This window comes from Callithrix jacchus, chromosome X (assembly GCF_049354715.1).
Source record: "Callithrix jacchus isolate 240 chromosome X, calJac240_pri, whole genome shotgun sequence".
NCBI lineage: Eukaryota > Metazoa > Chordata > Mammalia > Primates > Cebidae > Callithrix > Callithrix jacchus.
Genome location: NC_133524.1, coordinates 20938329 through 21010417, shown reverse-complemented (window position 1 = coordinate 21010417; position 72089 = coordinate 20938329). Strand labels below are relative to the sequence as shown.

The following is a 72089-nucleotide window of genomic DNA, read 5'->3' as shown; positions in this document are numbered from 1 at the left end:
GTTGATCTTATAATATTCTGGAAATACAGACCTTTAATTAAAATTTTTTCGGGATCCACTTTTAAAAAGTCAAGTCCAACATTGACTTCAAATAATTTAGCTATTTCAGTGGAAAACCAGGTCAACCTGTTAGGTCAGCTGGGTTAAATAGTGCATAAACAGTCTTTCAAGGCCAGATAAGGAAGATTGTGAAAAGATTCGATATTTGCTTTTTAAGTGTTTTACATTTTCAGAGAAATTAGTTTGTCTACATGTTAGTAATATTTTTTTTTAATTTCAATAGCTTTTGGAGTTTTGGTTACATAGATGAATTGCATAGTGGTGAAGTCTGAGATTTTAGTGTACCTGTCACCAGAATAGTGTACATTGTACCCAATATATAGTTTTTATCCCTCATCCCCCTCCCACCCTTCCTTTCTGAGTCTCCAATATCCACTATACCATTCTGTATGCCTATGTATAGCCAGAGCTTAGCTCCCACTTATAGATGAGAACATTTAGTATTTGACTTATGACTTAGGAATGTTTAACATGTTGAATTAGAGAGGGTAGGCAAGCCATCGGTAATAAGCAAAGCAAGAAAATTAGCAGCATATCTGAGAAGCAATGATAGTTGAAACAGGGAAACTGGGAATATAGGAAGGAACTCTAAGGATAGGAACACATTAAAGCAAATAAGTAAACATTTTTGTAGAGCATATGTGTGGAGGGGAGGCAGGAAACTGTGCCAAGGTACCTGCTCTCAAAAAAAAAAAATCTTATGACAGATAGGTGGAGAGCTAGGGGCCCAGATGGAGCTTGTTGTAGGTGGGGTTCTGCAGATGAAGACTGAAAATTCCTGTGGAAGTGATTTCTTAGTAGATATTCCCAAGCAGGGAATGGGAAGTGGGACTCGGATGGGAAGGAGGCCAAGCAAGGGTGCAGCATCCAGCAAATCCCCATGGAGGGTAACTTGGGCTCCATGCTGAGGGAGTTCTGGGGACATGTGCCAGTCACATCTCAGAGTTTTCTCCATCATGAATACAAGGACTGCAGTGTTTATACTCCTGGACTGTCAGTCATCGGTCAAGGGCCACCCCTAGAGGCACTTCCAACTCTCTCATTGCACAGGCAGAGCAGGTGCCAGCAGCCTAGGGCAGCCCTCCTGCAAGGATCAGCAGGTGTTGCTCTTGAGAGTGAATGCATGTCATGCAGGAAGCAGGTGTGAGCAAAAATACTAAAGGGATCCAAGGGGATAATGGCAGAGTTCTAACAGCATATGCAATGGGCTACAAAGCATTATTATTAAAACTGGGGCAACATCACCAAAATAGATGGAGCAGGCATGATTGAAGAGTGAGAAATGAGGAGAAGAGCAGATACACTGTGGTTCTGTTCTGGCATTCTCCATAGGTCTCTGGGAGACAGGCCAATCAGAACACTTCCCTGGTTTTTGCAACCTGGAGCTGAGTGAGAAAGACCCTTTCCCCTCAGATTGTGGAGTTGTGATATGGTAAGCCTGGAGGTTCCAAGACAGCCACTGTGGATCATTAAGAGCAGGAAGAGGACACCAGAGAGAATGGCAGATGAATGGCCAAAGTGAACATTGAGTGCATGCAAGTCCCTAGTTCTAACTATTCCTCCCTTTTACTGTGGTTTAGATTCAGAGGCCAATGGATCCTCCTCTTCACTTTATTCTACAAATGGTTCCTGAACACCTCCTATATGCCAAGCACTGCTCTAGTGCTGGAGCTGCGGAAGTTAAGAGAATAGATGAAGCCTTCATGGAGCTTCCAGTCTAGTGGGAGAGGCAGCCAATTCACAAATATGGTCATTTGCAATAGGGCTGATGAGAGAGGCCTTTCTGCCAAGGGACATTTGAGCAGAGATCTGAACGAAGCAAGGGTTCAAGCTAGGCAAGGGCCTGGGCAGGAGCTGAGTTTCTGTTGAGTACAACCTAGAGTCTGGAAAATGGCAGAGACTATCTTAAAAACATCATGCTGCATGAGATTGTATCTGAGCAAATTTAATTGTTGCCCCAGTAGTTAAAGGAAGTATTCCTCCTGCGTCCAGTCAACAAGATGGCTAAAAGATAGGGGCCTTCCTTTGTACTTTTCCGAACCGGTCAGGTCGAAGTGTTCAAAGAGCTGTCACTGATAAGGCACAACAGAAACGTGGTGGCCTAGGAAAATTTTTCTGTGGTAATTTAGATAACACTGGAACTTTACTTTCATATTTCAGTCTTTAAGACAAAAAATTACTTTTTCATCTGCTTATGTGCTCTACCATAATGTAAGAGAATATGTTAAAGAATATCTTCTTTTTCTTTTTTCTTTTCTTTAGCTTTGGTTTACATAGGTCTATTGAACATCCTTTGCAGGCAGTAAAATTCACCCTGTTAAGTTGTACAGTTCTATGAATTTTGACATATACAAATAGTTGTATAACCCCCACTACAATCAAGACACAAAACATTTCCATCGCCCTAAGGATTATGTCCTTGAGAAAAACTCATATACTTTTAAATTTTCTCCCTTCATTTAAGAGTTGGGGATGCTAAGACACACAGGCATTAAAGATAAAGTTAATGGTTGAAAACGGAAACAATCTTTGCCTGGAAATTTGAGCTGTAGTGAATAGGCAAACTATTATGTGACAATGTCCACAAAACATATGCTTTTATATTAGTTCAGCTGTTCATTCTAGATACATAAATGGAAAATAGTTAATATTTGAAAATTATAATCCCTTATCTAAAAGTTTGAACTATACAGATAGATAAATTATATGTTTTAGAAATAATTGAACTGCTTCTTGGTAAGCAACTACTGTGGAGTTGAGGTGGGGTGTTCCTTCAGGAATCATCTTTGTTATACTGTATTAAAGATTCTAGCTTTAACATGAGATGTGGATAACTTTGTTCCTTCCATTATCCCTACTCACTCCTGCAGCTTCCATCAGTGACCTTCACTAACTCTCCAGGGATATCTTCCCTTCTGTTTTCAAACATGACAGCTCTCTTCTATCTGAGGAAAAAGTCATTTGATTCTTCTCCTTTAAATCTAGCTTGATTCCCAGTAGATAACATTTTTTGAGTGCCCAACCAATTGCTAATTGCTTTATGGTCACTATCCCACTTTATCTTCACAAACCCCTAGCATGCAGGTAATATTTTACAGAAGAAAAATATAATGACCACATTCATAACGTATCACTGCTATGTAATCCAAGAACATTATCCCTTTTGATTCTCACAGAAAATCCTATATTATCAATGAAGAAACTAAGGCTTAGTGGGGGCGGGAGGGTGTAAGGCATTTGGGCTCCTGGGGCATCTGCCTCATGTTACCTTCACAGCTTGATTGTTCTTGACCTTGTCCTCAGCTGTTTCTCCTTCATTCCCTGTGCCTGGGTCTTTTTACTCTAGGTTTTTTCTTGGTGGTGGGGGGAAAGGGGTGAGCCCACAAATTACAGAAGCCCTCTTAAATTGATTAAATATTAAAAGGTAAATCAATTGTAAGGGTAGAGGGTTATCTCACAGAACCCATGGTAGAATGTAATGTTAGGCTTCTGGTAGGACTGCCCCCAGAGATTAGAAAGCAATCAGGAAGCAGGGAAACCTGACCTGGCCTCTCCTTTGGCTATATGTTCTCATTTAGTTGAACCTGAAATCCTTTTCACATAAGATATCTCTACCATCCAGTAACCAGTGTTCCTTACAGCCTTGCTGCACAAAGTGTAGACCATGGATCAGCAGCATCAGTCCCACCTGGGAGCTTGTTAGAAATGCAGAGTCTCAAGCAACACCCCAGGCCTGCTAATCAGATTTTCCATTTTGACAAGATCTCCAGCTGATTTGTGTGCACATTAGAGTTTTAGAAGTGTGGGTGCTGGCTTAGAGCGCAAGTAGGGAAACACTAATCTATTAGGCTCCCATGGAATCAGAAGATTCAGCTAATGACTTCACGGTTTTTGAACCCCTGAATAAGAACATCAGCAAACTGGTTATTCAGTAACAAGTAAGTAAGTAACAAGTTTGTTACTGAATAACCAGTTTGCTGATGTTCATAATCAGGGGTAACTTGGTACTTAAAATTTTAGATACATTCATCAAGAGGTATCTGCTACACAGGTGAGCTCCATGAAGCAGGGACTTTGTCTGGTTACACCTGTGCTCCTAGCAGCTAAAACAAGGCCTGACATATGGTAGGCATGTGTGTTAGGCCATTGCTATCAAGAAATACCTGAAACTGGGTAGTGTATGAAGAAAAGAGGTTTAACTGGCTTGCAATTCTGCAGGCCGTACAAGCACCATGACACCAGCATCTGCTCAGCTTCTGGGGAGGCCTCAGAGAGCTTTTACTCATGGCAGAAGATGAAGCAGGAACAAGCGCATCACAAGGCAAAAGCAGGAGCAAGAGAGAGAGAGAGTGGGAAGGGGGTGCCACAAACTTTAAAAGACCAGATTCCTACGTGAACTCAGAGTGAGAGCTCACTCATCACCAAGGGGATAGCGCAAACCACTTATGAGGGACCCACCACCATGATCCAAATACCTCCCACCATGCCCCACCTCCAACACCGGGGATTATTAGGTTGGTGCAAAAGTAATTGCTGGTTTTGCCATTACCTTCAATCTCAAATCATGCTGAACTTAGATTTGGGTGTGGACACTTATCCAAGCTATATCAGCACTCAGTAGATGCTTGCTGAAAAATGAAAAAGGAAAGCATAAGAAAAAGGACAAATGGAGGCAATACAGATAGTCACTCATTACCTTAACATTCCAGAGCACTTGACTTTGCTTCAGTGGAGGACACTGTAAACATTTCCTGGATCAAAGTTATACTGGTCAGGGTGGACTAACTACTGAACCAAATAGACCTGAAACTGTACAATGACTCAAGTGCAGGAGAAGTTTATTTCTTGCTCACTTACTAGTCCTCAGCAGGTACATGGATCCACAGGATATCCTCCTGCAGGCACTCAGGACCCAGGCTGATGGAAGTGCTACCACCTTCAACACATGGGTTCCAAGTTTCCCTGGGAGTCATTTCATTTCAGCCAGCTGGAACAGGAAAGGAGATTGAAGGAGCACATGAGAGATTTTTATGGACCAAGCATGAAAGTGGCAGATGGCACATCCTACAGTAGCCAGCCTTCAAGATGGCCCCAATGAATCCTGCCTCCTGGTATTCATGATCACATATAGTCCCCCTCCCACAGCAAATGAGGCTGACCTATGTAACAGATAAGATATTGCAGAAATGACAGTGTGTGACTTCCCAGGCTGAGTCTTAGTCTCTTGAATCACTTGCTTTAAGGGAAGCCAGCTGCCATATCATGAGGACATTCAAGCAACCCCATGGAGAGACCCATACGGCCTCCTTCCCACCAACAGCCATGTGAGTGGGCCATCTTAGGAGTGGAGCCTTCAGGCCTTGGCAAACCTACAAATGACTGTAGTTCCAGCCCACGCCTCAACTGCAGCTTCATAAGAGACTCTGAACCAAACTGACCTAATTAATATGCTCCTAAATGCCTGACCCATAGAAACTATGAGATAATAGAGTTTGTTGCTTTAAACCACGACGTTTCAAGGTACTCTGTTATGCAGCAATAGATAATTAACAGATTTCCGCTTACTTCATTGTAGTCTAGCCCAGAAAGAAGAGGAGAATGTGGATTTTGCTAAGCAGTCAGCAGACTCTTCTACAGGAAGAGACAGAATAGTAACAAGATAACAAAAGCAAGCAGAACTATAAATGAAATCCTGGGGTCAAACCATAGAGCTACTGGACACACTTAGCCTTTCTCTCCTTTTTGTAAAGTTCACCCACCCTAAAGGACCATCTTCAGCTCTACCTCCTTCTTGAAATCTGTGCATGTCAGGCCACATTCCTCTCTCTCGCCTCTGAACTCCTGCAGCACTTCTTGGCTCATTTTCTTCTGTGTACAGCGATAAATGTCACTGGTTCAGAGACAGAAGACATCATTTAGTACTCAATCATGTATTACCTTGTGATAGCTCTTATATCACTGTCTAGGACGATTATTTAAGTTTTCATGTCTGTGTATCTTGTCTTCCCAATTACATTTAAGATCCTGGAAGGCAGAGACTAGTGGAGGTGGATGATATATGATGTGGCCACATTAGTTCAATAATCTGTAAAGTGATTTATTGAAACCACCAAATCTGATCTTAATGGGAGTTGAATTTTAATAGGAATTCAGACCCTTCCCAAGATTACTAAACATATGATCACAACCATATATTCCAAATTCTGTTTGCTGAGCATTAGATCATATCCTTAGCAATGCCTGGCACAAGTATAGTCAGTGGATATTATTTGAGTGTAATTTTAGAAGTAGCTGCAAATGAGAAATTTGATTAAATTTTATGTGAAAGATAGATAATATTTAGAAAAAAAATCACAGTGAAAGTGCTTTTTAATCTAGATTTATTTTGACATAATTTCATCACCTGTAGATTAGCAGACTCTAATCAACTTTATATTTTAACCACCCCTTCTTGGTTTTATAAAGGCAATCATCACATTGCCAGCAAACATTATTTCATTTACCCTCATTAACAATCCCTCCTCATGATATATGTTAGTCATTGAAAATAATTGAAGGGTTTTACGTTTGCCTTCCATTGGTATCTTTGCTTGATATCAAAAGTAATGACTCAAGAGCTGACAAATAGATGTTGCCTTATAATAAATTTATGAAGAGTTTATCAAGCATGTGCACTGTTCTTTGTCAAGCATCTTGTAGCTAAACATAGCAAGCAGACCGTTTAAAGTAACAATACTCACAGTAGAAGCTTTTAAGAATGATCACAAAATGTAGCTCCTTAAAAAGGCCAAGATAAAAACATAATCCTGTGATCAATTACTTCTGCTGACAGATACTTGGGTAACAACTTCGATATTTTCTGTTCTGAAAAAAAAGCTATATTTTTATATCATCTGTTGGATTTCTTTTAAGACCTCTGAAATACCTGAATAATGCACATTGGTTTACCTCATAGAATATGTAGTCTAACTAGCTGTGTAAACCCTTGAAATCCATTGTTTATACTATATATAATGATTGTTCAAGGAACCTCAGGAATTTAGATTTTAAAATGCTAGGCCTTTCAATGTGGAGGAAAAAATATAACTCTGAGCTCTTCTCCAAAAATTAACGTTCTACTCTGACTTGAATCACTACATGTTAAACATGCATTTTTCCTCTTCACTGAATTAAATTATGGAATTGATTTGTTTTACAGATTCCAGAGAAATTGCAATGGCTTTGAGCACTGGGCATACTTACTAAGAATACAAAGATCATTGGTTAAAAGAAAAGGTTCTTTGTGTTAGATCTTCATGTGTTCAGGCCCCAAAGTCCCCGAAGCAATATCAGCTAAGTATGCCACACTCTGATCTTGTAAATAAAACATGACAATCTGAAGGTCAGAGACTGTTTTACCAGGGTGCCCTGACTTCTAAAAGTAGAACCCATGATTAACACATATCTTTGGTACAATTGTGTCCTTTACTCTGATGGGTCAACATAGTTCAATGTATATAATCAGATATCATATAATTCCCTTCCAGAGAATTTTTTTAAATATACCCATTGATTCTTAGCAGTTATAGCTGTTTTAAAAATACTGCAAGTCCCACAGTGTTTGTTCATTTGTTCCTATCTTATAAATGTATCATGATTGCATTAAAAGGTTAATAGAGACTAGAAAGCTGGTTAGACATAATTACTATGAAAACAGATACCATGCAAAATAAAATTAAAATATACTGTTATTATTTATAAGAAACAAAAAATAAACACTGGACTGCTTTCCATACACGCACACACACACACACACAAACACACACATATATAATGCTATTATCATTGATCAAGACAGATTCAGTATCGATCAAACATCAAAATTATTCTTAGTTAGAAAATATACAAATCAAAGACACTAATAGAAGGTTTAAAGAGGAAGAGGTCCCCCCAGACCAGAAGACCAGAAGGGGTGATTAGTGTATTATCAGGGTGACATTGCAGCTTCTGACATTGCAGCTTCATTGCTTTGCAATGAATTCTGGGACAAGTAAGACCCTTAAAGTGTGAAGAACCAGACCACTTACTTTCAAGGATAACAAGAATGTGGGAAGCTGAGGAGACCTCAACTAAGCCCTCAACCAGTTTGGGAGAGACCTCTCAAGAATGTGCTAGCTTTATAAACAAAAGGAAGGCTTTAGGGAAAAAAATATAAAAGAAGTAATACATGGTGTCCCTTAGAAGTGGCCCAGAGGTAGGACTAGTGGTTGATCCATTACCTTGCTGGGCATCTTTCTAACTGGAGAAGAGCCACCAAAGACATTGCTGTGACCCAGTGGCCTCTGGGTGAGCCATCTTCCTCCATCCCAGCCCTGAATCACCCCTCTCCCTGCCAGAACAGCACATTAGCCAATAGCTCTAGAATTTTATGAAGAGAAATGGTTGGTGCTAGGCCCTTCAATGGTACAGTCATAATTTAGAACAACTTCTGAGATTTCTTTAAAATAAATTTTATTGTGTATATTTAAGATAAACACTTTTTAACATAATTGGGGACCACTTAGCTATGGATTCAAATAACCATTTGAAATCACCTAATTCCATGTTACAATTGAACAGCAAAGAGCTTAATTTTTGTATATTGAAATCATTTATTGGAATATATGAAATTGGAGAAGTAAATATAAAGTATTCTGGGCAGACTCAAAATGAAAATAAAATTCCTTTTAAAAAATAAGGGAAAAACAAGAACCATTCAAGGCATTTAACAAAGAACTGTTTAAGAGTTAGAATATTTCATTGTTACAATATTTTTTAAATTCAGGCTATCATGATTATGTTTGTTAGGGTATGCATACAGCTGTCATTTCTGTATTCTGAAATACACTGAACCAATTGACCCATCATATTTTCTGGTGGTGTGCTATCATGGCTGTACTTTGTATCATCACATTGGAGACTGAATCAGTCAATAGAAAAAAGACTTGATTTTTTTTTTCTTTTTTGAGACAGTCTCCTTCTGTCACCCAGGCTGGAGTATAGTGGCCTGATCTCAGCTCACCACAACCTCTGCCTCCTGGGTTCAAGCGATTCTCGTGCCTCAGTTTCCCAAGTAGCTGGGATTACAGGTTCATACCACCATGCCTGGCTAATTTTTGTATTTTTGGTAGAGACGAGGTTTTGCCATGTTGGCCAGGCTGGCATCAAACCAGGTGATATGCCTGCCTTGGCCTCCCAAAGTGCTGGGATTATAGGAATGAGCCACAGCACCCGGCCAAGAGTTGATGTTTCTAATAGTACTTATTTTTTCTTTAAAGAACAAAAATAAAAGAATACGGAATTTAAAAATCAGAGATAGAAGCCTTTCATTTTCATGCGGCTTCATATGCACTGGGTTAAAAATTAATTAATACCCTCTTTATTCAAATATCACATAGACCAGTGCTTTTCAAACTATTATCTTCACAGATCAATAGTTTTATAAAATACAATGAAAATAAATTTTAAGAAAAACATCAAAAAAGCTTACAAAATGCAAGCCCAATTACAAAATGCAGTAATGTCAAATTGCTATAGAAGTTTCCATGTGCTTATTCTCAATCCCTGTACTTAACACAGACCAATTACAGTTTGTGGACTTGGGCTGGTCCAGGGACCACACTTTGAGTAACTGTGGTTGGTATAAGTCACATTCACTGCAACAAGTTCCATAGGTCAAAACCATTTTTTATTTAAACTTTGTTATATCAAATGGTTCCTGAAATAAGAGAGCCATTTGGAAATTGTCACCCCTTTTTCATTAGCCTGTATAATGTCACTGAATGTATGTTCAAAATATGACAAATTATCGTGCACTAAATAATTTCTATAATGTGAAAGCTGCCTTCTCTCATTTTTTCAGTATTTATTTACCCCTTTTCCCATTCTGTTCCTTAAATAGCTTGAGAAGTAGTGAACTTAGCATTTACTGTGTAATTTTTCTTTCAAACTTTATTTACAGAAGTTGCATACTAATTCTTGGTGCGAAATCAGCTGTGCAGATGTGTTCAGTTTAATCTTCATGGTGTTTTTAAAACATTAGACTTTAAATGCCTTTAGGTACAGCCTAGTCAAATGCCCAGCCCCACATATACATGTGTTATCTGGCTGCCCCTCTTCATTTCTCCCCCAGAGAGTCTCACTGTAGTAAGAGGATGTGCTGAAGACCAAATCCATCTGGCTTAGAATTTTTGATCTGCAGCAGATTATGATGATGCTTCCTGTGCACCTAGACAAGTTGCTTAAACACTCTGAGGCTCATTTTCCACATTTGTTAAATGGCAATAATACTTAGATCACAAGATTCTTGGGCAGATTAAATGAGGCAAAGTAAATGCAATGTCTGGCCCTGGGGTGAGTAGTTAAGCACAAAGTATTATTTCCCCTCCATGTCTACCTACCCTACACCCAATTTCCCCTATCCCGGGTCCTCTGCTGCTCTCTGCACCCTTTACATTTTGCCTCTGGTGAGGTTACTGCTTCTCTCTGCTGAAAGGGAGAATAAATAAACTCATCAAAAATATACCTTTACTAAGTAGAGAGGAAAGGCTATGCTAATACTCACAGCTTTGCCACCTGGAAAAAAAGATGAGTCAAAGGGCACTAAGTAAGAAGGAAAGCTCTAAGGGAAAGAGCTGTTCAAAGCAGCTCACTCAGAACACAAATACAGTACAGCTCTTCCCTACTGGACTGGCTGACGAGCATCATTGCCGCAGTTTCAGGAGAGCATTTGACCTCTGTGTTATTTCTAATTCTTAATTGTAAAAGTATTTGCTTGTGTATGAAATATGAAGATTTCCTTGACTTCAGGAAATTCCTTTAATGGAATTTTATGTTTTCTCAGGCTTCTTGTTTATCGTGAAAACCAATCTTGAAGATAATAGTTCAGTACTAAAATGATTATATTCATAATCATTTAATTTAAATGCGTGTTTGAGAGAATGCACTTAACAAATTAAATCACATGTATTCAGATGCCATTATGGCCACTGTTTGTGCTTTCTGGTCAATTGCCTAAGCTGATACTGTCATACTAAACCCAGTGCAATAATTCTATCCCACACTCTTGGTTTGGTGAGCTCACAAGTCAATGCATATTTTTTAGTCAGTTTAATTAAACATGGGTACTGTTTAATTAGCTTTAACTAGAAAATCAATGCAGATTATTCCACAAGTCTCAAACAATTTAGACATGAATGAAATTTAAAAATTAAAGTATTTTCCCTCCAACCCACCTCTCCACTCACACACCTATAAACACAACACCCACCTACATCCCCATTAGGGTTCTTCCAGCCCTAAGATTCTACACATTTCCACCTTGCCACTCAACTCCATCTGAAACTTTGGGCATACCCAATTCATCAACCTACCCCATTCTGCTTTTCTCCATGAAAGGTCTTACTCCTTCCCTTTTACTTCCAGTCCATGATCCCATCAGATGCTATAATCCTCCTGACTCAAGAATTTCAATTCAACAGTAACAATAATTAATTTTTGAAACTGGTAAATGTGTTACGAGTGCCTTATATTGTACCCAAGCATAAATATAGCTGAAGACCATGACACAGCATGCCTCTGAAGTGATGGAAAGGTAAAAGTCCCCTCACAAGTCTTCCATTTGACTAACTCACAATCTTATTTCCTCTGTAAAGCAAAGTGACCTCAGTTCATGACATTCAGAATGCCCACAGCTGACAGGGTCCCTGCTACGCCACTCACACAGCTCAGATCCCATCTTTTAAGGTGTATGCTTTTACAAAATTCAACCTTTGGGTTTTTGTTTTCAACTCTGTTTATTCCATTTATAATTGTACATATGTTATTTAATTTTAAATATTATATAAACTAATGAAATATGAATGCTAAGGAGGGGAAAGAAGCAGCATCAGGCAGAGAGGGAAATGGAGTAGCAATGTGTTGATCCCAAGGGCACTACTTAATAAATATCTTGCCCACTAAATTCCATTTCATTGTATGCTTCCCAGGAAACTCAACCTGCAACAGCATTGCTATGCATTATATCACTTAGTGGAAGGAAATAAAAATATTCCTGCTCATTCAGCTTAAATATGATTCTACCTGAGTGTGGTCAGACTTTAGACTCAGGGAAATTTAATCCAAGGTACCTGCTGTCCAAGAAGAGCACACGGTTCTTTATGGACATAACCATCATTTCTCACGAGTTATGCTGGCTGATAAGCAGGAAAGCTGGGAAAACTGGGAATTTTTTAAGACATATCTTAAGAGTCAAATCTTATGGGAAAGGAAATTCAATGCTGTAAACATATTTAGGTTTAGAATTTTTTAGGACAGGTATCTTACAGTCAAATCTTATAGAAAAGGAAATTCAATGTAGTAAACATATTTAATGTTAGAATTAAAGGTTCTGACCCAATTAGAAATCATGAGACTTCGAAGGGAAGAAGAAAATAAAACACCAGGAATTCAACATTGCAACACGAATCTCTAGATCTTTTTCTAAGATGACTAAATTTAGGCATAGGAAGGATCGCTTCTTATTACTGATGAAGAAAGAAATATGCTTGGCAATAGCTGTGGGTGGACTTGCTGCTTGGTCCCCAAAGCATTCAGGATTAAAAAAAGAAAAAATGGTCATTATTTGAAATTTTCTATAGTGATGACAGCTATTACAGTGTGCACTCCTTTGGTCTAACAATTTAATCTAGCTGATCTGCTGCTGGAAGAGTTTCACTGATGACTAAAATGTTTAGCTAATAAAATCACTCAACGTCAGTAGATAGAAAAATAGAGATGTATGTTAACATGAACAGTGACAAAAAATGTTATCAACTGTTTCATGTGCAAGTGTAGGCAAGCAGAGAAAATAGAAAGAAAATTAAAACGTCAGTGCAGCACACATTAAGAATTATTGGGTCCCTTTACTTTTCTTCATTATGTATAGGGATTTTAGATGTATTCATTTCTGATATGCTACCAAGGTAAAAAATGACATCTTTCCTATCTATATTTTTAAAATTATGGCTGCAAAAATTATACTATGTATCTAAATCCTATATGAATTGAATTATAAAGAGGAGAAGGAAAGTTATGAATTGACATGCTACTACACCGAGAAATCCTCATTACCAAGAAGAAAGAGGTTAACCTGTTTCCCTCCACCTACTTTCCACCACCCACATTTATTTTATCCAAATTGCCTGACCATAATCTCCCTCCAGGTCTAGGACCTAGTGCTAGCTTTGATGATTTCTAATCAGAACCATTTAAATGGAGCATCCCTAAATCTTTTCTAATGTGTGCTCTTAATACTGATAGAAAGGTGAAAACATATTGATTCTGAAAAGGAATACAAATTCCTAATTGGATAAAGCAGTCATAATAGAAGCAACAATCTATATGTTCCATACTCCTAGGGCTTTGAGGAGAAAGAGGTATACCTATTAACTGTGGCCACAAAAATGCTGTGTAACAAGCAACCATGAAATCTCAGTGGCAAACAACAATAAGTATTTATCTGTCACATGAGCGTACAAGTTGACAGAGGTTGAGAGGATCTAGACTGGGCTTTGGTTGAGTGACTGCTGATCTCTGCTAGGCTTATTTATGGAAATGTGGGGTTGACTGGAGATCAATGGATTGGGTCTGGAATTGGCTTAAGTGACTTGACTCTGCTCTACATCTCTCTCATCCTCTTTCTGGAATCAATAGGCTAGCCTGGGCATGTGCATCTCAAGGCATTGGCAGAGGTATAAGGGGGCAAGCCCCATCATGCACATGTTTCTACTTTTGTTCATGTCACACTTGTTAACAACCCGTTAGTCAAAGTTCATTACATGGCCAAAGTCAAGCATCAGAAAAATACGGTTCATCGCTTTAGTGGGAGGAGCTACAAAGTCATATGGCAAGGGGTATGGATACAGAAAGGAGTTTTTAAAAGTTTGGGTCATTAAGTCAATCCACAACAAGAGAGGAGCAGAAGCAGTTGCTTTGTGATCAGCACTACCGCTTATTGATGTGCAGTTATATCTTACATAACAACATCTGGCAAAAGGGAGGGTGGAAGCTAGAATACAGCTACAGCTACACTCCGCTCCCCAAAGCCACGCACCATGGCGTGGAGCTAAAGCATTACATGGGTTAGTTCAAGATTCACCAGGAAAAGGTTCAAAAGCTACTACTGTGTCATGATCTATCCAGTAGATGGAATTTTAAACTTTATCATGTTCTTCAATTCCATGCTCTCTATCTCATTTATCCCCCTTGACTACAAATTCACCCTTCCAGATATCATTTCAAACACACGCAGCATGTATGGATCTCAGGCCACAAACCCTGGTTGCCAAGCCATTTAACTTATTTTCCATGGCTAAACTTAATTTCCTTTTCCCATCTCTATTTATTTAGTGGTGGAGAATTAATTCCAGTCACTTCTGCACCATCCCTTCTCCAGAGTTGCATCAAATATATGGGAGACTTATATGCCATCATATAGTCAGTGGAAGATCTGGTATATAGTCATCATCTAGCCAACAAAATGTGAGAATGATGTGCACCCATAAAATCTTTCCATGTGTGATTCTCCATGCTCCTTCTCCAAGATGGAACCTTGGAAACTATGAGCTAAAGATAGCAAGACCACAAAAGGGTAAGAACCTCAAATCTCTGAACCACATGGAGTAGAACAACCTGACAATTGGAAACATTATTTAAGAATTTGCATGAGAAGAAAAAAACTTTTACTGCACTAAGTCACTGATATTGAACTTGATCTTTTCAGTAACTAGAATAATGTTAATGAATACATACAATCTGGACAACCATTTGACTGGGAAATATAGTGTCATGACTAGGCTGCCTCTAGAACTCACAAGACTTTTGTAATCACTAACTCAAAGCACAACTCATTGGCATAGTTATGGATTTTTCTCCAACCACATTAAGCTTCTTAGTGCAAATGTGGGGTAGACAGAGTCCTTTTGTGACCCCTGGGTCTCTGCTCATCCTCAATAATTTTCAACGCCAATATCACTACTTTTCTCTCCAACATGCTCCTGTCATAATTCTTGGAAATTTCAGTATCTGTGAAGATGATCCTTCTAGTATATTGTTGTGCCAGGTCATTTAGGCAGAGGCATGTGTCTTACTTAGGTCAGTTTCTCTAGAAATAAAAACCGAAATGAAGATTCTTCTACAAGCAATTTATTGAAGAAGTGCTCTCAGGAGCACTATGGAGTAAGGAAGGGAGGGAGCAGGATAGGACAAAAGCAGTGAATATGTAGTGTAGCTGAAGTCTAGCCTCGCTTGATCCCATAAGGAGCTCCCACTGGCTGAGTATAATTCTCCAGAGAAGAGTACAACTATGGGCTGATAAGCAGCCAACTTTCACAGTATACTGCCCAGCCCAATAAGGGCACCAACAGCCTGCTACAGCATGCTACCAAAAGTTGTCCTCCAGTTAGAAAAAATAAATCTGCTTTTTTGTGTGTGGTCCTCTCCTTCAGAAGGAATCTGACCAGACTACTTCTTTCCAAGATGATTTGGCCAGCTGCCTGGCATAACTATCCAGTCAGCCACAATGCCAGTCCAAGGTCATATCAGACAGACATCTGCATCAGAGCAAGCCACTGGGGAAAGGCTAGTGCCAAAAGCTAAATCTCTATTTAGAATAAAAAGCACTAACATGCAGGTGTTGGACTAAATAGTTACCACTACCACTTCATTTCAGCTTAAATAATTTGATGTAGCCCTTAGCTCTATTATCACATAAAGAATTCTGTGAACTCAGGCTCTAAAATAAAGCTGAGGGAAAGACAATTTGCAGTGCTAATCTGAGGTCCACCGATTTTGTGCAAAGATTTCCAGGTAGCTAACTTTTCAATCATTTTTCAGAGTGGTTTTGAGTTAGGGTCACAGAATTATTTTTGCAATTTAAAAAGCCACTTCATGAAGAAATTTTAACTCAAGACATGCTCAGAGAGTTCTTGAAATTGAATTGGCAGATTAAATTGGGGCCCTTGTCTTTTCGAAGTGATCCAAGAAGATCTACTTACCCTGTATAATAACAAACTCCTCTAAAGCTCACAGTTCTTACTGCTGATTATTTATCAGCTCCTTTTTTAAAAAAATTCACCCATCTGGTCTATACAACTCCAGGAAAGGGCTCTGTTTTCATTCAATTCCACTATCAGTTCCTAAAAATATATGTGTGTATATAACATATACATACATACATATGTAAATAAATGCAAAAGGTTATCATTGTACCTCAGGAATTGTATTCAGTAAAACAAATAATTTATTTAGCACAAATGTGCCAGAAACTGTTCTAAGCACTAAGATCATGAAGGAGAATGAGACTTGTTTCCCACCCTCAAGTTGCCCACAGACCACTGGGAGAGAAAGATCTGAATTCAAATACATTATAATAGAGCTGTGGATATGCACAACAATAATTTTACATGGGATGGTTGGGGAAAATTTTGTTGAGAAGATGACATTTTATCTGGAGTTTAAAGACAAAGGCGTGTTCATTGCCTGGTAACTCTGGGGTATTTATATTTAGCCTATTAAATTCGTATCCCAATTTATAAAATAATCAATGGATTTATTTTTCCATACTCAGAGGGATCACTATTTTCCCAGGCAAGTGAGTTCTGAAGCTTCCAATATAAAATACCTAATCAAAATCAAAGGTAATAAATGTTTTTGGCATCTAAAGCCAAGTCTTGCTCAGAAAAAAAGAGCGCTTGATATGGTATAAATATTGATAAAAAAATAAAATTATATAGACCTTATTTTTTCTCACCAAATTATTTTTTTTTACTCATTCAGCTCAACAAACATTTACTGAAATGTATGTAAGCCATGCATGACAGTGATATTTGATATGAGGAAGCATAGTTGTACATGCAAAATCTGAATTTTGGACCTTTAGAATGAAACCTCAGACAATGAAAATAGCCATTTTTTAAAAGAAAGGGAAATGATATCAATAGAATTGTTTAATGCATTGCTCATAGTTCTTTCACTAAAGCCTTTTCTTGCAGCCAAAATTAAAACAAAATAATTCTGGACACATATTAACTGTAGGCACCCTGAGGATGGCAGCAACCCAATGAGTACAAGGAGCACTCCCACCTCAAGGGAGTCTGCTGCCTGAGTGGTTCCAGACTATGGAAGATGGATTAGGCATTGCTGACAACCATGAAATTGATGTAGCTAGAGAATGATTCAAGCATAAGAGTCACAGTCATAGTCATGAGATTTAGAGATGGAAGGAAATCCACTCATCAGGAACAGACGGTTGTTTGTCAAACATTCACCCAATTTAAATGGCTCTTCCTGTACTGATACCATAGGTCAGGATTAAAGAATTGAAGAAAACTTGGCATATTGACTCACAAGCATAAGGTAGGCAAGACTAGGCCACCAATTTGAGCTAAAGTGATTTCAGGGCTCCCAACTCTTAACACTCCCAGCACAAACACACACACACACACACACAGAGAGAGACACTCACATACACACATCCTTACTCCAAATCTCAAAAAACGCAGCCTGAAATTCCACACTTACAGAATCATTACAGTTTAAGTGTTGAATTCATTTCTGAGCCCAATTAAAGTAAAACTTTCTCTGGAAAACAAAAAGATGTATTTACCATATGATCCAGCGATTCCACCCCTAGAGAAATGAAAATTTACATTCCCACAGAGGAATGCTTAATAGCAGCTTTAACTATAATTTCCAAAAACTGAAAACTACCCAAATGTCCTCTAATGGGTGAATAGACAAACACACCCTGGCTATCAATACCATGGAATACTAGCCAGCAAGAAAAGGAATGAAATATCAATACAAACAACATGGATGAATCTCAAAGGCATGGTGCTGAGTGAAAGAAGACATTCACAAAGGTTACATTCTGTTTGGAATGTAACCGGAAAAAGGCAAAACTATAGAGATGGAGAACAGATGGACAGTTGACAGGATTTGGAAGTGGAGAGGAGAGTTTTGCAAAGGGACAGCTCAAAGGTTTGTTTTTGTTTTTTAGTTTGTTTTTTAGTGATGGAATTGTCTGTATCCTAATTGTGGTGGTGATTACACAAACATATACCTGTGTTAAAACTCATAGAATTGGGTGCCAAGAGAAACAATTTTATGATATGTCAATTTAAATTTTTTTAAAAGACAATGCATGTCAGTTTCGAAAAGAAAAGAGATGTGTATTTAGCTGCAATGTAGAAGGGCAATCAGATCCCCCCCACCAATACCCCAGAAAAAATGTGATTTACATAAAGCAAGAAGGAAGAAAAATTAAGAAGGCATTTTGGGCACCTGGAGGTGGATTTGCAGAGGAGGTAACATGTGATGAAGGAAAGGTATGGGTGAGGGGAGGGTAAAGTGCAAAGAAAATGAAGTCTGGGAAAACAGAGTTTTCTGACATCAAATTTTGCCCAAGGAACAACTCTGAGACCCAGAACCATTAATAGCACCAATTCCAAAAGTTGAGCAGGTGAAATGACCCTTCTAAAGCAAATTACACAGCCCCAACTTTTGTTCAAGAAATAGATGCTAGAAGCCAGGCATGGTGGCTCATGCCTGTAATCCCAGCACTTTGAGGGGCCAAGGCAGAAGGATCGCTTGAGGCCAGGAGTTCAGGAACATCCTGGGCAACATAGCAAGACCTCATTTCTACTAAAAAGAAAAGAAATAGAAGCCAAGAAGAGAGTGCTGACTTAAAAGGTGAGAGGGATAAGCAAACTAAAAGAGAATGTGTTTCCATAAGCACTTCCATGGTGAGTATTGCCTCTCACCTTGAGCACAAAGCAGAGGTGAGTCTGTTCTCCCTCAAAGGTAGTGGTGTCAAGGTCATCTGCTTTACCAAATGATGTTTTGCCCTTGATGAATGAATCCTACTGCCTCTTGTCAACTCTCAGTCTTTAAAAGAAAATTATCCATCTATTTACTTACGCTTGGCAAGAGGCTGGTTTTGGCAAAGACAAATGACAATCATCAATTAAACAAGCCTTCTGAACTTTAAGTCTCTCAGGTGAGGCACTTGCCCTTGGAACCATCCATTTGTTCCATATCTAATTCCAAATCAGTAGTTGTCGACCAGGAGCAGTTAGGTCCCCACTGCTGCTGAACATCCCCCAAGGCAGTGGACAACCCCCATGAAAAAGAATGATCCAGCCCCAAATGTCAATAGCACTGAGGTGGAGAAACGCTGCTCTACATGTTCTAATAATACTTGAAATTTTTCCATTACCTCATTTACGTACCACCTTTCCCTGAAATAACCTTTAATCATTAGAGGTTTTTCTAACACATGTGTGATGTGGCTGGGGTCTAGTTGGGTTTCTTGACTTCACAGATGAAGCTACTGATCAACCACAGGAAGCAGCTAGCTAAATACAGTTGCTCAGACTCAAAAACCAAGTTGCTGCAAGACTGCATACTCATCTCATATGCTAAGTACATTTTCCACATTTGCTACTTTTTATGGGGCAAATAAAACCCACGTTGCTTTCTCAAGATCACACAAAGATCAATCAGTGTTCTCCATTGCAATGTCACCCAGCTCAGGGAAAAGCAAAGAAAATGTGCCTGTCTGCTGAGGTTGAGGAGTCCATCTCTGTGAAGGGACAGTCAGATGATGAGTGTTTTCATGCCTCCTGAAAGTTCAAAAACATGAATTTTAAAATTTTCAATCTAGCTGCCAGAAAAATCTATTCGTTTTCACTTTGTTTTTTCATTGTAGAACAGAGCCCAAACAAATCTAATGACATCCCAAGCATCTTCTGTACCCTCTTGCTTATCCTCATCAGGTCCCTCTCCCAAAGCTGCAGTGGTCCTCAGTTGGGCAATGATGAAATCCCATTGACTAGCAAATTCTCTGCATAATCCAAGGCACAAGGAATAGGAGGTAAAATAAACCCAAGTGACATCTCTTTCAGTGAAGGTTTAATAAAAACACTAAATTGCCATTCATCAGGCTCAAATGAATTCTTCCTGCACATGCTGAAGCTTCTTTCTTGCAACACAGACACTTGGATTTTTCAAACATTTGACTCCCACCTCTCATCTCCTGTCCCATACAGGCTCAAAACATCAGCACAAAGGCACATTATGTTGCTGTCTTCGCTTCTCGTTCAGTTCCTTGTAAAGAAAGCAAGCAATGAATATTGTCAAGCATAAATGGAGGCAGGTGTGCCACACCTTGCCTTCCATCTGTGTGTGACATTTTAAAACACCTAATAGAAAAGTCTTGTACTAACAGTTGCCACTGCTAACTGCCTGAAGCACCAAATGGATGACTAACAGTTCTATCCCATTTCTTCCGTCTATGCATTATTATAAGTACAATACATTCGCTAGAGTGACAAGGACATTTATTTAAAGACCACCTGCCCCAAAGGCCTAATTTACAGAGACTCTTTCCACTAAAAGGAGCAATGTTTCAGCCTGCACTTAAAAGCCATCTTCCTAGAATAAGCTCTAAAGCTGTTTGCATTTAAGTCACAGTGAAGTTATACCAGAAGAGGCTGATGCCCTAAAACACAGTTCTGGCTAGAAACTCTAGTCACCGAGGATTTCAGGATATAGGGTAGGTACTGAAAAGTACAGGTAACATGTCAGCAAACAATAAAGTCTACCTTTCTACTACAGCAGGTCCAAAAGAAGTTTAAGATATAATTGAACAAGTAAGACAAATATACCCTAAAAAAACTAAAATTAAATAATGTAAGGACACTACAGATATACATATTCCATTAATTGTGAGTTCTATATGTTGGTGGTTAACACTCACAGTTTTTTAATGCCAAATTTCCTTTTGAGGGATTCAAAGAATAAGATATCATATGATACCCAGATGCCATCAAACAGAAATTAAGGGAGAGTTTTCTCTTAGACGTCAAGGTATGGCAGCCACATGTGGATCAAGGAATGGCAGCCATATGTGGATAACTTCTAGAGTGGTCCTGATTTCAAATATTTTATCATCTTGCCAGATCCCAGGGCTGATTTTTAGCTCAGGAAATATAGTCGCAATGCATATAAGGAAGGGCTGGATTCTCAGCAATAAGCTATCTCCAAATCTCACTTAGGAAGAGTTTCCTAGGGAAGGACTTTTAGAAATAAGAAATCTCACCTTGAGTGGATGTTTTTCTCAAGAAAAGAAGGTAGCACTTGCTCTTTCTGACCTTAAATTTTGAGATATACTTCTCATCGTTAAACCTTTCAGTGCCTAAATATTGACTACATGACCTATCATCATGCTAAGGACTCTGAAAGCATGAGAAACAGGCAGAGTTCCTGCCTTTTACAGGCAATGTACTTAATCAAACAGCAACAACCCAAAACACAATAAAAACATTGTTTTTATTTTTTAAAAAGAAGAAAAATTTTGAAGTATAGTATATTTTTATCCTGGTCAGGCTCTAACAGTTATGCTGGGATACATAAAATGAATTCTTACTCTAGTTAGCAGCACAGCTCGTGACTCCACCCACTTCAGGTTATACTTATGAAAGGAAGAAAAGAAAATGTAAATTTGGAAAGGGGTATAGATACCTCAAGCCTGCAAATCCACTCAAAACCTTTCAGTGGGCTTCTATATTGCCTCCACAAACAATTTTTTTCACATCTTCCAATTTTCTCTTGCTGAGTGGTGGATTTTCAAAAGAACCATTGGGTCAATGGCAAATTGACAGAAAATGCTTCAAGCCGCTTGTTCTGACAGCATGTATAGACTCCTTTAATTCTCAAATGACTGTCTTCAGTAACCTTCCTGTTGTTATGAGTTAGGAGTATTGATGTGTGATGAATAAATTGCACTCATTGGTTATTGTCAGGAAAAGAGAGGTAAATTACATGTTTAAACTAGCATTTTTCTTGAACCTTATTGCTAAATGAAGCATGAATGATATGACTATGAACGTCCTTCCTGAGTCAGAGCAGAGTAAAATAAAAAAAAAACAATTTTTAGAGTATTGACCTCTTATATACAGGAAGAAAAGTCTCTGACACCTCAATGATATTAGGACTCCTGGAGATCCTTGTGGGCCAGAAGAAAGAGCCGTCTCCTTTCTTCTCCTCTATCACATGAGAACTATATTTCTATATAAGACCAATGTTGAAATGCTTGAGCTTCTGTATTAGTCCATTCTTACACTACTAATAAAGACATACCCGAAACTGGGTAATTTACAAAGGAAAGAGGTTTAATTGACTCACAGTTCTGCATGGCTGGGGAGGCCTCAGGAAACTTGAAATCATGGCAGAAGGCAAAGGGGAAGCAAGGCACCATCTTCACAAGGCAGCAGGAAGGAGAAGTACCAAGTAAAGGGAGAAGAGCCCCTTCTGAAACCATCAGATCTCATGAGAACTCACTCACTAGCACAAGAACAGCATGGGGGAAACCACCTCCATGATTCAATCACCTTTCTTTTGGGATTACAATTCAAGATGAGGTTTGGGTGGGGACACAACTCCTAATTATATCTGCTTCATTTTAGAGAAGTAAGACAAGAATTAACTCATTCATGAAGTGGACAACCAAAGAATATGCAATCTGCACATCATTCACCATGCCTCATACTTTGAGGGGATGAATCCTGCCCAGGTCTTTCACAACCTCCCATGATTCCTTGCTCTTTTATTCATGCCTTTTAATAAGAATAGAAAAGAGGAAGAAAAAAGTTCCAATCCAGTACTGCTAAAGAGAATTCAGTCCAAACTCAGGACTCTGTATAAGCTATCTTCTTAAATTCTATCAATATATTTGAAATGAGAAACGAAAATTTTAGGAAAACAGGCTTATGAATTTCAAATAGCTACTGATTGCTTCCCAAATGACCCTGACTTAAAAGAATTCACTTGATAGCTCACCCTATGTTCCCAACATATTTTTGTTCTGTTGCATAAAATATTTAGGAACCAGAACTCAAACTATTTATTCAAGTAACATTCACAGAGTTTCTAATAGCTAATCAAGACTCAGTTCTTAGCTTTAAGCAAATCGGTGTAAGAGGGTAATTTCATCTCAGGTTAGAGAGTCGTAAGACTCATTCAGTAACGTTTAAGTCATTCAGGAGTGTTACTATTGCATGTAATAGTGGTATTCCTGCTCAGAAACTATTTTTAATATAAGCTGAATAAAACAAGTAATTATAAGAACCAAGGTTTTCAGACTAAAAGAGAATTATAAAATCAAAGAAATAAAGTTAAAATTGTAATGTTAATGCAAATTGAATATATCAACATGAAGTCGTTTGTAAATATATATATGGAGAGAGACACATATACATAGGTGTCTGTGTTTTCTAGCTCTGCATTAATATGCCCTAAAAAGCAAAGGACATGAACAGACACTTTTCAAAAGAAGATGTCACATGCAGCCAACAGGCATATGAAAAAATGCTCATCATCACTGATCATTAGAGAAATGCAAATCAAAACCACAATGAGATACTGTCTCACACCAGTCAGAATGATTATTATTAAAAAGTCAAAAATAACAACTGGCAAGGTTGAAGAAAAGGGAATGTTTATATATTGCTGGTGAAAATGTTTTGTTTTTGTTTTTTTAAAAAAAACTATTAGAGGAATGATTGATGAGGAACAAGGCATTTATATAGTGCCAAAGGAAAACAAAGAAGATCCGTCTCTGGTCTCAAAGAGTAAAACTTGTGTATGACTGAAGGATCAACCTGTCATCACCCTAATTCAGGGCTCAGTCTTTGCATCACTAATGGTAAGACAAGCAGATATCATGTGTACCCATCCTCTGTGATGAATTCTGGCCACAAATATTTAACATGTACTCATCAAGCTTTTAGAGTCAACTCCCAGTTTACAAGAAATACAGCTAAATACAGCAAAGTGACACCACAAGGAAGCAACCACGCAAATCCAGAAGGTGAAATACTTTTGTGGGCAGCAGTAAGTCAGAGTCATGAATAAGAGACTGTTTTGGAATAAAAGAGATGTAAGGGAAATAATGACATACACTGGGTGGTCCTAAGTGGATTTTGATTCATTAAAGAACATTTTAGAAACAATTGGGGAAATATGATTATTGACTGGATATTAAATAATGCTGAGTATAATTTTAAGTGTGATAATGTTATTTTGCCCAAGATATTTTTCTAACCTGCATACTTAGCAGCTTCTTTAGAGTGGCTTGCAGTATAAGCCAAGCCTGGAACTAAGTGTGGTCCATGGTCCAGCAACATCAGTATCATCAGGGGCTTGTTAAATATGCAGAGTCTCAACCCCTACCCCAGATCCACTGAATCAGAATCTTCATTTAAACAAGATCCCCAGGTGACTCTTCTGCACACTGTGGTTTGAGAAGTGCTGTTGAGCATGTTTCTTGCTATATGGGAAACCCCTGGAGAATGTGACAGGGATATCAGTTGCTTCTGTTCCCTATCTCTCAGTGTAGTGATATACTTTATTCCATCCCAGAATGGATTGGGACCCAGCCTCTGAGCCCACAGGACTCAACCTCTAGCTGCTCCCAATTTTCAATTCCAGAGTTGAGCAGAGAAGTCTGGTCATAAGAGGTGGTATTGCACTCAGTGAATTAAAGCAGTAACCCATTAAATATGCACAATTCTTCTGGGAGTGAAGGAGACAGTGCCCTCTCTGACTCATTTCTGTCGCATCCCTTCCCTTCCTGCCCAGTTCTGCTTAGCTCATAGTAAGTTCAGCAAGTCCACTCTTAATCTTTTCCAGCACTTAACACCTTCCGTTCAGGGTGTAGTAGTTTAAACACTGTCCTAAAATTCATGTTCACCCAGAGTCTCAGAATGTGACCTTATTTGGAAATAGAGTCATTACAAACGTAACCAAGTTAAGATGAGGTCATCATGGAGCAGGTGGGCCCTAATCCAATGACTGGGGTCCTTAGAAGAAGAGGGGAATTTAGACACAGAAACACACAGAGAGAACACCATGTAAGGATGGAGGCAGGGATTGAAATGATACCTTTACAAGCTAAGGAACACTTAAGAATTGTCAGCAACTGCCAGACACTAGAAAGAGGCAAGAAAGGATCCTTCCCTAGAGCCTTCAGAGCTCTGCTAACACCTTGATTTGGGATTTCTAGACTCCAGGACTGTGGGAATACCTTTCTGTTGCTTTAAGCCACCAGGTTTGTGGTACTTTGTTACAGCAGCCCTAGTAAACTAACATACTGAACAAACCTCCTATTCTAAATTTAAAAAGAATAATATTATGATAGGTATTCATTCACATTTATCAGGTACTTACTATGTACAAGGCATTGGACTAAGTGTTTTACATGCAATGATCTAATTTAATCTGCAGTTTATCCTATAAGTTAGGTAATTCTAAATGTCCCATTCTACAGATTAGAAAACTGAAGCTTAGGGAAATTAGGTACCTTATATAAATTCATAAAGTGGCGGAGCTGAATTTCATGCATCTCTCTGATTCCACAGCCCAGGTACTTCATCACCATGCTATAAAGTTCAAGATGAAGATAGAATCGTATTTTGACCAGAATTTTTCAATGATGTGTTTCCCATGATCATTCCTCATATGGATTTGTATCAAGAGAGAAGGCAGCAAAAGCCAAGACCTTGAAAAACTTGGGACCAAGAAATTTGTGGAAGGTCACAACTCTTGATCTTTTCACAGTTACCCTATCTATCAAACAAGTGGCATTTTCATTCCCACCTATTAGTGTGTCTTCATTGTTTCTGAATACAGCTCACGTCAGAAGTGAACCCAAAATAGCTTTCAGTCAGCTTCATTCCATAGATACTGAAAACACTCAGTCTTTTATTCTTATTAATACAGAAATAAAGGCAAAAATATGATCCAAAACATACATTACTGTTGCCTAGGTGAAAATGCCTGAGTTAAATGATTATTAGCTGCCTGCACCAGCTGAAAAACAGAAAGCTCGGTTGAAAATGCGCCATTATTTTTACTCAATTGCCTCTTTGGCTCTCCTGCAAAACCCAGAGACAAACCTTCATCATTATCATGAGGTACATCTGGGAAAAGAGACAGCTAAGGAACAAGTCAAAGTTACCTTCAAGGAAAGTAGATGTGAATGTGGTGTTCCAATAACATCGTATGAGAATTCTGGGCTTTTGAATTACTATTATTTAAGTGTGTAAATTACCAGTAAACTTCTTTTGTAAGAATCCTAAAATGATGAAAGTGGTTTTGTTTTCTTTTTGTTGTCGTCGTTCTGGGAGGGAGGATGTTGTTTCAGTTCTAGAGCTAAGTAAGGTAGAGAGATTAGTCACAACCTGAAGCTAGAAACATTTGGGCTTCCTTAATTTTTTCTTTCCTAATTTAATAAGTATCTTATTGACCTCAAGTTTCCAGGGCTGCTCTATTTTGTTGCCAGCTTCTTTTCTATGTCTCTCATACACTGTTAAATTGGTCCCTAGGTCAGGGGAGTGCACAGGCCATAGGGAGAAGAAGGGATCATGGGTGATGCTAGAATCAGTCCTCATCTACTTTACATTTTCTTTCTTTTCACTTACATAGAGGTTTAGAGTTCCAAATCTATCATTCCATTTGATTTTCACAATATTTACAAAAGAGGCAGAAAAGGCATTATTGTGGTTGTCCCTTGTGAGAAAAGAACTCGTTTTGAGGTTCCAGCAAGCAAGCATCAGGACTCAGATAACCTTGCCCAAATAAAAGGAAGACTCCATTGCGCCCGAAGGCTTAGGGAGGGACTGATATAAGGAGGAAAGGAACACCCACTTAGCCAGTCAGATCAGTGGAAACAATCCTGGCAACCAGTTCAGTAACAGATGCTCTGGCCAGATGGCCCTCTCATTCATTTTACACATGAGGAAACTGAGGCCCATTCACTCAACAGATTCACTAGACAAACATTTACTGAACACCATGCTTGGGATACTGTATCTAGAGTTGCATTCTTACAAGGGAAGTAGACAATAACCAATAGATAATTGCTCTGAAGAAAAAGCAGAGTAAGCAAAGAGAGGGACAGGGGTGCTATTTTAGATAGAGCAGTCAAGGGAGTCTTCTCTAAGATGCCACTCAAGCAGATACCTGATTGCAATGAAGGAGTCAGCCCGTGGATGCTCAGAACAAGTATATTCCTGGTAGATGGAGCAGCAAGTGCCAAGGCTCGGAGGCAAGAACATATTTGAAGAGTTAAGCAGCAGGGAAGCCAGTCTGGCTGAGGCGGGGAGAAGGAAGAGAAGAGTGGAAGGAGATGAAGTCGCTCACATGGTGGGGATGGGCAGGTTGCAGGCAGGGGAGATTACACAGGGACTTGGAGGCCATGACATGAATTCTCAATTACATTTAAAATACTACATGAAACCATTGCAGATTTTAGACAAGGCAGTGACATCATCTGTTTTTAAAGGATCAGCCCCCCTACTGTGTTGAGAAAAGACTGTAAACAAAACAAAAGTAAAAGCAAGGATACTGGTCCAGGCAAGAGAAAATGATGGGAAAAAGAAAGATGATGGTAGTTTAGACCAGTGGGTTATGGTGAGAAGACATCAGAATTCAAATATTTTTCTAAGAGAGAGCTGAGAGGATTCCTGAAAAAAATGGATATGGAAGTATGAGAGAAAGAAAGTAATCAGGGGTGACTCCAGTTTGTAACCTGAATAGTTGAGTGGATTATAGTCCCATTAACTTAGATCAGGCATCAGCAGACTTTTCAGTAAAAGGCCATATGGTAAGTATCTTTGGCTTTACAGCCCACACAATCTCTGCTGTAACTACTCAACTCTGCTATTGTAGTACAAAAACAGCCATAGATAAAAAGCAAATGGATGGGAATAGCAATGTTTGAATAAAACTTTATTTACAAAAACAGGTAATTTGCCTGCCCCTGGCTTAAATGAAAAAGCCTGCAGGATATTCAAGATGGAGTATAGGTGGCCTATGGCAGATTGTGTTCCAAAGATGGCCACGACAATATACTACATGCTCTTTTGTAATATGTCTTTGCCACTCCCTCTTCAATTGAAGAGGTGGAGTCTATTTGCCCTTTCTTTGCTCTGGGCTGGCCTTTTGACTTATTTGGATCATGAAATGAGTCAGAAGTAGGGCTTTTTGCCTTCCAAGAGTAGGTTATAAGAAGCCATGAAGCTTCTGACTTTATCTCTTGAACGCTCATACTTGAGAACCTAGCTACCATGCTGTGAGGAAGCTCCAGCACCCAGTGGAGAGACCTACAAGGAGAATAATTGAGACCTCCAGACAATAGTCCTAGCTGAGCTCACAGCCAATAGCCAGTATCAAGTGGCCAGTGTATGAATGAGTCATCTTGGAAGTGGTACCCCCAGCTGCATTAGTCACCTTGTCATTCTATATAACATTCTTATTTTCTTTCTCTGAAGAAAAAGCAGGGTAAGCAAAGAGAGGGACAGGGGTGCTATTTTAGATAGAGCAGTCAAGGGAGTCTTCTCTAAGATGCCACTCAAGCAGATACCTGAATGCAATGAAGGAGTCAGCTGGTGGATGCTCAGAACAAGTATATTCTGGGTAGATGGAGTAGCAAGTACCAAGGCTCTGATGCAAGAACATATTTGGAGAGTTTAGCAGCAGGGAGGCCAGAACAATGATGAGATGTCTTCATAAAGCCCTACCCAACTTTATTATACACACACACACACACACACACACACACACACACACACACACATATATGAGATGGAGTCTGGCTCTGTCACCCAGGCTGGAGTGCAGTGGTGTGATCTCAGCTCACTGCAACCTCCACCTCCCGGGTTCAAGTGATTCTCCTGCCTCAGCCTTCTGAGTAGCTGGGACTACAGGTATGCACCACCATGCCTGGCTAAGTTTTGTATTTTTAGTAGAAATGGGGTTTTGCCATAGTGGCCAGGCTGGTCTCAAACTCCTAAACTCAAGTGATCCACTGGCCTCAGCCTCCCAAAGTGCTGGGATTACAGGCATGAGCCACCACACCCGGCCTATGCCCTACCCAACTTTAAATGTTGTAAGCAGATAAATAATTGTTGCTGTGTTAAGCCATTAAGTTTTGGGGTAGATTTTTACTCAGCAACAGATGCCGAAGTGACGTGTGTCAGTAAGCTTTCACTAGGTTATGCTGTGATAACAACCAACCAAAGTCTGAGTGTCCTACAACAAACTTTTATTGCTTGCTCATGTATATGTTGGCTGCAGAACAACATCAGCTCTGCTTCATGTCTTTTTTATTCCAGAACCCAGCTGAAGGAACAACTCCCGTCTAATGGCAAAAGAAAAAGAGCAATTGTAAAACTAGGCAACGTGTTTTAAAGTATATGCTCAGACATGGTATATGTCACATTTCTCTAGCCAAAGCAAGTCACATTGACAAACCAGTCATCAACAGGACAGGGAGATATACTCACTCTATGGGGAGGGCCTGCAAGTCAGGTGGCAATGGGCAGGAATATCAAATTATCTTATAGAGATGGCAGTGAATAATTGGGAACAACAATACCATCTGCAACTGAGGGAAAATCAAGCATTCGTTTTGGAGATGTCAGGTTTGAGGTGCCTATTTGACGTACAAGTAGAAGCAACTGGTAAGAGGTTGGATATATGAATCCAGAGTTCAGGAAAGAGGCCTGAAGGCAGATATCATTTGACAATAATGAGCATAGTGTTTGAAATCATGGGACTAATTGAGAGCACCTGGGGTGGGAGATTAGTTAAAAAAGGAAGTCTGAGGACTGGGCTCTGAGGGCACTTGATATGGTTTGGCTCTGTGGTCCCACCCACATCTAATCTCAAATTGTAATCCCCACGTGTCAAGGGAGGGACCTTTTTCTTGTGATAGTGAGGGAGTCCCCACAAGATCCGATAGTTTAAAAGTGGCAGTTTCCCCTGCTCTCTCTGTCTCTCTCTGCCACCTTGCGAAGAAGGTGCCTGATTCTCCTTCACCTTCCACCATGGTTGTAAGTTTCCTGAGGCTTTCATAGCCATGTGGACCGGTGAGTCGATTAAATCTCTTTTGTTTATAAATTACCCAGTCTCAGGAAGTATCTTTATAGCAGTGTGAAAATGGAACAGCACTCCAACATTTAAAGGTTTGGAACAGGAAGAAGAACCAGCAACAAAAGAGGAAACCACCAGTGAGGTAGACAGAAAACCAGGAGAGTGTGGTGCTACACAAGCCAAGCAAAAAGATGTTTCAAGAAGGGAGGAGTCAACACCTGAGTCAAAAGTGCTGAGATGAGAAGATGAGCCTATTAAACAGTGGACTTGGTAACATCAAAGTTATTGATGACCTCCACAAAATGGTTTCAGTGGAGCAGAGGAGAACAAGGCTAGACCAAGAGAAACTGTCAAATGAGGAAGTGAAGACGCCAACTATACAGTAGTCTTTCAAGGAATTTTGTTGCAAACGTCAATGGAGAAATGGGGAAGTACCTGGAATGGGATGAACTGTCCAAAAAAATCCTATAAAATAAGAAATAAAGTAGCAGGATTATATGCTGTTTCAATAAGCACATTGCAATAAGGGATCATTGATAATATAAGTAGCTCAGAGAGATTAAGGCTTTGCCCATGATCACACAACTGGTATAGAACCAGGATGAGAATTTAGATCTGATCCCCACTCTGGTGTTCATTCTGCTGTTCAGTCTCTCCTAATAACATTGATCCTACCACTCACATCATGTGAGAATCACTGTGCACAAGGCCAGAACTAACATAAACATCACTAGGCGCCCAATGAGCACTACCCATTAGGTAACCACAAATTGCAGAAAAGAGGTTCATCAATGCACATCCCAAAGACAGAGCAAAGAGTCTCCTGTGACACCCCTATCCTAAGCAGTATGTTTGCATGTGCAATTCTATAAGGTGTTCCATCTTGTCCTACTCACATCAACCTTCAGGAAGGTCACCTCAGCGAACTTGGGACATGCCAGTCTTTTTCAAAGTGAATTTGCAAAATATTGCGTTACTTCTTCCAGAAACAAGAAAGAAGAAAAACATCCTACTGCAATGTTTCAATAGTTCTAACAAGATAAAATCTTGGCTTCTACCAAGGAATAACAAAAGAGAGAGGAAGAAAGAGATTCTGGCTGCAGTCCCTGTAATAACCTCTTCTGTGCAATGAATAATAGCCAGCACATCTTCTGTTTCCCCAGACCTTTCTGTCACTTCTCCAAGGGTTGTAGAGGTTAGTAGCATTATGCCCTCAAGAGGTGGCATCTGATTCTCAGCTGTTACTGGCTTTTATCCTTGTTCCCCTCCAACATTTGCATCTGTAGCCAATCGTCCAAAACTCTTCATGGCTTTCTCATTCTAACCTCAAGCCTCCTTGAATTCTTCCAGCCTATGCTTAGCCACTTCCATCATACTCTCAGGGGTACAGAAAAATCTGGATCTTCTCTGATTCCACTGGAAAGCAACAAGAGACTTGAGAGGTGATCTCTTGCCCTTCCTACCTAGGCTCTCCTAGATGTGCCCCCACTTCCACTCTAGATGACACATTGTGGGGAGAACTTAGGCTCTTTCATCCCTTCTCTGTCTCATGCCTGAAAATAAAGCACAAGATTCTCTCTACCTTCATATCCCCAAACATATCTGAGGGGTTATCATGCTCATACCCTGTGGCATGCTGGAGCCAGCTCATACGGGCTTCCTAGAGCCAACTGTGTGCATCTCTTTCCAACTTTACAATCAATGACGTCACACTGGCAACTTGAAACTGGCCATAGTGGGAGTATTTACACCAAAAATTGATGAACTACAAATTAGGGGATTTTTTTCCCCTTGGGGAACTATCTTTTAAACATTTACCGGCACACCACTGCCTGTGCCAACATCGTAACTTGACAAGGACAGGGACGAGTGGTTCAGGGGTCACTGAACCCCTTCTTAAGGATACACCAATGTCTAAGTTACTCTCTCTCTCCTTTCTACTTTCCTCTCACTTGCCAGCCTCTGGAAATGTCAAAGTATAACCCAGTAGAAGTCTCATCAGAAATATTTCCCAAATATACTGTTTAAGACACCTAGCTTTCACCTCCACACATTCTAATATAATTGGCCTGGGAGCAACCTTGGCATCGGGGATTTGGGATAGGTGTAGCCTTGCCGCTGGGGATTGTAAAAGCTCCCAAGTGATTCTAATGTGCAACAAAGTTTGGAAACAAGTGTTTAAGATACTGGGTCTCCACACTAGTTGCACAATGCATCCTCTGGGTAGTATATATATGTGAATGTCCAACAAAAATCAATTAAAACTAAGTCTTTGCAGGTGAACTTCAGACAGTGTTAGGCTTTACAACATCCCCTGATGATTCTGATGCAAGGAGAAGATTGAGAACTGGTTTATAGCAGAAACTTTGGCTCTGCTAGTGTTAAAAACTATGCTGGTAAAGCTCAAAACCTTAAAAATTTACTTAGAAACTCAAAAGCTGGGAAAAGTAATTTCTTTCTATTTTCTTGCTATAACTACCTTACCTTGGGGGCAATCTGTATAGAAAGGCTTCACTGCTGCCTGAATGGTAAAAGAGAGAAATAAATAAATTCCTGTGGATGGATCATGCAGGGGTTACCATCTAAATATTACTCCGCTACAAGAATTTAAAGCAAAGCTTTCAAAACTACATTCACTAGTTTTCTTCAAGAGAAAGGGGAAAATGGGGCAATCCCCAGGCTTCTGTCTTTTGTTTGCTTTTTAGAATTTAGTTGACTTTTCATTCTGTTTTTATTTTTCAGACACTCAGATCATTTTAAGGATCTTGTGGCATTGAGTCTCTACTTTGTAGCCAATTGGTTTCACATTTCAGAAGGTTGTTCCTCTAAAATGCACAATTAAATCCTGTTCTGTGTTTTTCACTAAAAACTCCATTAGATACTCTATAACGCTCATGATTTTTGTAATCTTAGAGCCCAATAAACCCTCAAATCACTTTTCCTACCAGACATTTCCCCTTTCCAATGTGATTTATTCAGGACTTCATCCAACGGATCCACACTCAGTGATGGAGGTGGTAATAGCGGTATTGGTAAAACCGCTAAATTAGCCAGCAGCTCTATTATTTCACTGTGATATTAAGATATATCCCATAAATACATCAACATGTTCACATGGCATAACAAGCTCACATGCAAATTGAGAAGCACCCCTTTCAAGTCAGACTGACATGGATTTTAATCTCATGTGTACCACCAAATAGACATGGGCTTTAGAAAATTAGTCAACCTCTCTGGGCCTCAGTTTCATCACCCATGAGCCAGAGATAATACTTCTCTTAGAGGGGTGTTGTGAGGACCACAGTTAATATATTTAGAGTTATCAGTTTAATATGTTAAGGCCATTGCTTATGATTTTGAGGTCTAGGCTTAGTCACATGACTGCACCACATAGCGTATTCATGTGCTTTTATCACAAGCAGAGAGAAACATTAAGCTTTCATTTTCCCTTTTTCTTTTAATATATTAGCAACCACTAACCTTTACCTAGCATTCAATGTACCACATATATGCCACAGGTTATAATAAGGAAAGGGTAGCGAGGCAAAAAGAAGAAAGGAGTAGGAAGTGTAGTGCACGAATTATCAACTCTTGCTTTCACATCCCCCATCATGAATAATGATTAATATGCAAAGGGAAATTTGTTCCATCAGAAAATGATTCAGATGCCACCTTATTCTTATGTTCAGAATTCACCACTTTCTAGCGCTCTTCTAATTCTCTTGATGACATAGACGGAGAGCTTTTCTTGGATGCAAGAGTTTGTTTCTTCTCTGTGCTCCTCTAGCTACACATTGGTTTTTACCTCCGCCAAGCACTTGTCGTGTTTTAATCTAAAATTTCCCTTTACAGATTTCTTTCTCAATGTTTCTCAACCTGGGATGTACTTTGTAATGACCTGGGGAGCTTTAAAAAATATTAAAGTCTGGGTTCTACCACCAGAGATTCTGATTTTATAAAACTGGGAGTGTGACTTGGGCATGGGAATTTTTAAGAGAGACTCCTTGGCCAACACCCTCCCCAGACTGTGACCACCAAGGAGGCAGTGACTGTGTCATACTCACTTTCATGTCCCTGGTGCATAGTATAGTGACTGGCATGATGGTTGCTTGATAAATGTAGGAAGATGTTTAAGATCTTGTCCTTTCTAATTCTCTCCCAACCAAGGAAGGAAGTGATCAGGATATCCCTAACATGTGGATCCTGCAATCTTGAGTTCAACAATCGCAAGGGCTCCTATAATTAGATTCTCATGGATAATGATGACACTATTGGTAGTCCCCCCAGTCCTTCCTTTGTACATTAAACAGATACAGAATAATTTCATGTTATTCAGAAGCCTGAGGGAGATCTATCATCAAACTTGCTCACAAAGGAAAAGTGAGAATTCCCTCCCTTTAAACATTCCCAAAATGTTTAATGGAAGCCAAAAGAATACTGTAGCAAGATTTCCTTCTAAGTGAATAGTCCCATCCAAGTAGAGGCATGTTAGCCCTTGATAGATATGGCAACATGAGACCCTGTTCCATAATCTCCACTGCCACTACTTATGCCTAATATTTGTTCCATTTGGGATGCATTTACTGAATGGATATTTTGTGTAAGATTCTGAGTTTAGTGTTTTGAGAAATTCAAGGAAGTTTTGGCATAATTAAAATATATCAAAATTGCATCGTACTTTAAAGTTTACAAAGCAGTGTCACACACACCACCTTCCAAACTATATACTCCAAAGGAGTCTTGTTCAACTCATTCATTTGCCAATAAATTTACAAAGGTATCCAATCCTTCTTCCGTCTCCTTGCCGTGGTTACAGCAAATGCTAACACTTTGGTTTCCACATCTAAAGCCAGCACCACAAGAAAATGAGTTATTACTTGCCCAGGAATAATTTAAGAAGTTCTAGAAAGATCTCACAGCCAAAAACACCTACCTTCCTCGCCCACATCTGAAATTTCAACATTTGAGAGTCTTCTCTTCCTGATATCCTGCTGGGAGGAGTAATAGAAAATTCTCACGACTTAATGGATTTGTCAGCTGCTTCCTAATCCCAAGTAGCAGGGGAGAAGGGGAGCAGGATCAGCGATTGTTCAGAAGAGGATGAAGAAAGAAATGCTGGAGAGCCTGGAAAACAAATTCCTCCACCTCCATATTCCACTTAAGGCCAGTGCTCCGTTTCTGTTTTGGATACTCTAAATGTCCAAAAACAGGCTTAAAAACAGGCTTAACTACACTTCTTTCTGAATATGCTCCTTAAATCTGTTAACTTTCACTTGCTTGACATATTTTGTTTGTGTAGTTAAACCTTCTCAATATGAATTGCATATAAATGTCTCCAGATCACCTGGGCGTTGGTGGGGGGGGTGGGGTGGGAAGGATTTCTCAGCAGGGGCCCTATTGGTATTTCGGTTGGGACAACTCTCCTTCATGCTTGAAGTTTTCTCTCCCTCCTCCATCTCAGCAAATGGAAGTAGTGCACCCCGCCCCACACCCCAGTCATTCTGACAATCAAAAATGCTCCCACACACTTCCAACTGCTCACTGGGAGAGTGGTACTGATGTGGGTTGAGAATCGCTCATTTACACCCTGAGCAAGCAAGACACAAAAGGCTCACAGCCATTTTGGAGAGGCATTTTGCCTGCAATAGCTTTGCAGATGGAGTTGTCATCTTATCCTACCACCTTCATTAACAAAGTAAATATTAGAAATTACCCAATCATGTAAAGTCTTTCTACCAGAAACAATATAAAATAAACCAGAAAAGATTTCCCCTCCCATCTTGTGAGAACTTACACATCACATATATTCCTCTTCAGCTTTCCCTGAATTGAGTTGCTCCCAATAAAATTGCAAATACTTTAAGTTTATTTTGAAAGATTTGAAGAGGGTTACTGAAGTAGTGATGTTTCAGAGGTTATGCAATCAATACAAGTTGCACTTGACCTCAGACGGGAAAGTTAGGTCAAGAGAAGCATTTCAGTGTCCCCCAGGGGGCGCCATAACCCCTTCGCAAGTCTGTCAGCCCTTTGTTCTGTGTGTGGTTAGGCTAGTCTGCAGCCCTGTTCCATTATCTGAGGGTTGCTGGCAAAGAATAAATCTCAAATGTTATCACCTGGGGATCAACTAGGTCACCTCTGGTGGCCCCGTGGCACTTTGACTGCACTGAGGTTTCCTAATCCACCCTTTCCCCCAAACAGTTTGATATCCACAGCCAAAGGTGATCCCAAGGTGAACCAGACAGTCCTGTTTCCTGGTGACAAGTCTCAAATTAATCCAATCCTTGAAGGTACAAAGCATTCATTTGCATGGACTCTTGAACGTTTCCATCCATTCAGACATACGATGCCTGTATTCAGCTCATCAAGAAAGAACCTGAATTCTGTTTCTCTAATTCCCCATGGCTAAGCAGTAACTCGAAATCGTCCAAGTCTAAATGCTGAAACAATGTCACCAGGCAGTACAAGGTTTCTTTCTCACCTTGCTAAGAACATATTTTGGAAAGACAATCATTTTTTTCTGAACTCTTCCAATTGGTATCTATTTCTTTTTGGTAAATTTCAAAGGCAGACCCAGCAATGTCACTCTTGTGTGTATATCTAAAAGAAGTAAGTACCCAAATAGCCCTGTTGTGTACACTGTGTACAAAAATCTGTTCCATAGCAGTTTAATTCACAGCAAGTAAAAACTGAGGAAAAATTCATCAACGGGAGATTGGATAAGCAAACTATGGTACATCCATACAACTGGGTACTACCTAGCAATAAACAGGAATGAACTATTGATGCATACTGCAACATGGATGAATCTCAAATATATTATGGTAAATGAAAGAAGCCAGACCAAAAAATACAATACATCTATTTATATGAATTTCAAAACCAGATAAACCTAATCTGTATCTGAAAAATCAGAATAGTGGTTACCTCTGGGAGAGGGTGTTATTTGGGAAGGAGAATGAGGAAATTTTCTGGGGTGATGAAATTGTTCTGTGTCTTTATTTGTGTGGTAGTTACGTGAGTGTATAGAGAAAAACTCATCAAACTATCCACAAGATTTATGCATTTTACTGTAGGTAAATTATTCCTTAATAAAAATAATTCTAGGGCAAATACAAAATTATAATTATACTTAAAAGTCCCTGTAAAGCATCTGTCTTGTGTGCAGTAATACATGTGATGCCCAGTGTTTATACTAATATTTCTCTCGCCTCTGTCACACTTTGCAAAGTCATATTTTTATGCTTTCCTCTGAATGATATAATTGAGCAGAAGTTGATGCGAACCCTTTCTTTTACAGAGCTGTTTGAGCCACAGTGGCATCCAGGAGAGTAAGTAAAATCCCCCAGCAGTGAGTGGTATGTCTCAGTTTAAAAAATCAGATTAGCTAAGGAAGCACTTCTTCCTCATCCTCAAAACCTTGCCAGGAATCTTTGAGACAGGCCTCCTTTTATGAGGCCTACTAAACTCTACAATGACTGTTGGAGCAATAATTGCCCTATGCCCCCAAGTTTCTTCCTTTTCAAATTCAGTCTTTGCCCATGTGAATAATTTATGATAAGTCTTGTTTAGAAGACAAACACATAGTCTCTACCTGATTGAATGCCCCTTTCAGCCTTTTAAAATGCAATAAAGCAATTCAGTGTTCTAAAATTGTTTTCCCAGGCAAGCATTTAATTACTGCACAATTACCCAGATCATGCATCCAAACTGGTACTTGCTGACTCTATAGCAAGAATAATTTGAAAATTTTAAAAAAACTATGAAGGAAATCATATTCCTGTTGTATACAACACCACAGTGGGCTTCCTGACTGCTTATCATATTTTTTATCACATTGGAGCCAATTAGAATTTCAAAGGAAGTTATTGCAGCATTGCTTATGAGTTTTTGTTTCTCAACAGGCTAAGAAGAACTTGATGAAAACTTGATGTATTATTGCATGTCAGAGTTCAAGACCACTAGCTGAGCTCAGCAGAGGCCAGCCTACCAAGAAGCTAAGCTGAGTAAAGGACATGCCAGTGATCTTTCGTATTTTATCAAAATGTGAATGTCTTAAGCACATAAGTGGCAACTGCAAAACCAGAAAAACTTTTAATCCATGCCTGTTTACAAGTCATTTAAACATTTAAATTGAAGGATAAAATCAGAAAGCAATGGCTTCTTAAGGAAGAGTTAGAACCAGAAAATCAAAAGAAATATCAGTCAATCTTTGGGGTCAACCTGAGCTACACACCCCCAGGTGGCAGACCTCCTTCCCAGGTTTGCTAGAGTACTGTCTTAGATGGGGTGCTCCAAGAGCAGACCCTAGACTTGGATTTGGGTGCAAGTGATTTATCAAGGAAGAGCTCCCAAGAGAAACCAGTACGGATAAGAAAACAGCAATACTGGGAACAGGAGGAAGCCAAACAAGGGTATGATCTCAAGCATTTGTGGGGTCACAGCTCATCTGAATCCCGTGGGATGCTCTGAAGTGTGAATCCAAGCTTGAGGCATGAGAACACCAGTCAGTCATTAGCTAAGGGACCTGAGGTGGAGGTACAAGGAGATCAACTCCCTATAACTTAAAGTTCTTTTCTAGTGTCTCAAAGTTGGCTCCAGGAGCCAAAGGACAGTCATCTGAAAAAAAAAATTGAAGGCAGTTTTGTACTAGTAAAGGTTTAACAACCAGGTGGGAGCTTGGAAAAAAAGCCTTGATTTGGAGCCGTTACCCATTTCCATGATGTAAAATACTCCCGCCTTGGCCAATGTCAAACTACCGATTTGATGTCACTGAACATGGGGGTTTGGGGAGAAATGAACAGTAGCACCCCCTCATTCTATAGTATTTCTACTATACAGATACAATAGACAGAAATAACCTCAAGATCATGGATAATAGGAGTATGCAGCAAAATAATTAGGAAGTGCAGAGTTTTTAGTATTTATTACCTTTTGTATAATATGATTTATTTTACTGTAAGTTTATACAGTCAATTCTCATTATTCATGGTATTTTTGTTCTATAAAGTTTCTGCAAACACTAAATCTGCAAATATTGAATCAACATTTCTAGAAGAAACACAGAGTTGGGTTCCTGTGAGCCTCTGGTCAAAGCATTTTCGTCAACCGATTAATACATAACTTTGTTTTATATGTGTTACTATTTAAAGCTATCTTATTTAATATATACTGTCAATTCATTAACATCAAAATCGTGGCACACAGCACTATAGCTTATGCCTGAATGAAGATTCTCTAACACATGTTTTCTCCGTAAAGCACGTGACAGCCTTCTTGTGCTTGGGAACACTAGACAGCACTTCAGCACCATAATTGGGGGCCATTTTAAACAGTGAAATCACCCACAAAAAGCAGAAAAATGTGAAAAACCTGGCACTAAATATAAAGAAAAGGATGCTTGTTTATAGTATGAAAGCTGAAACAAGAAGCCCTTGTTCAACCTCAGCTGGGAACGTGCACGTCGGGCAACTCAAATTTTTCGCAAGTCTGCACATGTACATATCCACAGATGCCCACAAGTATTGATTTGGGGGCTACAAATAAATTTTAGCGAGTAAGCAAATCACAAATATGGAATCCACAAATAAAAGGAGCCAACTACCATATAACTTAATTTTTAGTAATGGCCATGTTTTACAACGCACTGACAGAATTTCTAAAAATTTAACAGTCAGCTCTTGTAAGCCTGAATGAGCCAGCTCCAGCACAGCATTGACTGGACTAGACATTATCTTGACAGCCATCTCCACTGGCCTGTAAACTCCTAGCAGGCGGAAACCAGGTCTTGTTTATTTTGTTCTTCCAGCACTTAGCACAATGCCTGGCTCATAGCAGGTAATCAGAAACTGTTAATGGAAAAAATGGATGAATAAATGCATGCATGCATGCAATTCCCTTCTTTTTATTATGACAAAATAATAAACTGACATTGAAAGAGCATTTTTTTTTTTTTGAGACAGAGTTTTGCTCTTGTTGCCCAGGCTGGAGTGCAATGGTGTGATCTTGGCTCACTACAACCTCCATCTCCTGGGTTCAAGCGATTCTCCTGCCTCAGCCTCCCAAATAGCTGAGATTACAGGCACCCACCACCACGCCTGGCTAATTTTTTGTATTTTTAGTAGTGATGGGGTTTGTTGGCCAGGCTCGTCTCAAACTCCTGACCTCAGGTGATCCACCTGTCTCAGCCTCTCAAAGTGCTGCAATTACAAGCATGAGACACGGCACCCAGCTGAAAGAGCATTTTTATGTTTGTGAATTACCTTCCCTTCCAAAGGTTGTTGGTATCCCATCTAACGGTTGTTTTTACAAAATTCTGTGAACGGCATCTTTAGTTGTGCAGACAAGAAAATGGAGCACTGAGATTAGGTGACTTCCCAAAGCTGACAGAGTCAATTAGGAAGAGAGCTAGGACTCAGATAAAATCTTCCTATCTTATTCCGATGTGCCTGCATCACACTCTGATTAGGGTTGATCCTCCAGTTAATGAGAGCACCAACAGCCAACACACCCATGTTATGTTTGTGCAGAAGACCCACATTTGCTTCAAATGTTTCAACTGTTGATTAGTCTATCCAATGAACAAACAACAATGGAAGTCTCCTCCAAGAGTTACAACTCTTCAGTCAGTCATGGCACACAATTTAGGGTTCTGAATTGTTTCTGTAGCACCACTTTTTAATGAAATGTGTCTAAACTGTATTGTGTGCAGAAGACTGCTAAGGTATAGCCTGCAACCTTTGCAAATTTCTAAACTCTTAAATGACAGAAATGTTTGTGCAAGCTGCTGGCTATCTCCTAAATCATATTTCCTTTAAGACTAACTTATTTCCTGTGCATGTCCACACACCACAAGTTATCTGTCTTTTCAACTTTTACCAATGTTTTCTCTCTCACTTATAGCTGTGTCTAACAAAGAAACATTTTTAACTGCTTTGTACCTGATGTGAGTAGAGAACGCAGGAGCCACATTGAGGTTCAGAGGCTAAGTGGTCAGCTACATTTAGTGGTTAAATGATACAGTTCTGTAACTCAGCCTCATAAAGCATAAAATTCAAATCACCAAAAAAGAAAAAAAATCTGGAACTGGAAATGGCCTCTTCAACTGTACTGCCACATTCAGAAATTGACCTCATCTTTGGAGATTCTAGATCATAAGAATAAGCAACAGGGCCTACAATAGCATCGAGATCATAGTAGGTATTCAAAAAATAGCTCAGCGACTAACCAGAGTCCAGATTCTCCTCACATATCTTCAGGAACAAGAAAAAGTATACTATCATTGAATGAAAGATCTTCCTTGGCTCTGATAGTGGCTAATGAGCCCCCATCAGCTCAGCTACACTGAAGAAATTTGCTAATCATTTGCTAAGTAGCTAAGGACAGTTGGTCCTCAACAACCTTAGAATATAGTAGTGTACAGTTCACAGCTTTATTTATTTTATACAGAAAGCTTGTATACTGTCAAAAAATGAGACTCAACTCACCAATGAGATGGGATTACTCCCTTTCAAGAGTATAATCTGAAGGAAGACTTGAGAAGGTTTCCTAAAACTCAATTAGGAAATGTCAAAAGCCTTCCCTTAACCCAGCAATTCCACATCTGGGAGTTTCATTTTAGGGATTAGCGAAGGATAAATATATAAAGAGCTCCCACAAATATTTAGCAAAAATATAAAGAGCAAGCCCTTTTACTTGGCAAATGATAACAGAGGATATTTCAGAGAAAAATGTAAATAACCAATAATTACAGGAAAGAAGTACAATGGTGAGATATTTTTACTCATCAATCAACCTGGAAGAATTAAAAACATTAGCAATACTGACTGTTGTCAAAGGTATAGAGAAATGGATTGGAGGAGTATTATTTGGTACCCCAAATTTGAGGATTGTCTGTATCTATTGAAAATGTCCATGCTATCTGACCCAACTATTACACCTCCAGGCATCTATCATATAGAAGTATAGACATACATGCACATGTGCAAAAACATAGAGATGCAAAAATACTTCAATTGTCATTTTTTTTAAACAAATTACAAACAATTAAAGGGCCATTATCAGAGGAGTCATTATATAAATGATACCATGTCAATTCAATAGAATAATATGAAGCCATTTAAAAGAAAGCAGTGCATGGATATATTAATACAGAACAATCACCATGACATGGTAGTAAATGGAAAAAGCAACTTGCAGAATAATTCAGTATAGACCTTATTTAAGAAAAAAGCTGTGTGTGAGCATATGTACACATACTGGAATATATATGTATAGAGAAAGGCATAGAGGAAGACACAAGAAACTGCAGCTGTTGCTTCTGGGAAGGTGAGTAGATGGAGAGACAAAGTGAAGAGACACTTTTACATTTTACTATGTGTACTGCCACATCATCATAATTTTGCAAATGAAAAGGTATTTATGTATCACTTCAACGATTTTAATAAAACAACAAAAATGCATAATAAAATAATTTTTTTGAACAAAGCCTTCATCTAGAAAGGACTTGCTATTGGAAGGCAGAAAAGCAAAAGGGAAGTTTTCAAAAACAAAAATGAAAAGATTGAGTGAGTGTGTGCAGCTGAAGGTTCAAAGGCCACTTGCTGACTCTACCCTAAAGTTAAAAATTGGCCACCAGAAGTTCGAGGCCAGGAATCACAGGGAGCTCTGTTGACTGCTTGAGCTGAACCAATATGATCAGAACCTTGATAGAACATGGACAAAAATGTTTCTTTCCACTTCTGTCCCTGTGTAGCTTAAAAGTGTCCACCAATTATTTCCCACTCCTCCCATCAAAAGCTAGAGTCTGTTTTCCCTCCTCTTGAATCTAGGCATGCCCTGTGACTTGCTTTGACCCACAGAATATAACAGAAATGACAATGTGCTTGTTCTGAGCCAAGCCTCAGAGAAACCTGGAAGTTTCCAATGTCTGATTATAAGAAGCCTGACTATCCTGAGACCATCATGGAAAGGCCCAGTTAGCCATGTAGAGAAGCCACATGGCAAAGAACTGAGATCCAAGCATATGACACCAACTGAGCCATTTCAACCAATTCCCAACCATTCAAGTCACTAAAACCAAGGACCCAGACATTGTGGAGCAGAGACAAGCCACCCTCACTGTGCTTCTCCAAATACTTGACCTACAAAATCATGAGCAGGTAAAATAGTACTTGCTTTAAACCACTAAGTTTTAGGGTAGTTTGTTCCACAGCAATAGGTAACCAAAACTCTCTCTGCTCTTCTTTTTCTCCCCATTCTTTCAACTACGAGAAGACATTACAGGGATTTGTAGTCTGACACAGTTGGATTTTATTACAAATCCTATAGTCACAGTACTGACCATGAAAACAAACTAACATTGTGACCCAAAAGATGCACCGTGCCAAACACTCAGACAGCTATCTTCCTAGAAACTTCCAATTAAGTATTGTAAGAGATCCAATAGTGCATGGGTGTTTTCGAGCTGGAATTAATCAGGTCATTCTTGAACATGGAAAATCAAATTGCCAGCCTCTGACATCACAAAAGGATTTCTCTTCTCTGGAACCTGCTTTGCAGAAGTTCATCCAGAGGCTGGACCCTTCAAGGGACACACCCTGGCTCTGCTACCTGGTCCTTCTACATGCTGGTCCAGCCTCTGACTAGCATGGATGGGGAGTGTCTGGGAATCATTGAGGGGCTGAGGGAAGTGGCAAGCGAGGAGGGTTACGGGTGTGGGTGGAAGCAAAGCCACAGCTGTAGCCTTCAGAGATCATCTGGGTGGGCCCTGAGACTGAGCCTCCAACAGGATTGGAACCCAAAGAAATCTGGCTGTTTGGCTTCTCAAAGCAGGAGGTAGTCAGTCCCTGTCAACACTGGCTTGAAGCTTCTCCAAATGATGTTTTCCTCGCACACCGAGGTAGGAAGTTGTTTCGTTGCCCTAAATCTTGAAGTCGGTCTGTTCCTACGAATCACAGCTTTTGACATGCACATCTCAACTATTCAGCGTGGTCCAGAAGTTCGAAATCACTGTATCCATCCAGATGAATATGCACAGATGTTTCTGACTTCATTCTCACATGAAAAAAAATAATCGAATTCCTCTTTCCTGTTTCGGGATACTGAGTTTGCTGGGAATTTTTCTGGCTAGTATACAGCTGAAGTTTTGAAACTTCCCAAGAATGATATGTTTTAATTGTTCTGCATAAACAGATGTGATCACCATCTATTCTAGATCTAGAGCCTTGCTACTCCAGGGACCAGCAGCATCAGCCTCACCTGGGAGCTTGTTAGAAAGGCAGAATTTCAGGTCTCATTTTAAACCTACTGCAACAGAATCTGCTGTCTAACAAGATCTTCAGGGGATTTGTGTGCATACTACATTTGAGAAGTTCTGATCTGGGGGACCATATCCTTTGGCTGCTGCTCCAGGAACAACCAGCTCCTCATTCACCCCCTATAATTTCTAGAAGACTGAACCATTTTTCAACAAACATAAAGACTGGCTTTGAAAAACAGCACCAAAGAGACAAACTCAGTGCCTCATGTAGCAAGAACTCAACTAGATATGGGCAGAAGTTTACCTAGAAGGATGCATGCTTGAGTTATATCCCCCTAAAAGAGACATTGAATTCCTAACCCCAAATTCCTCAGAATAACCTTATGTACACACTTAGTTCAATATGACTGGTGTCCTTACAAGAAGAGAAGAGACACACAGGGAGAAGACGGCCATGTGACGATGGAGGCAGAGACTGGAGAGACGCATCTGCAGGCCAAGGAATGCCAAGGGTGGCCAGCAACCACAAGAAGCTGGGAGAGAGCCAAGGAGGATGCTCCCCTACAGATTTCAGAGGAAGTATGACCTTGTTGACACCTTGATTTTGAACTTCTAGCCTTCAAAATTGTGAGACAATAGCCTGTGGTTTTCAGACACCCAGTTTGTGATACTTTGCTATGGCAGCCCTAGAAAACACGTCAATGGGAAAGGGGCTTAACGGACTCATGCTATCTACAAGAGTCTCCACTCCTTTCTTGGCCCCAAATGAGGCCAAGAAATGAAAGCTGCAGTGTCCCCTACAACAGGCCCCTCCTTCATGATTCAGAGCTGAAGAATCTCTAAGTGCTATTGCTGTCTCTGGTAATAATATCACAGAAACTTTTCCAACAATAGGAAGCAAACAGAAGAAACAGAAGTCAAGTATTGAAAAATGCCTCATATACCCCTGTCCCACCCTGTTTTAAGCACTCTGGGAATGGAAGGAAGGGAAAGCACAAATGCTCCTCAGAGCCTCTTCAAGAACTCAGCCATCAAGCTGGCTGGATTGATGTGGAGGATCCCACAGAAAATATCCCTCATCTGGCCTCTTTTTAGCTCTTACCACAGCAAGGATCTCAGCTGGTTTGGTGTGTTCCATTGAATGCCATGCGGAACTTTCTGCTGTTCTTCAGCAGCGTCTCTGATGCATTGTAACCCTGAACCTCAGGCTGAGGGGAAATCCTGCCTGGAGCCCTTACTCAACATACCAAATGTATGTTTTTCCATTTTCTCTTATCCTTCCCTGTTGTTTACCAAGTATTTTGAAAGATTTCGAAGCCAAAAAGAACCTCGATAAACATCTGGCCCAACTGTCTTATACATGATGAAATGGAGGTCCAGAAAGGTCAAATGCTGGATGGCAAAGCCAACATCAAAAAAGAAAAAAAACCCTTAGACCATCCAGTTCCCAGTCTCCGCTAGCTTCATGGCCACAGCACAGCAAATATACTGCCTCTTAACCAGTTTTCATCTGAGGCAGAGTTTAGACCACAACAACAACTTGAGCACAGCCTTTGAAGTTAAACAGATCTCAATTTGAGTTCTAAATCTTTCACCTAGATGTTGGGTGACCCTGAGCAACTTAACCTTTTGATTTCTTCATTCCATATAGTGGGGACAACACCACCTATTCCGAAGACTGCTGTGATGATTGATCAGATAATGTATGGGAAGTTCCGTGTCAGTTTTCATTTCAGCTCACAAGTAAAAGAGAGGAGTGAGGAAACTTTTCCCAGAAGCCCCCCAGCAGCTATCTTCAGTCTTATTGTCCAGAGGTTGTCACGTGCCCATTTAAGAAGAATAGGAATAACCTTAAGCCAGTCAGGCATCCCTGAAGAGGTGGATGAGATCAGTTTCCCCCAGGACACATGGCCAAAAAAAAATGCACAGTTCTGTTAGAAAATAAGGCAGAATGCATGCTAAGTAGGCAAGAAGCTGTGACAATTACAATAAATATTTTCCATTAATTTATGACAAAGCTTTTATGGCAGCAACTGAGTTGAAATATTTCATTCAAAAGGAGTTTCCTGACATTCCTCCTGTACCATCCCGTCATCCCTCTGGAAAACATGTCAACTCAGCTATTCAACCTCAGTGACTCATCAAATACGTAAGCTGCCCCCACTTCACAGTTATACCGGAAGTAAATATCCGAGGATAAAACCATCCATATGAATAATGCTTTCAAGTTTACGAAGTTCTTAGACGTATTTAATGTGAGCCTCTACATTTAAGGAAAATGGGGATCAGGGAGCAGTGAAGGGACTTGCCCAAGGTTCTCACCTAATAGGTGGCCATGCTATGTCTAGAATGAGATCCCAAATGCAATGTGCTTTCTGCAACTCTGCATTGCCGCAAAGGAATCCTAAGTAGAAATTTGGCATGCATGGCAGTCACCAGCTAAAAAGATAATTGGTGCCAACTGCATTGTGGGTTTCTACAGCCTGAACCCTAGGATACCCAGTCTTTCAAGATCCATTCATTGTCTAATCCAAAATATTCCTAGAAATACAGATAAAACTTCTCTTTGTTCAAAGTAGAACGTCTCATTTAGCAAACATTTATATAGCACTTGCCCTGTGCCAGGCATTATGCAATGTGCTTTACAAGTATTAATTTACTTAATCCCATTTAGTTCTATCTGCTTAGAAGTCCCAATGTCCTGAGGTCATACATGTTTCGCAAAAGTCGTGTATGATTTATTTCATTGGCAATCTAACAAAGGAGGAGGCCTCAAAACAGTCCAGAATTCAGGAACGGATCAAACTTCCAGGCAAAAATCTCTTCCATCCTTTGTCCTACTCTTATACTAGAAACAATCTATGCCCAAATTGGTCAGTCAGAACAAACATATGTAAACAATCACACTGCAGTCTGCAATTACTTGAGGAAAATTCTGGATTGTCCTAAACTTATTATAGGTCATAATCCTTTTGTCATTCCTTTTTCTATTTTAGCAGATTATAATCTTCCTTAAAAGGCAAGGAAGCTTTCTGGTTCAAGTTTAGAAGGACCAAAGGGTATTGGTTCGTACTGCTTTTCTGTCAACATTTTTAATCTTCCTGTTGGTGTTTTAAAATAACAGGTCAGCCACGAAAATTATAAATGGTACAGTGTAAAAGTCCCTGTGAAGTGCTGCCATTTGCAAAAAGAGGGCTTTCTGATGGTTGAGAAGTCATAATATGCCTCCCTGCTTTTCATGTGACAGTAATTACTATCTAAGCTCTGAAGTGTTGATTCCCACAGCCAAGAAGACGACATTTATAACAGGTTCCAGCCTTAAACCATTACTGTTTGCAATATAGAATCCCCATTTTCAGTATGGAAGGATGAGGCCTTCAAAGTGTAAAAAGCGAGCACTTAAGATGGGTTTGTTGTTTGTTTGCTTATTTGTTTTTTCCATGTAACAGTCTGGGATATCCCTTCTAAGGAGGATACGGTCAGCAGCCTCACATTCTTGCAAAAGCAAGTCACAGTTTTATAGACTTGATTAAGTAAGTACCAGTTGGTGCCTTTTTACCTCTTGGTCTATTTTCTGTCTTTATTTTTCTTTTTGAAATTAAAATTTGCCATAAATATGATAAACCAATAAAAATTACTGCTCCTCACACGTTGAGGAACTAGAGGAAATTCTGTTAAATTCTAAGAAATTTTGCTTATTTGAAAACATGGTACAGTTGGCTAAAATAAGTTGCCTTTGATAAACAGGCTGTTACAAATAGGCACTCCTCAATAAAATGTCAAATGAAGAAAATTAACTTTTTTTATGCATACTGTCTATGCCAATGCTTCTGAGACTTTAGCATGCATAAGACTTGAGCAGGTTGTTAAAACCCAGATTCCTACCCAGCCCCAGAGAATGTGATTCAATAGCGCTGCTGTGAATCCCGAGATTCTGCAGATCTAACAAGCACCCAGTTGCTGATGCTACTGCTGCTGGTCTGGAAACCACCCTTGGAATAGCACTGGGCTATACTAATAGCCTATTCAGTGAAGGCTGAAATCTCACCTTTCCTGGAGTAAAGAAACATGCAAATAAAATATACTAACCCCCATTATCAACTAAAGCAACTAAAGCTGTGTTATAAATTTCGGTTTCAATTCAATTAAGCAAACTTACTTTTCTGCCTTGTGCTGCATCAGCTGCAGACATCAATCTTACCTTTAAGAAGTATTCAATCTATACACGTATATAAATAAAAAGGCAAATTAAAACAAGGCTGTGATATGACAAATACCACAAATAAATTACAAAATCCTATGAGGATGTCATTTTCAGGGAGTATCAAAGTGAGGATGAGTAGTCAGAAAAGTCAAAGAATGCTTATAAAGAAAGCTTGCAAGATAGTTTACAGTTTCGTAAAGTATCTGTTCATATCCTTTGCCCACTTTTGAATGGGCTTGTTTGTTTTTTTCCTGTAAATCTGCTTGAGTTGTTTGTAAATTCTGGATATCAGCCCTTTTGCCATGGAGCTTTCATATAACCTCCTGTATCCCATAGAAAAGGTGTATGAGGTAAATATGACTTTATCTATCTTATAGATGAAGAAACAAAGGCTGAGAGTGCAAAATAATTTGTCCAAGTTACATTAAAAACAAATCAGTAAGATTTTAAGTGATGAAGCTTAGATGAAAGTCATCCATCCCTGGATGAAGAAGCAGCTGGAGAAGAGAAAAGAAATTGTAAGGGTCTGACAGTAATAAGAATATGAATAGTAAAAAATAACATTATCTGACCACTTAACAATGCCAGGCACAGCACTAACAACTTAATACACATTACCCTGTGTAATCCCAAAAAGCAATCCCATAAAATAAGTATCGCTATTATCCCCATTTACCAAGGAGGAAAACTGAGGCACAGAGAGTTTAAATAACATGCCCAAGGTCATGGAACTGATAAGTAGCTCTGCCAGAATTGGCACCCAGGTCTCTTAGTGTTTTAGTAGAGAGAAAGGGGTATACTGGATGACTAGGAACTTTGATGCTGCAGGTGAGGGGCAGTAAGATTAGAAAAGGGATTATCCACCTCAGAAGTGTTGAATTTGATATGGTAAGCAGAGGGGGGTTCATTAAAATTTTGTTTTACCTTAAATATGAGAGTGAAAAGATCAGAGATCTGTTTCAGAATTATATCTCTGGAAACAGAGTCTGAGAGCTGGAGCCAGAAGAGTGTGACAAGCCCCAGGTAAGTATCGAATCACAGGAAGATGGAGAAAGGGCTTCAGAAATGAGATTTTGTTCAAGAGGACACACTGCAGAGAGGCATCATGACCAACCCCAATGGCTGGGGACCTCAAATAGACCTTAGAGAAGCCTAGAATCCTTGGGCTGGTGTGGTACTTTACAGTTTGCCATAAAGCATGCATACTACCTCATTTCATCTTTACAATAAGCCTGTGAAATAGATATCACCTGCCCTATTTTGTTTTTCATTTTTTGGTTTTTCTTTGTTTGTTTTTGGTTTGGAACCAGGTCTCGTTCTGTCACTCAGGCTGGAGTGCAGTGGTGTGATCACAGCTCACTGCAGCCTCCACCTCCCAGGCTCAATAGATCCTCTCGCCTCAGCCTCCTGAGTAGCTAGGACCACAGGTGCACACCACCACACTCAGCTAACTAGAGACAGGGTTTCAACATGTTGCCCAAGCTAGTCTCACACTACTGGGCTCAAGCGATCTGTCCACCTTAGACTCCCAAAGTGGTGAGATCACAGTCATGGGCCATCATGCCCCCCACCCTCACCCCACCCCATTGTGTAGATAAAGCAATGAAGGCTTGAAGGGTGAAAAATAATTTGTCAAAGTTACAAAGCAAGGAAAGCTAGAGCCAAAGAATTAAGTTCAGAATTTACATTACACTTTCTTGAAACAAAAATTTGGACACGTTTCACATGTTGGCTGACAGCCCTGATGGTTCCCTGTGGCAGCAGGTCACAGGGCCCTGATGGCAGTCAGTAAAAAGAGACTTCCAAGATCAAATAAGATAAGATTAAATTGGGTTGTCACTTACAGAACTGCTCAAAGTCTCCAATGTATATAGGCATTGCAAAGCTGCAAAAAAAAGGAGGTTGTAGTATACATCATTTGCCAAAAAGAAAATAGTGGCATATGCAAACTTTACCTTCTTTTTTTTTAGATATCCCTCACTATCTGAAATTGTTATACAAACTCTCACTATCTGAACTCAGAAACCAAGTAGATTTGGGAAAACGTAGAATACTTGTATATATTTCTCTCAAATGAGATACATTTCTTAACTTCCTGGGTGGGGGAAATATAAAGTAAACCTTTATGAAAATATGTTACTAAATACATAATAGGCTATCGTGGGTCAATTGCATGGCTGCACCATTCCCATCCTTCTTTACTTATCTATTAAAGGGGACTGGAAACCTGCAAACTACATTTCCCAGACTCCCTTGCCAGTTGGCCTCAGGTTAGGTTCTGCCAATGGGAGGGAATGAGGGGAGATAAGAAGGTGGAAGGAAAGCAGGAGACATTTTTCTCCTGCTTCTGGTGGTGTCTCTGACTCAGCAGATGGCCTTCTATTTTTCCAGCAGTTGTGGTGATGAGCAATTGCTGGTGGCTGCCAGCCACTAGGTGCTAGTGATATTAGCAGATCTTGACATGATGGGCAGTTGCAGGCTCCAGTGGCCGCTGGTGTTTTCGAGAGTGACAGGATTCCAAAAGCTGAAGCAGTGGATGATTTCAGTGACTGACATGCTCCTGAGCTCTGGAAACATCACCTCTTCCCTTTTTGTTCCTCCAGTCCCTGGGGCAGCTCCCTGCAGTGGCCACTCTCTGCAGTACCTAACTTCCCTTTTTTCTTCCTTGCACATTGCCAACACTTTTGTAAACAATTTCCTGTATCAAATTCCCTCTGAAATACCTAGACTAATTCTGTTTTCCTAACCGAGTGCTGACTGATATACTCACACAACTAAGTTTTCCCATATTATTGCACTATTTCTCGAACTTTCCTATAGAAGCCCTTCTCAAGGTAGAGAAGGACAAATGTGATTTCTATTTTACCCACACCTGGCATCTGATGGTTTAGCCCAAAGCAGCTTCCAAAAGCAGGAAATATATTTTCAATCTTTTGTTTCATCTTAAAAATGTTAATTTTCATATAAAATAGACCTCATAGATGATTTAACATGAAAGATGCATCAAGTTAATTCTGTGGTTTTGCTTACCCTGGCCTGTCACACACCTGTTGGTGCAAATATCTCAGTTTTAAAAGCAAGAAATCCAAGTGCCATCGGAGACCCTCTTAGCAATAAGTCACCAAAGGACTAGCTCTTCTCTTTAGAGAGCAAACTCTGGAAGGCACCTTGGCAAAGTAGAAAATATATGGGCTCTGGAGCCAGACAGTCTGGGTTCTCATTCTAAGAGATATTTATTAGCTTTGTGATTAAAGGCCAATTTTTTTAGCCTCTCTGAGCCTTGATTTCTTTGTCTATAAATTGAGGCTAGGAATCTCTACCATACCATATTGTTGTGAGGATTTGCCATAATATAGGAAAAATGCTTGAGACCTTCTAGATACTTAACAAATGGTAAATTGCTATTGCAATGATCTATAATGCACATGGCAGCCTTTCCTGGTCAGCATCCAAGTTCCTCCTCTCTGTAGCTCTTGGGAATGAAAAGGAAGCTAACAGCCCACTCCCATATTCGTCAGCTGAAAGAAGACTTCATAGAAATTGATAATTGTTTCTCATCAGGAAGAGGATAGAACCCCTTGATCCAGTGACTGACTTTTAGTCAGCCTTAATCTCCACTAACAGGGAACTGTTTCATGAAGGGGGTCAATAGTGACATCTCTACAACCATTATCATCTGTACTGCCTCTCTCATTGTTTACTTACATTCCAGAGTGCCAAATAGTGTCTGGAAACCTAGGCACAGCTTCTGCCCAGTAGCTCATACTATAAATATACTTTTCTATAATTGTAGGATGTGTACATCTGATGCTGAAGCCACACTGGCTGTACCACATTTGACTCCAGGCAAAAATTTAGGTTAAATGGGCAGCCTGAGCTTCAAACAATTGGGAGGTGAGTATGCTTTGGGGTTGTTGAGAATTTTTATCCTTTGTCTCTAGGTGAAATCTTCACTAATATTAAAAGCTATAAGAGGCATAAACAGCAATAATGCTGTCAAGAAATGCATGACTTCAAGACTCTATATTTAAAGGACACTTACTTTGAAGTGTTTACAAGGAACCACCAGAAGCTGGAAGAGGCAAGGAAGAACATTTCCCTAGAGCCCTCAGAGGGAGCATGGCTCTGCTGACACCTTGATTCAGACCTCTGGCCTCCAGAATGGTGAGAGAATATATTTATGTTGTTTTAAACCGAGTTCACGATAATTTATTATGGCAGCCCTAGGAAAGTATACAAAAAGATACAAGACAAATAACCACAAAATAAACGTAAAATTGCAATTGAGCTAAAAGCTATGATAGAGTTAAGTGATGTGGCAAAAGCAAACACCACAGAGATCTAACCTACTCAGGAAGATCAGGGAATGATCTGAGGGATGAAGAGAAAAGGGGTGAGTGTTCTGGGTAGAGGGAACTTCCAACGTTGAAAGTCCCTGTGAAAGGAAACTGCAGGGCTAGTACCAGGAACTAAATGAAGAATGGAGGTGAGGGAGGCAACTTTCAAGATAACCTTGAGGTTTCAAGATGAGGTTGGGCCAACTTGCCTAAACCAGACCTCGTCAGCCATTTTAAGGGTTTTGGAATATAACCTAAGATAAACAGAGAAGCAGGAATTCAAATATATTAAGTTCAGGGTATGATATGATGATATGTAATCCATACAGATAATTAAGCAGTTGGTTTGAAAAGCTCCATAAAATAAGAATCATTAAAAATGATACATGAAGACCTTTACCATCTTATTCAAAATGTACATTCACTCACCAGTCCTTCCATGCAGATCCAAGACTTTGTGTTTTGTCTTTGTTTTTTGTTTTTTGAGACATGGTCTCAGTCTGTCACCCAGGCTGGAGTGCAGTGGCACCATCTCAGCTCACTACAACCTCCGCTTCCCAGGTTCAAGTGATTCTCGTGCCTCAGCCTCCTGAGTAGCTGGGATGACAGGCATGCACCATCACCCAGCTAATTTTTTGTATTTTTAGTAGAGACGGGGTTTCCTCATATTGCCCAAGCTGGTCTGAAACTCCTGAGCTCTGGTAGTCTGCCCACTTCAGCCTCCCAAAGTGCTAGGATTACAGGCATGAGCCACCGCACCCAGCCAGCTTTGTGTTTTAAATGTGGGTTAGATGAATGTCTTTCCTTGGCCTGTTTCTTATCTATAAGATGTTTTCTACAATTTTCCATTTCAATTTCTTAAAAGAACTAAAATATCTATTTGCAAGCATTATGAGTGCAGAATCCTCCTAGCGTTTTATTTTCTGAGATCTTTCCCAGCTTTATCACTCATAGCTAACTGAACAGCAATTTTTATAGCAAACTGCCTTTACTGAGTCTTCCCAAAGCATTCAACCTAATTTTTATAGAAAAAAACCTCCCTCTCTGAAATATGAACGTATTCATCTTTCATCAACTTATGTAACAGTTCATTAAATTATATAATTATTTCAAAAAGTGACAAAAATAGGTTAGGGACTTCTAGTAAATACACAGCTTCACAGGTAGGAACAGAAATATGTGAGCATCCTGAAGAGTCATCTACTAGCAATGAGCAGGCAGTATGCAGTGGGCATGGATTGTATATTTTACAGAGGGGATAAATGGGAAGCACTAGTAAATCCAGCAGGCTGCCAGTTAAAAGAATAAAGCTGAATCTGGGTTTTAACGGCAAGGGATTATTATTATTATTATCATCATCGTCATTATTACCATTATTATTTTCACTTTGTCACCCAGGCTGGAATGCAGTGGCACAATCATAGCTCACTGTAATCTTCAACTCCTGGGCTCCAGCAATCCTCCTGCCTCAGCCTCCCAAGTAGTTGGGACTATAGGCAAAGGCCACCACAACCAGCTATTTTTTAATATTATTTTTTGTAGAGTTGGGCTCTCACTATGTTACCCAGACTCGGGAGAATGGATTTAATGTGGAAAAGAATGAGTGATCATAGACCAATGAGGCTAACTTAGTAGTTTATGTGAGACAGGAGGGCTTGGATTGTGATGGCTATGAATAACGGTAATGGAAAGATATGCCTCATTTGAGAGATATTTAGGAGGTGTCTTAGTTCATTCAGGCTGCTATGACAAGCTACCATAGACCGGGTAGTTTATAAACAACAAACATTGATTTCTTACAATTCTGGAGGCTGAGGAGTCCAAGGCTCTGGAAATTCGGTGTCTGTTGATGGCCCACTTTCTCATACATGGTGCTTTCTTGCTGCATCCTCACATGATGGAAGGGGTGAAGGAGGCTCTTTCAGTCCTCTTTTATAGGGACACTAACCCCTTTCATAAGGACTCCACCCTCATGACCTCATTACCTCTCCAAGGCCCTACCTTTTAATGCTATCATATCAGAGATTAGGTTTCAACATATGAATCTGGGGGAGGACGCAAACATTCAGACCGTAGCAGGAGTTAAAATTGGCAAGCTGGTGGATTGGATCTGGTGAGAGATAGTGAAGGGTCAAAGGTGACTCCAAGTTTCTGGTTTGTGAAACTGGATAAATACTGATACATTTACTGAATTAGGTTATGTAGGAATTGGACGAAGTTTGAGATGAGTTTGGGATATGTTGAATTTGAGGCACCATTAATCCAAATGGGATCTAGAGCTAAGAGAAAATATCTGAGCTAAAGTTTAGCATTCAAATATGATTAATCTCGCCTAAACAATGTTTAACAGTCATGACAACTTTCTTTCTTCCTTTTTAATTTTTAGAGATGGGATATTGCTCTGTCACCCAGGCTGGAGTGCAGTGGTGCACTCATAGCTCACTGCAGCCTCGAACTCCTGGGCTCAAGCGATCTTCCTGCCTTGGCCTCCCAAGTAGCTAAGGCTACAAACCTGAGCCACTATACCCGGCTAATTTTTAAAAATTTTATGTTGTAGAGACAGGGTCTTTCTATGTTGCCTAAGCTGATGACAACTTTCAATCAGCAATAATTGTGCTTTGATTAAAATCTCATTAGCTGCAATATCACCTCTGCACACAAATTGTCACAACAATTTTGCATTACATGTATACATTATAAGGTTATCTGCTGCCAATATTTAACAACCTGGGTGAAAACACACATGCATATACGTCATTCCATAGGAAACAAAATTTCAAAAGAAAAGCTGACTTGTTGATGAGAACACATGGACAAATAGAGGGGAACAACACACACGGGAGCCCATCGAAGGTGGAGAGTGGGAGGAGGGAGAGGATCAGGAAAATAACTAATGGATACTAGGCTTACTACCTGGGTGATGAAATAACCTGTACAACCTCCATGACACATGTTCACCTGTGTAACAAACCTGCACATCCTGCACATGTACCCCTGAACTTTTAAAATAAAAGTTAAAAAAGATTTCTTAAACAATAACAGAAATAATTTACAAATCACACACACACAAAAGAAAACCTGATTTGTTGTAATTCTTGTCTACCTCTCGTTAATTGTAATAGTAACATTTATTGAATGTTTTCTATATGCCAGACCTTCTAAGTGCTCGTCACATGTATTTTAATTCTTTCCATCTTTATAAAGATTCTTTAAGATAGATATTGATATTATCATGTCCATTTCACAAATGAAGAAGGTGAGACACAGATAGAATGAGTAACTGGTCTAACATTGACCACCGAATCAGTAGCAGAGATATGAGTCTAGGCAAAGTGGTCTGTGTCCAAAGCCAGTGCCCATAACCACTACACTGCATTGCCCCACAAATGGAGGCATTCAACAGCCACAAGGATCTCTAGACACAAGGTATACTCCAAAATTCTAAAGTAGTCCTACTTGATCCAGCTCACTGTCTGTAGTTATACAATTCCCCAGCCCCCAGGTTCCTGTGATTTTAGAAAAACATATTCCCTAAAGTGGCAGCAATGATTGCTCCTTCAAATGTTTTTAAGTTTTTCTGCTGCTGGCTCAGATGGTTTTCTTGCTGGCACAGGAAAGCAATAAAGCCAATAAGGAAACTATGAAGAAGAAAGGTTCTCGAAAGAGATCTGAAATCATTTTTCAAAGTATGTAGAAGGGGGAAATGTTTGCAAAACAATAAGAACTGTCTGCAAAACTTTCCAAAAGCTTTAGCAATACCAGTACTCGACATCCCCAAGAAACCCTTTAATCTCTGAGATAGTGAAGGCGTCATAGGCATCAGTGCATTCATAACAAAGGACTTGTTTTGCTGTCGAGCAGCTAAAACATATTTCTTTCCTGAGAAATATTTTCTAGATTTCATCATTCCTGGTCATAAATCATGTATTTTTAAATTGTTACTCAGCTGACAGAGTCAGTTGGACAATTATTTTTACAGAGGCATAACTTGATAGTGATTTAATATCACAAACTTCACTGTGCCTGCTCTAAGTTTGTCATTTGAAAATAAAATCATTTGAGAAAAGTGAATTCATAGAAAACCTATGATCAAATTGTACCATCTTTCACACAGCCCAGGGAAAGTTTCCAAACTCACGTTTCTTTTATCTTGTTGGTAAGTACCCCCCAAATCAAAGTTGTCTAAATGCCTATTCCTTCTTTTTTTCTTTTTCTTTTTATCTATTGTCCCCCTTCTCCTACCTTATCCATCTTATCTCCTACTCCTCCTCTCCCATTCTCACCTTCCATCTTCCTTTCTATCTCATAGTTTTTACCCTTCTCAATTCCTAAAAGAATTAAATTATGTACATGTATATCACGTTTTCAACTTTTGCCATTGGCATACAGCAGGAGTTGACAAACTATGGCCTGTTGACCAAATGTAGCCCTCTGCCTGTTACAAAGTTTTGTTGGAACACAAGCAAATGTATTTGTTTACATACTGTCTATGGCTCTTTTTTGTGGTACAAGAGCCAAGCTGAATAGTTGCAACTGAGAACCTATGGCCTGCAAAACCTGAAATATTTACTATATGGCCCTATACAGAAAAACTTTGCTGACCAAAGTATAGCCCTCAGCCTCTAGCAGCCAGATTTCCAGGGTCTTTGGACACATCTCTCTAGGCCAGGGGCCTGGATCACAATTTGGCTGCCTTGTGACACTAGAAAGTCACTTACCATCTCTGTGCTCCAGTTCTCTCGTTTGTAAAATCAGTCCCCCCAAAAGCCATTTTGCCCCTATTTCAGATGGTCACAGTGATCATACATAAAATTACATTCTCAGTATATGAATGGGGAAAGGTATTGAAACACTGTAACCTCAGATGCCAGGAAAAGGGTTTTCCAATGCTCATCATCCTGAAAAGCAAATAGACCTGGGCAGCAAGTAGACCTTCCACTCAAGATATTTGAATCTGAATATTTCTTTTTTTCTTGTTGTTTTTTCTAGCTTGTACTAACTTATTAGGTCACTGGAGAGTTTAGTCCCTACAGTTTAATGTTGCATTTTTAGGTTTCAATTCCCAGAGGGCATTTTTTAACAAATCTTGGAGATGTGCCTCTGTCCTGCTTGCCAGCCTTTTTCCTTTATTTCCTTCACTGTGTTCATATATATTCGGAAATATTTCTTTTTAACTGCTCACTCACCTTCGCACCTTCTCTCTCCAGATGTGAGAGCTCACTTGTAATAAGAAAGCATAAAGCCAGCTCCTCATTATCCCTGCAGAAGGAATTCAGTGGCTGAGTCAATCCAGGGAAGGACTCCTGCAGAAGACTGCCGGCCACACCTAACAGGTGGGTTCTTCAAGGCCTCCTCGCTCTTGCTGCTCAAGGCATATGCATCACCTGGGAGTTTGTCAAAGATTCAGAATCTTAGGCCCTTTCCTGGACCAACTGTGCTTTAATGAGGTCCCAGGTGATTCATACTTGCATTAGAGTTGAGAAGCGTTGCCCTAGGGCAGGCTCAATCAAAAAAAGGACTTGTGCCGGGTTTTATTGTTGTCTAGTTACTAATTTATTCTCTCAGCTCCAAACCTGCCCTTCTATGCTCTGTTCTGTGACGCTGGTGCTGGGGTTCCGCAAAGCACATTTCTGCTTTGCCAGCTGTACCTTTTCAGCTCTGCCAGACAGATACCACCTCCCAGGAGTGCAGCCCCACAGGCCCCTCCTCTGAGCTCGAGACCTCAGCACCAGCTGAGTGGTGCCCACCCTCAGAGGTCTGTGTTTCAGCAGTATGGGGCCCCTCCTCTAAGTTTCTAGTTTGGATATTTCCAGATTCTTCCTTTATTCCCTCAGCCCCAGGGGTGGGAGCTGCTTCCTGCACGTGCTACCTCTGTACTACCTTCAAGTTCTCTTTTTGCCCTTTCGATTACCTAGTCAAGAACAACTTTATACTTCATTAACTGGGTCTTTATATGAAAACCTCACTATTCAAATACCTGGTATGCCTTCTGTCTCCTGACTAGAGCCCAAGGTAATCCAGCAGAACTGGTCCAGGGACAGGCTGCTCCCCTGGGGTGACCAGACGACTTTCTATTGCACCCTCCTCACCACAGAGAAAGCCTAAAAAAAAACACACACCCCACAGCCCCCAAGGAGAGGTCCCTTTTCCCCCAGAGGATGTGCCAGCTGTGCTTAAGAGCCAAAGCTAAACCCGGACAGGAAGTGTGGGTGGAGAAGAGGGCCAGAGAAAGAGGCCCCTGGGTTGCTGGCCAACACGTGGCTCAGAGCCCTCAGAAGCCCTGCTAATTCACACTGTCAAACTTCCCCCAGCTCCTCTATGCCACTACCCAGTCTCACTATGAGAGGAGACTGGTGTTCAGCGAAAGGAATAGCTCCTTTCTTGGGTTGGAGTGGGGGTACTGGGGAGCCTCCCTGACAGCGGCAGGCAACGCAAACAAGGAGCTGAGAAGAGAGGCTGCACATTTTGCTAACGCAGAGATGAGTGGGGAAAAAAGTGGGGGCCGGAATTTAAGCACATAGAAGTCCCCCACCCCACTCCCAACACAGAGACATGCAGGAGTAGAAAGACAAAGACCTAGGGTGGCTCTCGACCATGTGTCATCTCACCATGAAGTAACAGTCCCCTCCTAGGGTAGACGCACACCAGAGATGATGGACTCTGCCTGCTCTCCTCAGTTCTTCAGAAGCGAGAAGTTGCCAGGAATATTCAGTTACAAGGAAAGCCAAAACACCGAAACACAATGAAAAGAACCAGAGCGTCTAAATTACAAACCCATTTTCAAAAAAATAGCCTAACAAAGAAAAAATAAAGATTGACAGTAAACATCAAATGGGACAACAATTATGTAATTTGATGGAAACTGGCATAATGAAGAAAAATTGAATAAAACAAAAGAAAATACAGATTTTCAAAGAAATCAGACCAAATTAAGAATTCTTAATTTCCTTATGAGTTCCAAAACTACTTAAAAGTATTGTTATGAACCATCTCTCTATACATTATTTAGATAAAAGGAGAGGAGAGAGAACTTATCACATGTGTGACCCCTAATATGTGCCAGGGATTTGGGTTACAGTGCTGAATTTTAACATCAGTGAATTTTCTGTCATCTGCCAAATAAACCTGTTATTACCATCCCCACTTTAGGAGGAAAATGAAGCTCGGAGGTCCTGAGGCTTACTGGATATTTGGGTGCATGGACAAAGGGAATTGGGTTGCAGATTCCATAAGCTGTCTTCCATACTAGGCAGCGTCCTTCCAACAATTTACTTGTGGGTTATTGAAGTCCTCCATTTTTTTTTACATCCTGCCCTCATTTATTGTTTCCTGCATGTTGATTAAAACATTCAGCTTTGCTGGATTTGATTATGCAAGTGGTCCATTATATAACCCGACTTTGTGTATACTATTTTAGTATGGAATTTCTAACCACCAAGAATCTATAGTTCCTTGCTCATCATAAAGGAACCTTCATTTATGATCTCCTTAGCCAAGTATACCCTCAAGCTTTATCTATGCAATAGAGCTTATCGCCTGATAAAATTATATGCAACCTCAGCATGGAAACTGCAAAGTGAATTGTAACTATTGTAATCATTAGGTAGCACATGCCTCATTTTTAAAAGCATCTCTGTTCATGATGATGCCATCTAAAGACACCACCAAGCTGTCAGTTCTTATAAACAAACTGCATGTTTTATTATAACAATCGTACTAATGTCAATTAACTTGTCCTCTGTAGCAGTGAATCTCATATTTGAGCATGCATCAGAATCCCCTGGAGGGCTTGTGAAAACAGATCACTGGACCTCACCCCCAGAGCTTTTGGGTCAGCAGGTCTGGGATGGAGCCCAAACATTTGCATTTCTAACCAGTTCCCTGGTGATGCTGATGCTGCAGGTCTGGAGACTATATTTTGAGAACCACAGCTCTATAAGAAGGCTACAGAAAATGAATTAGCCATCCCTGCCTTTCTTCTTTAGTAATGAAACCCTGATTTTAATTCAGGATGGAAATGCATCTAGCTAAAAGAATCTATTTCTCAACCTCCCTTGTAGCTTGGTATGGCCACGTGACTAAGTTCCAGCCTGTGAGTTATAAACAAAAGTGTTGTGTGGGAATTCCAGGAAGGCTGCTTGAGGGAAGCTGAGTCACTGGGAAGAGGCCTGTGCTATGCAGCCTCTATGATGCCATCTCCTAGAATTCAGGCCCTTGTACAATCCCCTCTGCTTGAGTGTGGACAGAATTTCTAATGGGAGAAGCCAGCTACTATGTCATAAGGCAGCCCTGTGGAAGGGCCCACATAAGTGAGCTTGGAAGGGGACCTTGTGAGGCCTGCCAACAACTGTAGAAGTGAGCTCAGAGGCAGATCCTCCCCACTTGAGCTAGAGATGACTGCAGCCCCTGCTGACACCTTGATTGCAGCCTGTGAGAGCATAAGCCACCACCACATAGCTAAGCTGCTCCTGATGATGAACCACAGACACTGTGAGATAGTGTTTATCATCTCCAGCCCTCAAGTGTTGGAGTAATTTATTACAGAGCAATACACCACTCATCCAGAACCCCCTGACCTTCCTCAGCTGTTTCATTCTGCTGGACTTGTACCTGGGTACAGGAGTGATCGCTGCACAAGCCTCTCTCCACCATAAGGACAGAAACCACACGATGAGCAAGGCAGAGTAAAATGAGAGGCGTCTGGGTCCTGGGGATGCCTGAAAGCCAACACAGGGCTGCACACTTCCTGACTCTTTACATGAGGGAGAAATAGACTCCTCTCTTCATTGAAGCTTAAAAAAAACCGTGTATGCCTGGCTCTCTTCCTTTCATCAAGTCTCTAAAATAGCAATATAATTTTTAATAGACACTTAGCTCTTACTATGTGCCAGACAGCCTCTAAATGCTTTACTGATATTAACCCATGAAATTGTCATCACAACCCTATCGTGAGTTTCACTTTGCAGCAACCTGGAGCTCAAAGAGGTTAAGTGACTTGCTGAAGGTCACCCAGCTAGGAAGTGGCAGAGCCGGGATTATCAACCCGGGCACTCTGGCTGCAAAATCTGTGCTTTTAGCCATGAAGCCCTGTCGGGCTAACATTTACTTAGCACTTCCTGAATGCCAACATCATGCTAATTGCTTCACACTTTTTACAGATGAGGAATCTGAAGCTCAGAGGGGGTTAAATACCTTTCTCAAAACCCCAATCTGCAAGTGGCAAGTTGAAATTCAAATCTACATTTCTTTGCTTCTAGGGCAAGCAGTCTTACTACTTGGGAAATGATGCTTCTATTCTGGGCTTCATTTGTCTTCAAGCATTCCCAGTGACTCCGTCATTTAGCCCAGCAGTCCCCAAACTTGGCTGTGCTTACGAATCACCCAGGGTTCTTGGTAAATAGAGATTTTGACTCTTTTTACCAAGTAGGTATGAACCTTGGCCTAAGAATCTGCATTTCTCACACACCACCCACCGCCTCTCTTACCAGGTGACTGTAATGCCTCTGGCTCAGGGACCACAGTTTTCATATCAGGGATCCACTTCCCCCTAAACTTCAAGCCATACGGGAACGTCGCCTCTCTTGTGGTAGTGCAGGCCAGTCGGCTCATGGTTTCCTGTCTCTTGTGGTCTCCCTGTCTCTTCTGACTGCAGTGGCTGCATTTCTCCTGAAGGATGGAGTAGACTGACATTCTCCTTAGCACAGCTTGACCTTAAGTAGCTATAAAACAATAGGGAACTGGAGGAGGTGGTCAATCAAGTTCCTTTCAGCTCTCAAAGTTCTTGATTTTGTGCACAATATGATTTTCCGCCATTTCCCACACCTTCAGATTTCTCTGATGAAGCAACAGAGTAATCTGAATTACCACATAATTAAATGCATCTAATTTGACACAGGGAAGATCAGTGTGCCTGACAGAGAAGTGAAAAGACTTGCCAGGTCGTAGAGTTAGGTGGCTGGCGAGCCGTGATCAGATGCTGGTGTTTCTCAGGCTTGACTATGCCTCTGGGGATCCAGTTAAAATACAGAAGCTGGTCCAGGAGGTCTGGGGCAGCACCAGAGAGTCTGCATTTCTAAGCAGCTCTCAGGTAAAGCCGATGCTGCTGGCCTGGAGACCTCACTTTGAGGGGCACAGTCCAGGGTGCTTTTCTCATGCCACTGTTCTCCTCTCCAGCTGGGCAACCGCAGCATCAGAAATGCAGCCCTCATGCTCAGAAGAGACAGGAAGAACAAAATGAGACAGGAAGGAATGAGCCAAGTGGCCCGAATTTAGGAGGACCACTACCACAAGAGAGGCGAGGTCCCATATGGCCCGAAGTTCAAGGGGAAGTGGTTAGAGTCCCTGCGAGGGCTGAGAATGCAACAAAAGCAAAGAAGTACATACATGCAGGTGTAACTTCCGGCTCCTGGGCAGAGCTTTTCTGGCATTTCTCTGACACAAGTGCCAGTCCCCCCTAGAGGCGATCTTGGCCTTGTAGGTAGGCACAAATCTGGGTAGCATTGGGAGTACAGAGGCCCAGCCTCAGAAGCCCCCAGGAGACAGCCTGGCTTTCAGCCCTGGTTCCTGTGTATCTAGGAAACTTGTGACCTCGATTTAGTCTTGGGTAAATAAATGTCCACTCTGTGCCTAGCACTGTGCTAGGTGCTCTGGGAGATATGAATAAAGTATAAAATATTGTCCCAAGCCCAGGAAGAAATATGGTCTTCCCCACATGCACACATATGTTTATTGCAGAACTATTTACAATAGCAAAGACATGGAACCAACCCAAATGCCCATCAATGTTAGACTACTTGAGAAAAATGTGGCACATATACACCATGGAATACTATGCAGCCATAAAAAGGAATGAGATCATGTCCTTTGCAGGGATATGAATGAAGCTGGAAGCCATCATCCTCAGCCAGCTAACAGGAACAGAAAACCAAACACCACATGTTCTCACACATAAGTGGGAGTTGAACAATGAGAACACATGGACACAGGGAAGGGAACATCACACACCATGGCCTATTAAGGGTGGGGGATGAGGGGAGGAAACTAAGAGAACAGGTCAATAGATGCAGCAAACCACCGTGACACACGTATATACCTATGTAACAATACTGCACATGTATCCCCTTTTTCAGAAGAAGAAATATGAAAAATATGGTCATCCCCCAGTGGCTCACTCCTGTCATTCCAGCACTTTGGAAGGCCAAGGCAGGTGGATCACCTAAGGTCGGCAGTTCGAGACCAGCCTGGCCAACATGGCAAAACCTTGTCTCTACCAAAAATACAAAAATTAGCTGGGCATGGTGGCACGTGCCTGTAATCCCCGCTACTCAGAAGGCTGAGGCAAAAGAATCACTTGACCCAGGAGGTGGAGGTTGCAGTGAGCTGAGATCGTGCCACTGCACTCCAGCCTGGGCAACAGAGTGAGACTCTGTCTCAAAAGGAAAAAAGGAAAGAAAAGAAAAAAATACCACACATGCACACAAATAATATGGTCTCTACCCTCAAGGAATTTGTTGTCATCTAGGTTGGGGAGCCAATGTGAAGCAAGCTGGGAATTTAAGAGAGCTCCTAACTTGACAGTAAGGTACTGAATATGCAGTGGGAAATCTCAGAAAAAAAATGGATATGGGCCGGGTGCGGTGGCTCACGCCTGTAATCCCAGCGTGATTAGGAGGCTGAGGTGGGAGGATCACAAGGTCAGGCGTTCGAGATCAGCCTGGCCAACGTGGTGAAACCCCATCTCTACTAAAAATACAAAAATTAGCTAGGCGTGGTGGTACACACCTGTAATCCCAGCTACTCAGGAGGCTGAGGCAGGAGAATTGCTTGACCCTGGGAGGTGGAGGTTGCAGTCAGCGGAGACTGCACCACTGCACTCCAGCCTGGGTGACAGAGAAAGACTCTGTCTCAAAAAAAAAAATGGATATGGGTCTGAGAAAGTCAGAGAACGCTTCATGGAAGAGGTGATACCTGAGTCGGGGTATTAGGTAGATGTGGTCAAGTACTAAAGTGTCCCCAATTCCTTGCTGTTCTCCTCACCCTTTACCATGAACCTTTGTCGTGCCCCATCCCTGGCCACTTTAATTCTGGACTCAGCCATGTGGCTTGCTTTGGACATTAGGATGTAAAAATTCTTCACAAAGCAGGGATCTGAAAAATTGCTTACAGTTTCACTTGCCTTTTTTATGCCTCAGTTACCATCAGGAAAATATGCCCAGGTGTGTGCCCAGGCAAGCAGGGCACAGCCAATTCACCCCAGTTGTCGCAGCCAATAGCCAGCCAGACCCCAGACATAGGAGCAAACTCAGTCAAGGTCATCAGAGCCACCTAACCAACCTCCCAAAGAGTGCAAGCACTGAGTTCTTATTGTGTATGTCACACAGGTTCTGTGACTGTTTTTATGCAGCATGTTTATGAAAATAGGTAACTGATACAATAGGCAATGAGGTTGGAAGAAAAGAACACTCAAACATTTCCTGCAGTGACTCCTTTAGAAAACTGGCGTTGTATGATATTAATTGCTACTTAAAACAAGTTTCCTTTGGTTAAATGCACTTGAGAACCACAGTAAATGAAGATAACAGATTTCTTGATGAAGGGCTTCCCAGGGCCTTGACTGTGAAATTGTGCACAGGGAATCTTCAGGAGGCAGTATTCAGAATGCAACATACCCCAAACATATTTGAAGTGTTAAGGGTGCCCCTGAACACCATGTAGGACCTGTTAATCTCAGCAACTCATGTGTCGTTTCACAATTAGCAGATTGGTTGCCCCAGGACAGAGATTTTGTTTTTCTTGCTTAGTGCTGTATCTGGAGACCAAGGGCAATGCTTGCCATATGAGTACCCAGTAAGTATGTGTGCAAGGAAGGCGGGAAGGAAGGAAGAAGGGAGGTAGCACAGATATGGTGTTTCTTGCCTCTGCTCTTCCATTTGTACGATTGCTTCTATGAGCCATAAATGTATCAGTGTTGTCTACCTGGTGAGCCCCAATTATCCTTCAAAACTGAGCTTACAAGTCATCATTTCCCTGAAAACTTCTCTGACGACCTCAAGCAAAGTTAGGTGACTCATTCAGCGTTATAGCTACTATAAGTACTGTTGCTTCTGTCCACAGCCCTGCAGTGCTAGGGGCTGCATTGTTGATTTCACGTTTCCTACCATGCTAAGTGGAGAGTCCACCATACTGTAGGTGCTTAATGAGTATGCACTGGAAAGAGGCCAGGAGAGAGGGAGGGAGGGAAAAAGGAAAGAGATGGATGGGGAAGAAAGAGAGAATGAGGGAGGGAGGAAGGAAAAGAGGGAGAGACGGAGGTAGAAATTAATGAAGCAAACTCAGAGATCATTTTCATACTAGCAAATGATTGGTAATTATAGGATTGGAGAGGTTTCCTAGGGACAGGTGGTGGAAAGACGTGGATATAAGAGAATGAGTTTACCCTATATTCTGTAAGAAGCCACTGATTAATATTCTAAGCAAGAAGGTAGCATTAGATAAGCTTTCCTCTCCAAATTGTTTTCTGTTGACAGGTAAAACGCTACTATACTATGTATTCCAAGGTAACCTGAATATAAATTAAGTCATTTACTTAATTAAAGGAAATCATATGTAGCAAAAAGAAAAACAATATTGCACAAGGCCTTCAACTGCCTTAAACTAACATAAAGATTGCTGGAGATGGACTAGACGTGCTGCACTCAACTGGGTTCAGGTAACCAAAAACGGTCACTCATGAGATTGAACCATGTGTTTACATGGTAAATATTGAATCAAACCTGCCCTGTGTTGCTAAACAGAGGGATGAGTCCTGAGAAGCATAATCTACAATCAGAGTGCAATTAAATGGTTTCTTTTTTTAAAGCCAATGACAGTACAAATAAATGTTTAATCAAGATTCATTCAGCACTAGCCCTTATGAATGGAACATAAAGAGCTAGTCAAATTTATGAGTTCCATTCTCTATCCTTCACATTTTCAGTTAGATGCTGACAGTTTCCTCATGGCCATCTTACTTGCCAAAGTTGAAGAAATGATTTGTATTTTTCTGAAAGTGGCCCGGCATCATAGGTATCTTAAATGTTCTACACTAAATAGGAGAAAATCAGAATGTAACAAGTGGGTCTGTTTTATACACTTGTAGTCTCAACTAATTCAAAGGTAGCTGAGGGCACTAAACAAGCTAAATCCTATTTGTATTGACATTTAATAAGAGGTGAAGATTCAATTCTGCCAGAAAACAAGCCAAACGAATTACAGAAGTATATCAATTATCCAGAAGCTTCCAGAAATATAAGAAACTTCATGGGGCAAGGGGAAGCGATGTGCACCTGCACTCATGTTCATGTGTTGGGGTGGGTTGGGGAGGCAGGAGAGGTCAGAATGGATTTGAAGAGATTTCTGCATGTGGATATTACAGAGCATCTGTTGCAGTCAATATATGGGGTTGGGGTGACATTATTTAGGCACATCCGGGAATGGCTAAGGTTAAGTAACAGATGTGTTACTTACCAATATAACCTGTGTAGTCCATGGAAACTGTGGCTGAAAATGTTTGAGGACACCCACATCCCATCAAAAAGATTTTGAATATAGCTAGAACTTTAAAAAGCTGATTGGATTGCACCATGTTTTAAAAAGATCTTAATGCTAGGAAAGGGATGCTTATATTGGGGTCAAAAAAGAAGGCTCGGTCAGAAAGCAAGAATCCACCAATATCAGTGCAACCACTCAGGAGTGAAGGCACTGCACAGCCAAAATGGACACCCCACCCTACTCAACAGGTCTACCCCCTGCAGTAGGCTCTAAAATGGCCCCCTAAAGGATATCCACATTCGAATCCCTGGAACCTGTGAATGTTACCTTACATGGCAAAATTTGATTTGGCAGATAAGATTAAATTAAGGGTCTTCAGATGGGGGATATTCCTGGATTATCCAGGTGGGCCCTAAATTATGCCATCCTACATATCCTTATAAGAAAGAGGCAGAAGATTTGACGTACACAGAGAAGGCGATGTGAAGATGAAAGCAGAGATGGAATGATACAGCCACAAGCCAAGGAATGTTGGTTAGCCATTAGAAGCTGGAAGAAACAAGAAACAGGTTGTTCCCTGGAGCCTCCAAAGGGAGTGTAGCAACACCTTGATTTTGGCCCAGTGATACTGATTTAGAACTTCTGAACTCCAGATCTGTGAGAGAATACATTTTACTTGTTTTAAGCCACCCAATTTGTGGGAATTTCTTGCAGTGGTTACTGGGGACTAATACAACCCCTACCTCAGGATGAGTTCCTCAGGCAGTCAGAGCTTGCAGATACTAACCATTGCACTCAGACAATTGACCTCTCATCCCTCCCCCTTGTCCCTTCATGCTCTGCTGTCCCAGCTCTGACTTCTGTCTCTCCTATTGGCCTTATGGTTTTTAATTTGGCTGTTTTTGTAGATTCAAAAGAGAGAGACTACATCAGTTTGTACCAGAAGGCAACAAACCTTTTGGTCTGCTCAGCAGTGAGGTTTTCTATTGTGAATTCACTTCAGATCTATGCATCAGTGTCTGTGAGACTGACTAGAAGAAGCCAATCCCTCAAACTTGGGTCACCTCGGTCATACTAACAGAATCCATTTTCTGGTGCTGCAGTGTTGAAGTTGCAACATGCAGATTCATAACGATCTCTTCAACTTATATAGTTGGAATATTTGTTTCCCTCAAATATCGTTGTATTGTAATCCCCAATGTTGGAGGTAGGGCCTAGCGGGACATGCTTGGATGATGGGGGTAGACTTCTCATGGATTGTTTAGCACCATCCTCTTGGTCCTGTGCTGATGATACTGAGGGAATTCTCAAGAAATCTCGTTGTTTCAAAGTGTGTGGCACCTCCCCCCAACCCCTCCCTCTCTACTCCTGCTCTATGTGGCATGTCTGCTCCTGCTTCACCTTCTGCCATGAGTTAAAGCTCCCTGAAGCCTCCCCAAAAGCCAAGCGATGCCAGCACCATGCTTGTTCTGCCTGTAGAACTGTGAGCCAATTAAACCTCTTTTCCTTATAAATTACGGAGTCTCTGGTATTTCTTTAAAGCAATGTGAGGATGGCCTAACACACCAGCCTACTAAACCCCAGACTGGGCACCCAGCCATCCTTCCTTGACAACATATCTAGCTCCTCCATAAAAATATAACTGTTGCCTGCATTAATTGAACTCATTGCCAGGAGTGGTGGCTCACTCCTGTAATCCCAGCACTTTGGGAGGCGGAGGCGGGTGGATCACGAGATCAAGCAATCGAGACCATCCTGGCCAACATGGTGAAACCCCGTCTCTACTAAAAATACAAAAATTAGCTGAGTGTGGTGGTGTGCACCTGTAGTCCCAGCTACTTCGGAGGCTGAGGCAGGAGAATCGCTTGAACCTGGGAGGCAGAAATTGCAGTGAGCCGAAATCACGCCATTGCACTCCAGCCTGGGCAACAAGAGCAAAGCTCTGTGTCAAAAAAAATTAAAATGAGAGAGAGTATTATAATTGAACTCATTTCACGTACTTGTATTGATGCATCTTCTCTCCTTAATACATGTAAGAACATTATGATCAGCACCATAAGATAGGGTGAGAAAAAAAATAAAAATAAGAAAGAGCATTAAGAAAATAGGCCCTTGGTGTATTTATCAAGACTCATTTGGTTGCAAGTGAAAGAAACCCCAAATTATACACACAAACCAAAAAGAAATTTATTTCCCTTCATAACTGAGAGGTTCAAAGAGAAAGCTTCAACTTCAAGCATGGCTGGATCCAGGGGTCCAATAATATAACCAGGAATGTGTCCCTTTCTGTCCATCTCTCAATTCTGTCTTCCTCTTGTTGACTTTTAGTTCTGCTAAGCCTTCCTCTCTGGGTAGCAGGAATATGCACTAGAAGTTCAACACTTACTTAACCTTATATCACAGCCAAAAGGGGTTGCCTCTTTACTATTTGTTGCAGCAAAAATTCTTGGAGAAGTTCTAATTAGGGTTTGAGCTAGGGTTATAGCTCCATCTAGGGTTATAGCTACATCTTTGAGCCAATCACTGTTGCCGGAAAGTTTTGTGTTAAATTGTCTACACAGCCATTAACTTTTAAGATATTTCAGTATGAGCCACCTGCAGTGTCTCACTCCTGTAATCCCAGCACTGTAGGAGGCTGAGGCAGGCGGATCCCTTGAGGTCAGAAGTTCAAGACCAGCCTGGCCAACATGGTAAAACCCATCTCTACTAAAAATACAAAAATTAGCCAGCCATGGTGGCGCACACCTGTAATCCCAGCTACTCGGGAAGCTGAGGCAGGAGAATCACTTAAACCTAGGGAAGCGGAGTTTGCAGTGAGCTGAGATCTCGCCACTGCACTCCAGCCTGAGCAACAGAGTGAGACTCTGTCTCAAAAAAGATGTTTCTGTATGAACAATGTAAAATATGTGTATAAATCAAGTCTGATCTCAGGTGCGATTAATATCTGAAATCCTCTAATCAGGAATCAACACCCCAGGGGTGATAACTGGCATGGAACTACTTTTATCAGGAGTCAGCACCTTCCCAAAGTCACAGCAGAAAAAAGGCAGCCCACTTAAAGTAGGATAATTCAAACAGGAGTGTGAATAGAGGATACAGAAATCACAAAGGATAGTGAAGTACTCAAAAACTAGTCGCAACAGGGCTGTTACTACTCATAGGCCCAAAGGGATGAGGGACAGGAACAGTTACCAGAACCAGGCAGGAGAAACTCACAGTTTGCCACCTTGACAAGAACCTTGACCTTCCTGCCGGTCAGTGGGGCAGCCCTGCAGGGATGGGGTTGAAGGAATGATTACCCTAACCCTACTCTCCTCCCCTGTCCAATCATTCGCTGGGCTCACCATTAGCCAAACCCGAGTAGCAGCCAGAGGGTAAGGGAGCCAGAGTATAAGGGAGTTAGTCCTTCCCAGGCCTGAGAGCAAGGGAAGAAAGGCAAGCAGTGGCATCTAAACAGTCAAACAGAAAACATTCAGCAGCAAATGTGAGGATGTAGCACTTAAAATATACTATCAAAATCTACACCTAGAGTGTTTCCTAATTATTGATAATATAAAGGATGTTGGGTGAATGTTATAGGTGAAATGAGTAATATTCAAAGTAGTAAATGATTAGGAAAAATGTAGAAGTCCCCCTCCCCCATTTTGCATGAGGACCCGGTAAGCACTCTGAAGGCACAGGCAGCACTCAAAGGCCCAAGCCCCACTTCCCTGCATCTCTCTACTTCAAGGAGAACCATGTCACCTGGCCCACGTACAGGGCTGGCTCGTACTATCAGAATATTGTGGCATCCAGAAAAGACTCTCATGCGAGGTGTTCCTTCAAGTATCCAAGTATGAATGAAACTTCCAGAACTACGAAACATATTCATGATGTTTTGGGGGCCTGCTTGCTAATAAATACTCACGCATTTGGTAGTATTTGGTCTAAGAATGGCTTTCATTGTAGGGTGCTATCTGGGAATGGGGTTATGGGGAAAGGACACATGGCTTCCACCTGCTGCTGGCCACCAGAAGCTCCCAGCATCTGCCGAGAGAGGCCAACGTTTGTTGAAAAGCCAGTTGAAATTATGTGTCCAAAACTGTGGCAAGGAGGAGGGATCATCTCCATCTAATCCATCTGGAATGGATTTTCCACAAACAAAGTAAGTTCTTCTACAAGAAGGTTGGGGAAAGAAGGACAGGATATTAGGTGGACAATAATACAGCTGCCCCAGTTTACTACACTTTCATTTATGGATTTAACATTCATGATTCCAACCATTCCTGAGTCACCCCGAACACCCATGATAGTCATACTTTTTAATTTTGCAAAGGCACAGAATTGCACAATCCATGCCAGAATGCCAGAAAACAGTAAAAAGGTACTTAGCCAATAAATGAGCCTAGTGACCACCTGTCAACCACATCTCAGAGTGGCTTTGTGCTTCTCTCCTGCATCTACATGGAAAGCTGGTTAAAAAAAAAAAAAAAAGGCAAACCTTGTTCCTTAGTGAAAGCGTCCCTAGGATGGCAGCGGCTATTAATGCTTGTGCTGGAAGTGAAGAAGTGGCAAGATCTTTTATAAACAGATTACAAATATGCTATATTAAAATCATCATAAGTCTGAAAGTGCCACTCAAATACTTCAGTCTTATTGACTGCATATTATGAGTGAGTTTAAGTGTCATAATGTATTCAAGAAGGGCCTACAACATACCTCATGAAAGACG

At 40.6% G+C, this 72089-nt stretch overlaps 1 non-coding gene across 1 annotated transcript; it reads right to left on the bottom strand.

Moving 5' to 3' along the window:
• Window positions 1–55371: 55371 nt before the first annotated feature.
• On the bottom strand, window positions 55372–55512 carry LOC128930722 (U4 spliceosomal RNA). Its single transcript, XR_008479023.1, has one exon. It is a non-coding gene; the product is annotated as a U4 spliceosomal RNA (small nuclear RNA).
• Between the last annotated feature and the right edge of the window lie 16577 nt (window positions 55513–72089).